Below are 72,089 nucleotides of genomic sequence, written 5' to 3' on the forward strand. Positions count from 1 at the left end.
AAAAAATATTAAACTGCATTCAAGTGTTGCCTTTAAACAGCTGTCAGTTTCAAACCATACTTCAGAGCAAACTTTTAAACAATGAGTTACAATGAGTAACCATTGTGATGGCCCACCCTTCTGGTCTCTGTTCTCCTTTTGGGAGTGGGCTGCAGCCATCACTCCTCATGGCTTACTCACCGTTTTAGTTTGGGTTTGACCTCTTACTTCACCACTCATACACGCACACACACACATACCTTTATTCACCCACACATGCACTACATTACTGATTACAGATTCATCCCAGATTCATCTAGAAAAAGTTTGGTAGTCTGATAGCTCAGTTGGCTGTTCCCAGATCACATTTGGAAAATTCAGAAATCATGATACAGTTACTCAAGATAATCCAAAGACCTCACTATGAGCAGTTTCACATAAAACCTTAATTTAACTGCTCACAACAAGGTCTGTAGATTATTTTGAGCAACCAGGTCATGATACCTGGAAAGAAATGTTGCTGTTGAGTTTTTCAAATGTTTTCTTTTGGTGATTTGAGCAAGGCAGGACTAGTACCATCTAGTTTCCTTCACTGGAGAGAAGCCAAACATCTCTATGACCAGTATCTCCAAAATTCAGGCCAGAGGAAAAATAAGTATTTTTGATTTGAAGGTGAACTATCCCTTTAAACTTGAATAATAGGCATTTTTTACAGCCATTATTAATTGTCATAGTGGGAAAAGCACAGGCGTTATCAACATTAACAGCTCTGTTCTACTCAAATGTCATGACAGTGTGACAGTGAGCCAGTATGCACAACACCACACCAGATTGAGATACTTCCTGAAACTCTGGGGTAATATTCATGGAGACCCTTATATCATTAAGAGTCATGTCATGACTGATATTGTTTTTGTAGCCTACCATTGTCCTTTAACTCTTTATGTGCAGTACCATAAACAAAACTTTTAAATTTACCTTACTGAATACACTTTTATGGTTATGTTGATCTATTAACCATTTTGTTTGTGTCCATTTTATCTACTTGTTTGTTTTCTGATTACAATGCAGCACTTTAACAACCTCCCTTGACATTACTGGTAGTGCAGTGCAGTTACTGGTGACGACATCACAGTTGACCAGAATTGGTCAAGTAATCACATTACCAAACTTGTTGATACACCCAAAAAGTGTAGCTTAGTTATGAAACAGCACCTCTCCTCTGCTGCAAAGTTGCTTTAATCTCAGTGAGTCTGAGACTAAATACGTCTTGTTTCCAGTAGTGAGCATGGGTTTCATAATGGTTTCATAACACAGGAAGAGTGTTTTTGCTTTGTAGAAAAGACTGTTAACTGTTTAACTGTTTCTAAAAATAAACTTCTTTCTTTGACATCTGTAAAAATAAAAAATTATGAAATACTTAAGAGTTTAAATAGTTACAAAACGCTTCATGGTAAAACCACTATCTATTGCTGAGTAGGCCTTGGTGTTGTGGTGCAGAAAGGTCAAAATATACAAAGTAGGATAAAATACAAGCACTACTAAAAGTACTCTAAATAGAAATTTACAATAAAAAAATGTATAATAAATATTCTACAGTAGATAGACAGTCATAAAACAAAGAGAATGAACTGTATAAAATTTTGAATAAGGCATGTGAAAATGTTCATAGTAAAAACTGGAAGATGTCATTCAGTTGAGTCCAGATCCCCACCAGGCAACAGAGGATGAAGCACCCACTGCAGTGCCACCACAACTGCCAGATGTGACCAGTATAGATTTGCAAAGTTAGTTTGTATTTTTACTAACTAGTTGTATGCAGTTTTTTATTAAGTGTTTTTTGTATTGTCTGATTTCTTTCTGTTGCATAAAATAGTTGAATTTATCTTTTTTATGCCATCAGAACAGGGAAAAGAGGTAGTAGCACTGCTATCTCAGGGGTCAATCAGGGGTTTAAACACAACACAAAATGAACCACTGCCACAAATCTTAGCACACATTACAATACCACCATACAGTGTCACGGAGTATAATGCTATCGTCAATATTTTCAATATTTTCTTCCACTCCTGAACTATACATGACTAAGTGGGTATATCAGACATAGCATTACATTGGTTGTCATCACATCTCACAGACTGAATTTTCACTGTCTCTATTGATGATTCTGTGTCCCATTTCTCTCCTCTCCTCTGTGTTGTGGTGTCCCACAGGGCTCATTACTGGGGCCTCTGCTGTTTTTTGTATAGCTCAATGCTGATAAGACAGTGGTTTGGCTGTTGCTCTAGGACAAGTAGCACCATTTATCTTACAAATGATTGGGCCTCTGTCCTCTGCAGCCATCTCATGGTACGTAATTTAGGGGTAATGGTTGATCAATCTGCATTTCTCATTTGACACCCATGTCAAGCAGCTGACCAGATCTTGCTTCTTCCACAAGTGGAGATCTCTAACTGAGATCTGTAGTTTCACCTGCTGAACTAGAAATGCTCATACATTCTTCCGGTATTGACTACTCTAATGCACTTTTCTCTGCGGTTAGCATGTCTGGTCTTGATTGTCTGTAAGCAATCCAGAGTGCTGCTGTAAGACTTCTCACTAAGTCAAATAGGCGGTCTCAAGTTACACCCATAATTAAATCTCCTCACAGACTCCTCTTTCCATACAGAATCCAATTTAAAATTCTCAGTCTTACTTACAGAGTACTGAATAATCAGGCCCCTACATATGTTGCTGAACTACTTCATCCATACTCATCAGCTCGCCCTGTAAGTTCTAATTAATTAAATTACTGTCTGTCCCACACATGCGCCTTAAGACCTGTGGTCACTGAGCTTTTGAAGCTGTAGTGTCTAAACTGTGGAATGCTCAGCCTGCACTCTTGTGTTCTGCCGGTTTTGTGGACTCATTTAAAAAGCAGCTAAAGACTTATTTGTTTAAACAGGCATTTGGGTAAACCATGCACCAGACCTGCACTTTATGCATTTATTGTGTTTTCTGATTCTGTATCGTGTCTGTTCCATTTTTATAGTTTTAGTCCTTGTGAATTTTAAACACATGACTGAAGTGGTCACTCCATCTTCTGTTTCTATTGTTTAACTATTGTAAAGCACTTTGTGACTTATGTCTGTGTAAAGCACAGTATAAATAAATCTCTTCCACTTGTAAAAAATATAAACAATAAAAGATGATAATCCAAACTTCTCAATTCAAACACTGTTATTCATTTAGAGCCTGTTGTGATTTATTTAGAGCATTAAAGGCAACCAGGTGACAACATAATATAGACACACTTACAAAAGCTGAAATTCAAAATAATTTACACTTGATGCTTATTCATTGATCAAAACCTTCATGCCTTAGTGGAAGCTGTTGCTATTCAGCAGGTTAATGTTTTAGCATAGCGCTGGTTCAGATATTTTGTGGATTGTAACATATTAAGTAGTAATCTGCAGATGCTCTGGTCTAAGAGGAAACAAAACTTTCCTATCGGTGTTTCTGAGCCATAATAAAAGCCACAATGTGGCCTGCAAGAGATGAGGAAAGCCTTGTTCTTAGCAGTTGCTGATGATTTGTGGTCCCTACCGTTGGCTAAAAGGACTGAGGAATCAGCAGTTGGCATAAAACAGAGCAGTCAATAAAAAGATGATTCCCCATCTTGTAAATGCTCATGCCTTTCAAACTTCATGTCCCCCCATGAGCAACATTCAAAGACCTAACAGTTACTCTAGAGCCACACAGGTTATAACTGTTTCTACAGGCTGACTAGTAAACTGATCTTTATTTGTATAATTGCCAGAGTCCCTATTTAAAGTGCCTTTACTGACATGAAATAACTAATCCAACATTATTTTCTCATGTTCCACCAACATTTAAAGTGAAATACTCTCCTTAAGAGAGACTGGAATATGTAGTGTTTATCACAGGTTTGGGCTGATACACAGTGTATCTAAAATCATGCTTAGTGCCACGTCAGCTAATCTTTTCAATCTCAGTTGTGTTTGGTAGAATATTAACAAAACTGTGTACGTATGCCAGAGTTGGATTCTGCACGTAGAAATGTCTGTACTCTTGTCTTGCACAACTTGTATCATTGTAACATTCTGGTTTAATTCAATGTTTGAATTCTTTTGAAATAGATTGTTTAAGCTGCTGTAAACACCACAGCCTGCAGTAAAACACAGGTATGATTGCATTTACAGTAAATACTACATTTTCCTAAAAAGTGCAAAGCTGAAGCTCGAGTTGGGATAACCCCTGCTGAACTTCAGTGCAGATCAGCAACGGTATAGTGCTATAAATGATTTGTAGTTGGTATTATACAGACATACTATTCCTCTCATAAACATTTATGAGTTTAAACTGCAAACTAGCACAGTAACCTACATACGTGCTGTGCAACCTCAGCTAAGTTAAGCATGGTCTTTATATGTAGAGCAGAAACAGGTCAGTGCCACTGCCCTCTGATTTGGGACTGGAATTATGCCAGCCAGCGTACTGAACGTGGGGCACATGAGCTGGCAGCAGAGTGGACAGAGCCCGCAGGACACTGAAAACTTTTGACCTCAAGAAATCAAACTGGGATGAATGAACTTTGTCAGGCATGTTTTTGCGTGTGGGACTGGATAAGTGAGCAACATCCTTCAACAGATTAAAACCATTCTCAGTGTACTGTAAGTTGTCTGGTTTTCTACATGGAATCTCCCACCCACACAGACCTGCAGTGGGATGACATGAGTCATTTACACTTTCAGAAGCTATGAGTCAATAAGGTGAAATTGGGCCCTGTTCATAGACCACAAAATCTTGGCACGCATACATTTATACGTTCATTATTTATGAGATTTACACAGAAACTTACAAACGTATACACAAAAAATCATTTATTGTTCTGTGTAACTTATTTAAAAGGAAGCTTATGAAACTTGATTGTCAGATTTCCATCCCCTCTTACTCTTTTTTCAAACTAACTACTAAAAACATATAAAATAAAAGACTTTTTTCCCGTGTTATTGTACTGATTGTTCTATCTTAGCTTCTGCTGCCTTGACTGAGTAACTTAGACAGATGAAGAGAGTAGCTTCACCCCTGTACCTTATGTGACAAAGTTATATATTTACTGCAAATTCATATAACAATATAAATTGAGGCAACATTGTTCATAGAATGACCTGCTTAGTTTTATAGCAGTCCAGAGAAGATTGCACAGTCACAGCAAAATGGACAGACAGCATAATGCTGGACTTGGCTGTTTCTGTGTAGAGCCTGGTCTGGTCTAAAGTGCAAAACTAAAGGTTGCTCAGTTTACTGAGAGTCAGCGTGATTTTGGCAGGCCACCAGAGTCTGTTAATCTGACACTGTGACAAAAGTACAAAATCCTTTTTTTTTAAATCTGTGTGTTAAATACCAGTAACAGTCAGGATTATGAGCTCAGAGGTGAAGATGGTTATTCTAAGTATTTTTTGGCTTGAAGGCTGCAAGTGGTCTCAGAGACAGATGTGGTTCTCAGATTTCTAGTAAAATATTAAAGATTAAAAGTGTAGAGAGTCTACAACTGAACCTTGTCTACACGTTTATGCATTACGTGTTTGATGAGAGAGACAGTCACTGCTTTCTTTTCCAAATTCTTGGAAGGTTTCGTTTTGAGCAAATCAACTGTAATAATCAAGGATGTCAACAATAGAAGATGTGGCACAATGCACAAGGATTGCTAGGATATGACACGCCCACTTTGGTTCCCAAGAAATACCTGACATAGTTTCAGCTTAGTTTCAGCTTTTGGTTCCGAATCAATATATTTTTGATTGAAATGCTCAGAATGGCTGTTGGTGTAAAAAGCCTGTAAATGAACTACATGATCAAACACATAAACCCCATTAAAAAAACATACCAAACAATGTAAGGGACTATTTTACAAGACTGAAAAGCATTTTCTCCATAAAAGAGGCATCTGCAAAAGTGTTAGCAGGACACCTCAAATTGCAAACAGGCTCAATTATGACTGTCTCTACAGCCAAGAAAAGCTATTTAAAAATCTGTGAAATCACAAAATGTAAAGTCCATAGCTGAGTCCTGCATCAGGTTAAGTACCTGCCGGGTAACCTACCAAAAAATTGTTCAACAGGTTGAAAATATATGTATATAAATTCACGAGTAGCCTACTTTGAGTGTGTAACAAGCGTTTGTGCAGTAATTTAGTAACTTTGACATTTAAATCCACTAATTGAATAATACCAAACCTAATCAGCTGCAAGGATTTTGTTGTGAAACCCTGCGATACAACCATTGACCCCGCATTCTGCCAAATAACAGGACATCATAATCTGATCTGACAGCAATGCTAGCTGCTAGCTGAAATGAAAATACATAAACATAAAGGCAAAGCCAGAGGTGAATACCAAATTTTCAGCAATACATTGTTGAAGGCCAAGTTGTTTGGGAGAAACTTGGTGAGTAAGGAGACTCAGCTGTCATTGGCTTAACTGCTTGTAAAAGGTCCAAAATTATTTGTCAAATTAAAAATTTAAACTGAGGTTGGAGCTGGATCAAAAGTTAAGGGATCACCTGAGTGTCTGGGCGCAGTGTCATCTGAATGTTGGTACAAAATTTCATAGCAATCCATCCAGAAGTCATTGAGATGTTGTGATGGACCAACTGAAAAACATTCACGGAGCCAAGTGGGACGTAAATGACCAAGAAGCCCTTTGATAAGTCTTATTTTTAATCTGTTGTTAAGCTGAAATACAACACTCAATGATTCAGACAGAAATACATGAAATCATTGGTAATTATCAGCTGATCACTGTCATCTGCTGTTGTTTTCCTTTTCAAGATCTGGAAACATACTAACAGTTTTCAGTCGAGTAAGGTAGAATGTTTTTTCCAGCGGTTTCAATATGAAATTACACGTTGGTGTTTGGGCTTTTTTATATCTTTGATCTTGAACCCACTTGAGTTTCCTATGAAGCAAGGCCCCAGGTGTAGAGGAAGCATCATTTTGGCTTCTTCTTAAAAACGTCAGTAAGTACTCACTTGTGGTTTATCTTAACCCCTGTATCCCACAATGCATCTTGTTCTGTAAGTGGGTCACTGAGAACCTGAATCTGTCAGAAGCATCACTGATTAACCCTGACTGACACAGCAGACAGAGTTATTACACTGTCATCAGGCTTAAACCTGTCCTTTACTATCCGCTGCTACACATCGTTGCATCAGAGCGTCACTAAATGCCATTTAAAGTTAAATGTCTTTAAAGTGCCTGGTAAGCAGTTCACGTCAGATGAGGTTGCAACTGGTTGAGAAAGAAGGTATAAAGAAAGAGAGAAGAACATTGATGCCATATACTGTATAGTCATGTAGGTTTACAATCCAGATGCTTTGTATTGATACTGTATTTTCCTGTCCTAAAACATTGCCCATGACAGAAAAACATGTACACTTACATGCACACACACAAACACACACACACACAGTGCAAAAGCAGTCTCTTATCCAGCCCAAACCAGTTTTAGTGAGCTCTGAGATTTGGCTTCTCAGCATGCAGGAAAAAAGAACAAAAGCATGATTGCATTAACCTGGTTTTGAGCACTAATACTAAATGAGCAGCTAAACACACTAAATGAGCAGCCATGTGGGAAAAAAAGTCACAAATGAACAGCGGAAGAGGTACTGAACCAAAGGGAGTAAAAAATAAATAAATAAAAATAACAGAAGCACTTATTAACACATAGTATCAAGATCCAAAGAAGTAAGAACCATTCGTAGACTCATATATTTTATAAATATTATATATTTTTCTATATAAAAATCATGGAAAATATGATCATGGTTTCTTCCTGTAAAACAAAATATGACAGATGCCTATATAAGCTAATATTAACCCCTTTCAACCAATAATATGACATCCACCTGTCAATTAATCTTCAACCTTTAGCCGTGTAAAGCTACAGCTATGATTCATTAGTTAGCTACCTGGCAACAGTATGGTTTATTGATGTGTCCTCCACGATGTTCTCTAAAGCAAACATTATTCTGTTTGCCTAAAATACTGTGGTTACAAGCCTGCGGGCTAGAATTAATTTACTTTGGGGAAAGTGGTATCTGTGAGAGCAGATTGTGCTCAAGGCATTTTACAGTGGTCTGCTTCAGCAACTAATATCAGCTACATGAAGCATATGAAGAGCTGGGGGCCTGACCTCACTGATTAACATATTGTACAAAAGCACAATTTCATTATTATTATTATTACAAATGCGCAACTTAATTATTATAAAATATAGGAACATAATATGATTTAACTGCTGTTCAAAAAATTTAGAAAAAAAATGTCCTTTTTCTTTACACTTTGCACAATGATGTGTGTGACAGCAAGGGCCAGAGAAAACTTTAGCATATTTTTAGCATCATGTTTATTCACACTGAAAAGTAATAAAGAATATCTTGAGGGAGGAATAATTGTATGTCATTGGATGCCCGTGACAAAATCACACAGATTCATTTGACTGAGCAGGACACTCACTGCTGCGGCCATGCTCACTGAATTGATCGACAAATGTTCAGTCCTGTTTTATTATAATTGAGACACGTAGCCTACACTGACAGATGAGGATAAAAACACAGTCATAAACAGATCATGCCCCTGCAACACAGACATGCATGCACATCCAGGATCAGCATCAGTGGTGGACAAAGTACTCAGCCCCAGTACTTGAGTAAAAGTATAGATACTCCTGGTCAAATATTACTCAACTACAAGTGAAAGCTGATCAGTCAAAATTTTACTCAAGTTAAAGTACCAGAGTACTTGTTTTTCAAAATACTTAAGTATTCAAAAGTACTTGCTTTCAAAAATACTTAAGTATTCAAAAGTACAAATTACAAAGTACATTTTCTAATATCAATACATTGTTGTATTTTTCTCACAGTGCATTTACAGAACCTTGTAACTCTCTGAAACCACCTGATGATGCATTGACTTGCTTGTGGAATAAATCTGCTACACTAAGCCTGTAAAAACCTATAAAAACTTCAGCATAGCAATGCAATCAAAAACAAAAAGGACAGTTATTGTCTACATTAATTATGTGGTATTTTGATAAAAACAATCCAACATTAAAAGCCTACTTGGAATTATTTCTCTTTTTTTAATTATAATAACATCTTGAGATTTAGTTTTGTTTGAGTGACAGAGGCAGAGCTGCTTGTTCTTGTTACAGAGCACGCCTGGATGGCGAATTTCTGCTTTTACAACAATCCCTGTTTAGAGCGGGTACTTTGATTGGTTTCTTTCTGTGAGGAACACACCGTGTGGCCAATTGTATTTTAGAAAAGAAAAACGGCAACAGCTGGCTTCGAAGCTGTGTTTAGACTAAAAGTAACAACAACCTTCCTAGAAATGTAGTGGAGTCAAAAGTACAATATTTGTCTTTGAAATGTAGTGGAGTAAAAGTCATAAGTTTCCAAGAAAACAAATACTCAAGTAAAGTACAGATACTCAAAAAATGTACTTAAGTACAGTACTCAAGTAAATGTACTTTGTTACTGTCCACCACTGATCAGCATACATGCACATACTACGTGAGTTTCAGCAATAACCCCTGATGGACTTTTGGATAGTGAGAAATCAATGCCCCAGCAGGGTTCAACTTGTGGTCATGTCACTTTAAATGACCTCTCCATTGCTTCATTTTTAGCTCCATGCTGACTCCAGAAACACACAAAGCTAAAGATTAAAGTAAAAAAAAATCATGTGATAAAAGATTATTTAACTGCAGTTCAAAAAATTTAATTTTCTTTAACAATTTTCCAATGATGGTTCAAACAATAACAAAAATTAGATTTACTGCTTTGCAAGATTTTTAAGGAATTTAATAAAATGTATTAAGTATATTTTTGCAAAATGTATATTATCTGTGTATTGATATGTATGATTCCAGTGATAATGAGAAACATGCTGTCATCACTTGTTTGTACACCAAAATTAGTGTGTATATTCCGTTTTTTTTTTGTTTTTTTTTAACACTGGTAAACCCACTATAAAATGGCGACTGACTTCTTTCCCACTGCCAGCACACAGCTGCCCTTCTGTTTTTTAATTTTTTTTCCAATGTATTGCTGGAAAGCCAAGACAAACTTGTGTTTTCAGGAGAACAGAGACAAAGGTATTAAAAAAAGTGTCTGTGTGTTCTGCTGTCAGTACTTTTGTGACTTCTAACTGATTTCTGTGGTTTGAAGGCTGGTTTCTGTCCTGTGGCTGTTTCATCATTTTGTCCTATTAAATATTGTGTATATTTTTCTCAGAATTACCATATGAATTCTAGATGTTTTGCCAACAAAACATGTTTTATGATGTCACAGTGACCGCTGACCACCAAAATCTAGTTAGTTCATCCTTGAGTTCAAGTGAACTAATTTGAAGAAATTCCCTCCAGGCGTTCCATGTTCACAAGAATTGGATGAATGTGAGGTCATAGTGACCTTGAACATTGATCTTTAACCACCAAAGCCAATTTAATCCAAAGTGTGTGGTGGCCCTGAGAGCTCAATGCCCGCCAATGTAAGAAAACACATGCAAGTAGAAAAAATAAGTGAATCAAGAAATTATCTGTATCAATTTGACACATGCACACATTCAATCAAATAAAGAATACATAACCAAATATGGAAACACTGCAAACATCGACCTGTGATTGGTCAAAGTCTCCAGTCATGGGCTAGATTTTCTAAAACCTGAAAACAGAGTCAAGAGGAGGAGCAGAAATCTAGTTTTTAATCACATTATACTTAAAGGTTATTATGGAACTTTTGCTAGTGATGCCAAAGATAAATTACCTCCCACAGCTTTAAGATGCAGCCACTTTAATTTGAAGCTTGATATTGGTTATATGGTATAACAGATAAAGTCAGTGACTTGTTTGTCTTGTATGTTGAAGAGAGTAGTATGATCTCATATAGCACAAGATGTATTCAACAAGTTAAATATAATTATTAATCACTTATACAGAAGGTGTGCTCTCTCTGAAATGACTTATATTTGCTTTCTAGATGGTTCTACAGTTGCACCACTGATCCAGTGTGGTAGGTTTAAAGAAAGAGGTCATGACAGCTACATGCTGGTAAAATACATTTTAGAATAAAACACTGAGGTAAACATGTCCTGCCTTTTGGCATTACATAAGCTTGCCATTGTGTCATTTTCGACAATTACTGGAATCAAAGAAGTAACATCTTGATCAGATTACACTGCACTGCAGGGCCAATTTCACTTGCATAGCTTGCCAATGTGAGATGAAAAATGTCCACAGTCATAAAATCGCAATGATTATTTTGTAAATACCCTTGATATTGCTCAGAAGAAACTGAATTGATTTTATATTGATTGTTTGTGTTCAGAGGTTGATCTTGCAAAAGCATATTGATATCTTAAATCATTATCAAACAAATTAATGGCCTCAGTCTCTGGATTTATCTACCAGTGATAGTCACCCGAGCTATAGATTTGTGAAAATACTCTTTCAGCTTACTCGTGTACTTTTAGTGTTGCAGAGGCATGCTTACTTGTGACACTAGGCTGCAGAGTGACCACACGTGCATCTAACAGACAATCCAGGCCGCAAAAACCAAATGCTTGTAGGAGTGCACAAAACCTAATATGTCAGCCTGCAGAGGCATTGTTGTTTGTGTGCGTAGATGCCTGCATTCCTGATTACTGTGATTGTGTGTGTTTGTGTGTGTGTATGTGAACCCAGAGAAAAGAGCATGCAGGCTCATAAACATTTTTCCCATGTCTGATCAGAAGTGTGCATGCACAGGATTTACAGGAACTGGAGCAGAGATGAGGCAATAACGGCTTTTCAACATCTGATGCCAAAACTCACTGCCAAGGAAATGAGGAAGGCTTGTTATATGTGAGTGTGTGTGTGTGTGTGTGTGTGTGTGTGTGTATGTGTGTGTGTATGTGTGTGTGTGTGTGTGTGTGTGTGTGTGTGTGTGTATGTGTGTGTGTGTGTGTGTGTGTGTGTGTGTCATTTGAGACATCACCCAAACTAGATTTTATGGTCTCTGCACTTTCATAAAGTAAATATTTTTAATTTTCTTGTACACAGCTATTTGAAGTTACATTTACTATTATGAATATCTCTGAGTCACTTTGTCTCACTTTCCTGCCTTAAATAGAGAAAATAATAAAAGTCATCGGTACTGTACTAACACAAATAGTTCAGTCTAGTTTTCATCAAAATGAGGTGTAGGTGAAGTACTTCATTTTTTTTTTTAACAAATCCTAAATGAAATGAGGAAAAGATACCTTGCACAGCTATGTGAACTTGTGGCAAAGATTCTAACATCATTGTACAATCACATATATCAGTATGAACATACAGTATATTAGTACATTGTACTTTCAAAAAAGGCAAAAGGGGTGCATTGAATATTTTACTTATTAAAGAGAAGTACAAAATGATTTTGTATAGATTATGACCTATCTTTTGTTCAAATATATCCTCAATGTTTTGCATTATATGATGATGAGCTGTAGTTTAATGATGTCTGAAGAGTTGCTGTCTTCATTTTAAACAACCACCATTGTAGATGAAAATCTATCTGATACTCATTCATGTTTGCGGATTTCCTGCCTCAGTCTCAGACGTATTTGTGTCATATTTGTGTTTTCTGGAAATTATAGCAACTAAGCAGATAATAGGAAAACCTGAAATAAAGTATGTATTTTTCTGGGTTTGACCATTACTAGAAACATGGCATGGGATGATGTAAGTACACAATTCAACAAAATGTATAACAAATGTCATTTTTAGACATTTTAATTAAATGTTACATAATACACAGTAGTACAGTGAGTACACCCCTAGGTGAAAATTTCCAAATTGGGCCCAAAGTGTCAATATTTTGTGTGGCCACCATTATTTTTCCAGCACTGCCTTAACCCTCTCGGGCATGGAGTTCACCAGAGCTTCACAGGTTGTTACTGGAATCCTCTTCCACTCCTCCATGATGACATCACGAAACCTTGCACTCCTCCACCTTCCGTTTGAAGATGCCCCACAGAGGCTCAATAGGGTTTAGGTCTAGAGACATGCTTGGCCAGTCCATCACCTTTACCCTCAGCTTCTTTAGCAAGGCAGTGGTTGTGTTTGGGGTTGTTAACATGTTGGAATACTGGCTTGCGGCCCAGTTTCTGAAGGGAGGGGATCATGCTCTGCTTCATTATGTCACAGTACATGTTGGTATTCATGGTTCCCTCAATTAACTGTAGCTCCCCAGTGCCAGCAGCACTCATGCAGCCCCAGACCATGACACTCCCACCACCATGCTCTGTAGGCAAGACACACTTGTCTTTATACTCCTCACCTGGTTGCCGCCAGACACGCTTGACACCATCTGAACCAAATAAGTTTATCTTGGTCTCATCAGACCACAGGACATGGTTCCAGTAATCCATGTCCTTAGTCTGCTTGTCTTTAGCAAACTGTCTGCGGGCTTTCATGTGCATCATCTTTAGAAGAGGCTTCCTTCTGGGACGACAGCCATGCAGACCAATATGATGCAGTGTGTGACGTATGGTCTGAGCACTGACAGACTGACCCCCCACCCCTTCAACCTCTGCAGCAGTGCTGGCAGCACTCATATGTCTATTTTCCAAAGGCAACCTCTGGATATGACACTGAGCACGTGCACTCATCTTCTTTGGTCGACCATGGCGAGGCCTGTTCTGAGTGGAATCTGTCCTGTTAAACCACTGTATGACCTTGGACACCGTGCTGCAGCTCAGTTTCAGGTTGCTGGCAATCCTCTTATAGCCTAGGCCATCTTTATGTAGAGCAACAATTCTTTTTTTCAGATCCTCAGAGAGGATGAGATGGTATGAGAGAGTGTGAGAGCGATAACACCAAATTTAACACACCTGCTCCCCATTCACACCTGAGACCTTGTAACACTAATGAGTCACAGGACACTGGGGAGGAAAAATGGCTAACTGGGCCCAATTTGGACATTTTCAACGCAGGGTGTACTCACTTTTGTTGCCAGCGGTTTAGACATTAATGGCTGTGTGTTGAGCTATTTTGAGGGGACAGTAAATTTACACTGTTATACAAGCTGTACACTGACTACTTTACATTGTATCAAAGTGTCATTTCTTCAGTGTTGTCCCATGAAAAGATATAATTAAATTTTTGCAGAAATTTGAGGGGTGTACTCACTTTTGTGAGATACTGTATGTTTCAAATTCTGTATGTTCAGTTTCAGCAGCAAAATATTTTTTGCTTTCTTTGATGACAGGAAATATTGCAAATCATATGTGGTGCAATTTCGCTGCAGGGGCATTTTTAGTGGGGACCAAAACCTTATAGTGCGAGCAATTCATTAACCCATGCATTCAAATGTCGTTCACTGCTGTTCACATTTAATTTTAAACAGGCAAGGCCCAAAATTGTCCTGCAAATACAGTATATTGGACAGCAGCAAGGTTAAGAGTTCTTCTGTATATGTGTATGCATGTGTAGGACTGACATGTATGAATAGTTGCATATAGTATGACCCATGCATGTCTGCTGGTCTTTGCATGTATGCACGTGTCATTTGAAGTGTATACAGTATCTTTATCTTTACTTATAGATTTTGTCTGTGTCAGACCGGACAAATGGATTTTCTTCATCCTATTTCTCTTATGAATAAGACATCATGACTGTTGACCCCAGAGTATCCCTAGTGTAATCTCCAGACCTGATATTGGAACTTGAACAAACCTGTGTTTGAGCACTGGAACCACCATCATTTTGTAATTTAGTGAAATACAGCCCTGTCATTGTAATCAATGTAACGTTCAAAAAATATGTTGTACAACATATTTGTATTTGTCTTAGTTATGTATATATCTTGAATCAGTACAATAAAGTCATCAAGTGTGCACAAATTAACCGCAGCAGTACAGATAATATATATAAAAACATAATACTGTAGAAAGATCTAGTCATATAAGTGAAGAAATATGGAAATAAAACAATCAAAGCAGCACTCACAAATAGGATTACTGACTGTTTATTTGTGTTGACTGTATAATCCTAATGACCACAGATAGAAGAGACAGACAGTGTGGAGAGATAAATGCCAACACTGGAAACTGATCAAATTTGATTGGCTAGTATTGAAGATTGATCTGCTTTGATTAAATCTTGACATGAAGGCTTGAGCCTGAGACTAATCCTGATAGGGTTGAGACTGCTCAAACAGAGTCTACAAATGACAGATATGATAGAGATAGAGTTGAGAAGAGTTTATGCAACCATCCATGTCACTGTGTACACTGAAACCAGCTATCTGGAAAAAAACAACATCAAAATAGGCTCAGAAACACACATATGTATATAAACATGAGGAATGAACATGAACAGTAGCCATCTGCCATTTAAGTATCCCAAGGCGTCTCCTTCAAACATGATGCACCATCGCAAGTATGCATCATCAAAAATTCCTGACATTGCATAATCCCCTAAACTTCCAAAGCTACTGCCAGTTTGCCTTTAATTACATGTTTAATACAGCCCACTACCATTCTTTTACGCATTACTCACTCTTCTGTGTAAGTGGCATTTAAGGCTGGCCAAAAAAACAATTGATTGTTTCTGCTTTTGAATAATAAGAGACTTGGGAGACAGGCAGAATGAGAGAGAGGAAGAGAGACTGTGCCAGAGAAAGAAAAAAAAAAGCGAGTGTGAGAGTGGAAAATATGATACAGTGCAATAGAAGATGTATCCAGATCTTTGAATTAAAAATACCAATACGACAATTTAAAATACTCAATTATAAGTAAATGTCATGCACCTAAAATCATACTCAGAAGAGCAGTTGGACATTTGGGGAAATATGGTTACTTGCTGCCTTGTCGAGAGTTTAGATTAGATTATCAAAACCTCGGCAGCCAGTTAGCTGAGCAAAGCTCTAAGCCAAGAAAAAAATCAAGCCAGTTACTGTTCAAAACTAACCACCTCAAAAAGGCAAGGGTTATTCAGGGTTATATGCGTGTTTGTTCTTGCACAGTGATTTCCTGAAAACTCTGCTTAAACATTACTCACTCCCTGATAACTATAAAATGTTGTTTTAATACTTCAGCATCACTATGGATTTATTAATGGTGCTGGTTGGTTACATTTGGACAGAGCCAGGCTAGCTGTTAATTATTTCCAAAAAAATAATAGATCCTCACATATAGGCTGATGGGGGAGATTTAAAACTTGCCAGCTTGAATTGTAAAGCTCTCAACAATCTTGTAAAGGGCAGTATGGTACTACACTATATTTGTCATTCTGTAGCTTGTGTTATCTACCTGCAGGAGACTCGTATTAAAGTTGCGGACTGTTCTAAGTAAAAAAAAAAATGGCTGAATAGGACAAGTCTACCTCACAACGTCCATATCATATCACTTTCATATCTGTTCTGTCAGCCTGGTGTCCATTCAACTTGTCAAATACTGCCCCCTCACTGCCCCTCAGCTACTCATACACGCACCATACCTGTTAGTGGCTGAAACTGACACACCAAGCTTTCAAGTTACTTTAGTATAAACCAGCATAAATCAGTCTGAGACACTGACAGACAAAACGTTGGTATGTTACGAGTTGAGAAGAGAGCCGGTTGGTTCCCTTTGTTGAGCTCAACAATATTTCTGATCCAGATTGGTGGTTTGTAATAATCACTGGGCAAATTTAAAAATCAGCAGTAAGTCTTGCCAACATCTATGCCCCTAACTAGTCTTTTTTAAACGACTGTTCAATTCTTTCTTTAAACCTATAATATGTAACATTTCTGCATTAAAATGCCTGAAAAACGCTAGACCTATGTTACGTATTTTTGTTGAGTGGTGTACTTACATTATCCCAAATGATTCCAACAGTGGCCAAACCCAGAGAAATCCATAATTTATTCAGTATAATGGGGTGTTTCCTACTAGCTGCTAGTCGCTATAACTTCTGGGGAAAAACAGGATACGTTAACCCAAAACTGCTCCATTGCTTCACTCAAGATCAACCAAATGAATTGACAAACTCATGACCTCCTTAGCAATTTAACAAAAGTTTGATGTCTGATGAGGATGTCACTGGTTACATCACCTGCCAGACTTACTTTTGCTTGCAAAATAATAAAACCCTGTGTCTCTTCCATTCTATGGGAGACCCTTGAGACATAATTATAATAGAGGTGAAATAATATGAGAAAATGTCTTGAGAAAAAACTAAATATAAAATTAAAGTAGCTTCCTTGGCTCTTCACATTTCCCATCTCAACACTTCATATGCCACCTATAGATATAGATTGGGGTTGTTCTGGGAGCTGACCACTCTATGAAGCTACCAGGATCAGTCACATCCAGGCTCCCTCTGAAATTCTATTAAACTAGTCTTCCTTCTATGAAAACATAATAAGGCTGCTGGCACACCAAGCCTCATCTCTTCAAATTCCTCAGACTCAGATGTTTTGGTAAGTTTCTTTGACAATTTGCTCATTTCCCCCACCTTAAATGTTCAGCTTATGAGGAACTGGACAAACAAACAACTACTGCTGAGCTTGATGCTGCAGTGATGTCACTGCAAAGTGAGAAATGCCCCAGTTCAGATGGGTCCCATCAGAGTTTTCCAAACAATTTTCAGCTCGACCCATTACATTCTGGCTGTCCTCCTTCAACCCTTACAAAAATTCTTCTTACACTAAAGAGGGGCAAATGCCTACCAGTACATCTTTTAAATGTAATTTTAGATTTAACTTAATGTAAGTGCTATTTTGGTTTACAGTTTCTCAGTATTTATGCCCCTCTGACTTCAAACCACTTTCCCAACCCTCTCTTGTAGATGATGCTTTTTAAAACTTTGGTTCAGGTTTGGTATTTGCAAATATTGAGTTCAAGATACTGATAATGTGTCTCCTTTCAGCAGCTCTCAGATAAATACTCACTACCTAAGCATCAATTCTACAGATATCTGCAAGTCCTTTCTTTTGTGCACTCTAGAGATCCTGGATTTCCAGCTCTATCAGTGGACATACCTCTTGATGACTTCTTTACACCAACCAGCTTGTTTAAAGGACTTATTTCACTGGTTGATAGAATTCACCCATTATGTCCACAGAGTTTGGCTGCAGCTAATCTTACATCCCACTGGGCCAATCAGCCTATTTTTTTGTGTACATTCATGACTATATGTTGAAGGACCTTTGTGGTTCACCATTTTTGACAAACCTTTAAAAAACATTTTTTTGGCTTTCACGCTGGTGACAGCTGTGGCCTCATTCTTGAGAAGGTGATATTTCAATAATCCCTAGAGGAGTTTCTTCAGATTTGGTGCAAACATCCACTTGCACTGATGAACTGTCTGTCTGCAGTAAGTTGCATGGTACATCCAAAAGACCGCACACCACGTACAAAAAAAAGTAACCTGTTGTATGCTGTCCAATGCAACGAGGACTGCAATAACCTTTACATCAGAGAAACCACTGAACAGACACATGGCTCAACACAGGAGGACTAACTCCTCACACCCAACAACTCCAAACAACTGTCGTTAAAAACTGAATGGAGCACTAATGAAGTCAACTCCATCCATTGTCACCCTACACGCCCATGAGCCATTAACACCTATGGCCTGGTGAACACATCCACAGGGGTTAAAATACCTGGGTTTCCTGCATGAACTGATGAAGCTTCTTGGATGAGAGCCGAAACAAAAGTCCAGTTGCCTTCAATTGAATCTTTTCTTGGGATTACAATGACCTGGAACAATGAGAACATTCACAGACTTAAATGGAAATGTAATTTGTTTACTTTTCACCACTGATGGGATGTGAAGAAGAGATCAGATCAGATCAGAAGACTGAAAGAGACACAGACAAGAGGACACAATGAAATGATAGATGGGCAGGCAGACAGACTGACCTTTATCTGTCTATCAAGCCATCTAATTCAGTCACATAGCCACTACCTTGACACAGTAAATGTCTGAACTAAAGCCAAACGTTAAGGACAGGGACCCAGAGGAGGTCGAGTTAATGTGTCACCACATTTGGCTTTCAGGTACCATTGTGAAATCCTTGTGTGAATATGTGCAGCGTGCCGTGTAAAGCTGTCAAGGGAGAAAGAAAGGGAGGGTTTATGGTCAAAGGGGCTTATCTCAGCGATTGATCCTCTGGTATAAAATGCTGCCGATGGCAGAGACGCAGAGTGGACATGCTGCTCCTGTACTGAGCCTCCAAGCAGGCCACCTACACCTTTTGTTCTTCTCACACCATCAACACCTTCCTATTCAGTCAACCATGGGAGTTGCATACAGCGTTGGAGAGTAAGTGAACCAAATAATCACAGTACCTGTGAGCATTGTTATGCTGCTGAGTCCTGCATGCTGATATTATCTGCAGTTGAAGCAAGTAGTTTGATTTGCCTGTTTCTACTAATTTATGTGAGAAAATGTGAGCTTCAAATTGCAAAGGCATTTAATTAAATCCAATAACAGAATTTTATATGTGCAAAGGAAAACAGAGGGAGTTATTTTTGCCAAGCATAGTAGAGAGGTTGTTGCAGTGTAGACTCACATATGGAAGCCATAAAGTTGGAGAATGTGTGTGTGTGTGTGTGTGTGTGTGTGTGTGTGTGTGAGAGAGAGTGAGTGAGTGAGAGAGACGGGAAGAGAGGAACAAAGGGAGTTTGAGAGAAAGAGAGAGGGTTGGTTAAACTTCCCTGAGGACAAAATGGTTTTAAAACGACTGGTTGCCCAGAAGTTGGTGACGTTAACAGACTTCAGCATAACTCCATAAAGAGGTGTTGTAATTTAGATTCATGGCCTCAGACATTCTCAGTCTGCCTTGAGTTTCATTAGTGCTCAGACCATACAAAGCTTCACTTTTCTGCTGTTCATGTTAAGACATGCCTCTGTAGACAGTAGAATATGGCAGGGTGGCAGTTGCTTTACTTTTTGTTTTTTGTTTTGTTTTCTCATGGGAAATAGAGGTTAGGCCAACTGTCATTAATTCTTTAAAATTGCTGCAAAATTACATGCTTTGTATATGTCAAAGGCTTATTGACTGGATTCTAGTTAAAAGGCCAGTGCATAAGATTTACAGGGATTGCTTAGCAGAATATGGCAGAAATGGAATATAATATTTATCAGTAAATTTTCATTAATGTATAATGAAAGTAAAAATAAGAATATTTTTTGTTACATTAGCATGTTCCATTTTTACCTACGAGTCCTCTTCTGTGGAGGTCACCATGTTGCCCTGCTGTATTTCTGCAGAGGCTCAGAACAGACAAACCAAACACTGGCTCTGGATATGACCTTTTTTCTGGCTTCACACATGATCATTGTGCTATATGGGGAAAAGAAACATTCTGGATTGGTTTGTATTTCTCTAAACCAATCACCATTTTCTTGGGTGGCACTAAGCTCAGGATAATCCTGCAAAGTCACTGGGGGAACCTGATATAGTGCAACATCTGCATGTTGGGTGGCGAGTCCTCAACATTGAATTTCTATATATGAGAGAAAAAGTAACAACTGCTAGCTTGTTTGCATTCATATCACTAATCACCCAGGTGCTAATTTGTTAATTACAGCATGTAGGTTTCTAGCTTCTTGTTGTTTCCTGGAGAAAACACAGATATCGCACAATAGCGCATGAATCTAGCCACCAATGGTAGGCTTATATCCAGTGTACATCCGAGCCAGTCAGACAAGGAAGTGAAGGAAGAGACAAGGTGTTTGCAGTCTATAAGCTCAACACTATATGCTGCTAAATCCTACACTCTGGCCCTTTAAGATGATGTAACATACAATAACTTTGCTTTAGTTTTATTTATTGCAAGCCACATTAATAAACATTAATAATCTATTTAGGTACAAGATGATGATTCTCTGTAAGTAAAAAATGTATTATGTCCTTTTGCTTCTGCAGGGTCGACCACCTCTACACCTTCTTTGTTCAGTGGTCACCAGAAATCTACATTAAAGGCAACAAGAAGCAACGCAAGTCCCGCTACCTCATCAGAGAGAAACACCAGAAGTGCTACATGGTGGTGGAGAAGAACAAGGTGGCGGTGATCAACAAGCTCCTCACTAATCCTGTCGACCCCACAGCAAAAAACTGGGAGGTAAGGTTTGCACAAAGTCACACACACACACACACACACACACACACACACACACACACACACGCACAGATAATTTGTCTCTATCAGTATTTAGATATGAAGAGGTGGATTTGATTTACACAGGAAATCATGTTAAATGCGCCAAATGTTTTATTTTCTAACCTTATATTCAGTGGCAGTGCAATTGTTGTGCCTTCAAAGCATCGTAATGCTTTAATATTTGCCTACAATTAAATATTTCCACATCTTCATAATGTCAAACTTCCCTTAACTGATCGATCAGAAACAGAAAAAAATGTAAGAAATATGAACTCTCCAGTAAAGACATACACATATATAAAAAACATCCTTCTTGGTGCATTATATCAGTGATTGATTAATGTAGATGCCGAGGTTATCACAGAACACTGATGGACACAAAAGCCCTCTGTGGCTGTTTAACTGCAGGGTAACGTTAGGTCAAAACAAAAAGCACATGCAGTTTAAACATCTGTAGATTGTCAACTATCCTTGATTTACAGTAACTGAGGCACAAACTGCTTGGCAGTAATCCCAGAGGTTGTGGGAAATCCCACTCTATCTATAAATGGACATCCTCTCTCTGTGTTCCCTCCCAGTAACCCGCGCTTCACTTTCCTGTTTAGAGAGAAAAGAAACTTTTGAGAATCAGAGCTACCCAATGAGATGCTCCTTCATTTACGTCACCAACCAATGGCATTTCAAACACGTAAAAGTGAAAGTAACTCAGAGGGTATATATTGAAGGATGCTGGCCGGTTTGGTAAACAGACATGTGGTACAGCAGAGTGCAGTGCTTGTCAGAGAAATCAGGAGCAATGAAGCTGCTGCCAGACAATATCAAAGTGCTTTATTTTGCCAGTGACTGTGTGGAGCCGTATGTTGAGGTAAGACTTCTATCATGTTAGAAGATGTACTGTACTACATGAATTTTGTTGAGATAATTTGCTTTTCTTCTAGATAAACTTGACTCTGAGTTTCAGAAATCCCCAAAAGTTTGTATTTCTGAAACTGAAACCTGAAACCTGATTTGGGTGCTTGAAAATTAGTTGGTTGTTAGTTTTTGAAATACAAATTTGAAGTACTTTCATACTACTGTACTTTCATACTAGTACTGTTCATTATTATTATTTTATGTTCTGTTGGTGCTCTGTACCATGTGATTGACTCAGGTAAATGAATGAATGAATGATGAATGAAAACAACCCTAATCCTTGTGGCATGTTGTACCCTCCTCCAGATCATCACAGTGAAGGACTCCAAGCGCCGCCTGAGTCTGTGTAGCTCGGAGGACTCTGAGGCAGAGTACCAGGATGAAGGTGAACTTCCTGTCCTGAGTGACGACAGCCAGCTGCTGGAGGACCACCACCTAAAGAGAGTAAGTGGACAACTTGGCAACGATTATATCCATCAACAAAAGTTTTGCCTCGAGGAGTTCTGATCATTATTTTTTTATAACTTGCAGTATGACATCTTTTGATCAATGACTTCTTTTCCAACAGCTTGCTGATCAAATGCCAGCAAGGACCCAGGGATATGCATGGCAACTGGTCTACAGCACAGCCATTCATGGGAGCAGCCTGCAGACTCTGTACAGGAACATGGCCGGCCTGGACAGCCCCGTGCTGCTCATCATCAAAGACATGCACAAAAAGGTGGGTATCTTTATCACAACTCCAAGAATTTTCAGCACGCAAATGCATCTAAAGTGATACCCTGATTAACAGTATAGGTGTGGCCACTCCTTTCATGATCTGCTATTTTTGTCTTTTCAGGTGTTTGGTGCTTTTTCTTCCGATCCATTCAAAGTTAGTAAATACTGCTACGGCACAGGAGAAACCTTCCTGTTCAGCTTCAACCCTGACTTCCAGGTAAAAGAGGAATTTTTTTGTTACCTATTGTTTGGTCATCCATTATATGGGGAACTGATTCATTACTACAAAAAAGACTCCCATTTACAGTAAAGTTTAAAAGGATAGTTTGGATTATTTGTATTGGGGCTGTAACGGGTACTGACAATACATAGACTACCTGACTACTACAGGTACTGATACCTCACACAACCCCACTTCAAATAACTATCTCTTTAAGGGAAATTCTCTCGTTTAGAAAACTAAAAATCTCAGGAATGTGATTGCGTCACTAAATTATGATTTCTTTTGTTATGTATGAATTTCACATATTTCATACATGTACATGTGTACGCTAGAATGAGCACCAGGTTCTTATGTGTCACATTTGGCATTTTCACAGGCATACAGGTGGAGTGGTGAGAACTCCTACTTTGTGAGTGGCCACATGCAATCTCTGCAGATTGGTGGAGGAGGGTAAGTTGATTTACAATATAAAAATTCTCACCAAAGGAAAGGGCAAAAGTTACAACTGTCAGTGTTATTAAGTAATAAATAACAAGACTGTAAAATAATCACTGTAACAGACTGCTCTGAGATATCCAGGACTACAGTACCTGTTATCTGACAACATAAAATATTTCTGCAGGGGTGGATTTGGCCTGTGGCTGGATGCTGATCTTTACCATGGTTCCAGCTTTTCCTGTCCCACCTTCCACAATGCATCACTCTCATCACAAGAAGACTTCATTGTACAAGACCTTGAGGTCTGGACTGTGCAGAACTGAGCGAGAACATCTGATGAGATGAGATATAAACAAAGTAGAACCCACTGTTCTGTCAGGAGTTTCTAGACTGCTAGACTACAAGGAGTATGTGCGGTTTAGCCACTGCTGTGTAAAACCTGAAAGAGCTGCTGCTATCATCTGTACACCTGGCTCAGATTAGCCCACATACAGCATGATGCCTGTTCTAGTGGTTCTTGAGCTGGACTTTGTGTTCATGCTGATTTGATCTGTAACTGTTGAAGACAAGTGGCTGAATGAAACCCAGCGATTCAGAGTCCTACTGCTTTAAACTACCAGCTATTCATCAGTAGCCCTCTGTTAAGTCCAGTAAGTAACTGGCATCTGAAGCTTTAAGCCCTCCATGCCCTCCTTTGGTCGTGGAAAGCATTATAATACAAAGTTCACAGTCACACTGTTGGATGAAAGATTGTAACAACTGTAAGCACATTCAAGAATTAATGAAAACGTTTTTTTGTTTGTGTGTTCATGAAATTTTCAAAGGCGTGTTTACAGTATGTATCTGTGTGTGTGTGTTTGTTTTCATGGCCCCAATGTTTATGAAACATACTTGGCACATAAAGGGCCATATAAATGTCTAAGACAGAAAAGGCTAAATAATTTATGGTAAAAACACTGTTGCATGATGGGACCCACAGTGGCCTATCTGGACTCTAATTGTACTTTTTCTTACATGAGGTCTGATTTTAATGTTCTCTACTTGAAAACTGCTACAAATGAAGACCTATCCATTCAGGTTAAGAAAATAAAAGTATGCGGTTGCACTATAAACAACTTATTATCTGTGATGTGTGCTGTACTTGTGGAGGAAGGGACCTCAACTGTTAACTGTCACTTCTGTTTTCTGGATGTGGCACACCTGCCTGCCTATTATTTGCATAAATGGACAATATTTTTTTAGGAAGACTCAAGATAACATTTCAGATCTTTTTACTATCCACTGTATATATTAAAATGTATTTTTAAGAAATTTTAAATGGGAAACCAAATCCAAACTTCATGTTGTTCCTGTCTGTCTGTTGGTTTTGCATTTCTTCATGTTTGTATGTAAATCAGAGTTTGCCAGGCAGTGCTGGCACTGCCAATGTTATTTTATGGAACCACATTAAAACTTTGTCTTTCCTGGTGAAAAAGGTTTTCACTGGATTCATATTTTATTATGAATGAACCATTAAAACATAAACTTTTCAACTGAGAAAACGGTTTTATCTGTATCACTGTACTTGTGCTATAATATTACATAGGTACAGATGGAACAAACACACAAGCATATATTAAGATAAATAGAGCAGACACAAAATACATTTCCCTAAACATACAAAAGGAGAATGATAAAGGGAAGTGGAGAAGAACTATGACAATACATCCTTTCATTCTCCCAAACAATAGGTAGCTACAACTTTAGGGACTTCCTGTAGCTGAAAAGGGAAATACCCTGCAAATGACTACCAGAGCAGAAATGCCAAAAAAAATATACATTATCAGATACATAAAAATACATTTATTTAGCCTATTTTTATTTTGGTTACAGACCTCAGAATCTTTATGGACACTGTCACTGTCTTATGACTATTTTAAGGTAATCTACCTGCCAACTGAGCCCTCAATCTCCACTTTTAATTGGACCACATGTCCAGCCTTCAAATGTAGATAATTTTGGTTGTAAGGCAGGGATACTCCACTTGCTTTACTTGGGGGCCATTTTGCAAAATGACAGGAGACATGGGCCAAATAATAAAACAATAATAACATTATTAAGAGTTAATAAACATTAAAAGGGCCATAACTCATAGTTATTTTCAAATTAAGTGACTTATTAACAAATTAATTGAATTACCTTGGTGCAAGGATTGACTGATAACTCAAATGTATTACCACTTTTTATGACTGCAACTGCATTTTAGTTAAAATACTTTGGTATCATTTAAAAGAGTTTCTGCAACATTAAACAGCTGTAACCTCTTTATTCGTGCACTCACGGAAATGCTGGAATGATTCATGAACACAAACGGCTGCTATACTAGGGACAAAATGAATAGCACATAAGAATTACTTTCATTTCTTCCTGAGTTTTGCTCCTCTTCAGATAATAATTGCGTTCTCCTAGATACTTATGATCCTACTGCACTTTTCGCAGCCTCAAAGGTGACCATGCAAAGATCAACCCTCTGTTACTAGCCTCTTTTATCCCATCATATAAAACTGGCATATCTGCCTCCAAGAGTACCCGTCTGCAGGGAAAATGGTGGACAAGGGTGCCGCCATAGCTCTACTCCATACCAGAAGTTGGTCTTCTTTCATGTATATTATTTGCCATTCGCCGCTCCATACTGCATAATTTAATAGTTAACTCAGTCTTTTCACGACTTTATACAGTATGTAAAACTGAGATGTTAGCACATATCACACATATTCACGCTAGAACTAAAAAATAACAATCACCTTCACATTAGCATGCTTAATTGTAATTTATGTTGAGTGTAAAAAAGGAGGCCAGCACTGGTGGTAATACAGTTTCAGGACTGTATTGCCCAGATATTATGCAGGATCTTTTTTTTTTTAACCTTTATAAGCAAATTTACAAAACAAAGTGGTACATAATTAATTAATTATAAATTAAAGTCATAGTAATAACAAATTAAAGCTGTATAAAATAAATAACAAAATAGATCCATAAATAAATAAAAGAAATTCAGTGGGGAATAAGAGCATAGGGGTTCTCTGAAAGGTTAAGATCCTCTGCTAACTTGCAAAGTTTTATCGCATTCTTCTTCTCCACATATTTCAGTGAAGAAAAGTAATGACACATTTCCTCGTAAAAAGCAGAAATATTATGAAGGATCTTCATAAGGTTTGCAGGAAGCTGGCATGCTCTCCCTGCCTTTCCTGTATATGACCCAGCCTGTCCACCAGAAGATTCCTTCATTAAACACAGTACAGACTCCCCACACATTGTTTGCTAAAAAGCATATAGTAGAAAAAGCTTTGCGATCTACCGTCTGGACGTACCTTTTTTTTTTTTTTTTTAATTTATTGTGCAATCTTACATACAGACACAAACCAATACAAACTTACAAGCACACGGGGTACTGTGCATAACAAACAGCAAACTAACAACCAAAGGATTTCACGGATCACTTCCACAGAATCTCTCCATGATGGCGTGTGTTTTGGCAGCTTTCTTATTTCTAATGTCCTTGATTGTGGCAGCACAACAGAGCAATTCTTTTCTAAAGAGTACAATGTTTGGTTTAGAATTAGCCCATTTGTTTTTATGGATGTGAAATCTCCCTCAAACTCAAGATCAACTGACAGAAAAAACACAAGTCTTTGTCTACAGTCCAGTCATCAAAATAAAATTTCCCTGGAAACTGATCGTTCTTCCTGTTTTTTTTTTTTTTTTTTTTTTTTTTTTTTACAAAACGCTGGACATCTTTACAAAAAGTTCTACTGTAAGTGCATTGATAGAATAAGTAAGCGATGGTTTTATCCTGAAGTCCACAGAAATCGCACAAATATGATACCGCACCGTAAAGATGGAGCGCCGAATAAGTGACAAGATACACGAAGAAGACCAACTTCCGGTTTGGACTTCCGGTATGGAGTAGAGCTATGGCGGCGCCCTTGTCCGCAATCTTCCTTGCAGACAGGTCCCTCTCAAGAAGCGAGATTATGAGCTGAGTCCAGGTAAGAGCTATTTTAAGAAAAGAGGGTCATAGAAAAATTAAACAAGAATTTCGCAGGATTTTGTTTAGCTGATACAGTTGATATCAAAGTAAAATGAGTAACGAAATATAAAATGTTGAACCACACCGCTCTCTAGTGGCAGTTTTCTTCCCTCACGCCCAATCTATATCGGTAATCTTTCGGTTTCCCCTTGTCAGCTCGATGACCTCTGGGATCGACTGTGCAGGCTGAACAGTAAATCGAACAACAATGGCAGCAGTGGATGGTACGCAACCTGCCCAGGTTGATATTTCCAAAACTAGCAGCGTGCCAGCTGAAGGATATGACAGGAAGTGTATTTTCTGCAAGATTGTAAACAAAGAAATGGGCACGGAGCTTCTCCACAGTGTGAGAATATTTTAAATAATATTGTGTGCCAAGATAGCTAGCGTTAGCCTGCTGCTTTTGTAAACAGTTGTGTTTAGAAGCAGCTTTATTCGTGTTTTGATGATGTAGCTAATGTTTTAATCTCGTTAAGATGATTAAATGTAGTTAACGATACAGTCTGTTAACTGTCATATTTTTTTTTTTACCTAGTTCTATGTTTAACAGTTTTGTAGATTTGCTTGGCAGTTGTGTTGCATTGCTGGGTGTGCCTCATATTTTCAGCGGGTAATAAACCTTTTTTACGGCAGCCATATTTTGATATAGAAGACTAAACACAGGTGTTACCAATGATAATAATTAAAGTCCTGTGCTATTTAGTGTAGCAGAGCCTTTCCAGTGAGACAACATACACAATAGCAGCACCCTGATTCTGTTTGACGTGAATGTCACGGAACTTCAGCCAGTGTCATCAGTAACACATGTGTTATCCTACTGTTTCATGTCAAAATGGCTGCTGTGAAAAAGGTCTATTGTGCTTACCTATTATCTGAACCCCATGCAGGCATGTGTTTGCTTGGTCCTGTTTTACTGTGCAGGGACCCTAGATAAATTCAGCTACATTTATTTGACCTGAAACACACTCATTGGAGCTTCTGGAGCCGTTCAGTTATGTGACTAATTTGGAATCTAATTAACTAACAACAAAAAGTTAACATACAATTATTGAAAAAAAACAAGCAGCATGAAAGTAAACACTATAGGATGTACCCTTTTATTCTTGCAGTCCTGAAGCTCATTTATTAATTTGGATTTGCTGATATATTCATTTATCTCTCGCTGCAGGATGAGGAGATCTCATGTTTCAGAGACATCAAACCTGGAGCTCCTCATCATTACCTGGTCATTCCATCCAAACACGTTGGGAACTGTAAATCACTCAGTAAAGAACATGTACCTTTGGGTGAGGTTTGCTTTATTATTGATGCTTGTGGGAATGGTTGCACTTTGAGAAAAATCATAGATGCTGCTGTTGCAGTCCTTAATTCATGCCAACTCACAATTTCAGTGACACCGCAAAGCTAACTGATCCAGTGGACTTAAATATTCAGCAACTGGTAAAATGTAGTCTTAGAATAACAAGCAATACTGCTTTTTTCAGAAAAAAGTCATATATGTAATGCCAAATTGTATTATATTTGAAAAGGAAAATACTGTATGTTTTGTTTGTACCCAGTGAAGAAGATGGTCGAGACGGGGAAGGAGATCCTCCAGAAAAACAACGTAACAGACCTCAGTGATGTCAGGTGGGTTACAGTCAGTGTCACATCTTGTCGTTCACAGCTCTTCACACTGATAGTGTGAAGACTTACTACAAAGGGAACATGCCTAAACATTTTCAGCAAGGCAGGTTTTGTCTCTTGATGAGATTAAATCCAGGTCAACGGTCAGTTCAGTTTTCCTGTTTACAGATAGTGACTGACACATCATTTCAAGTTGTCCCTTTAATTACAGTCAATACTTCTAATCAACATTATGCCTGTCTAGACTGTAGAACAAGCAAACAAATCCACAGTGATGCCAAGTACTAATAAGCATTATACTTATCAGTACACGTTATCACAATATTTACTTTAATGCAGTGTACACTGTGAAATGTATTTACCAAGTGGAACAGAAGCACTTAATCTAAGGGATACTATAATAGATAATTGTTAAGATAACTGTTGTGTAATTCTTATTGACTAACTGATTTTTTTTAACTTTGGTAACATATCTTTTGCTTTGTTGATGTAACAGCAGGGCAGTATCCTTCCTGCTGACCAATGCGACTCTGTGCAGTAAAGCCCTTTTCTTTGTCTGCAGGTTTGGTTTTCACTGGCCCCCATTCTGTTCTGTCACACACCTGCACCTTCATGTTCTGGCACCTGCTAGTCAGATGGGCTTCATGTCCCGCCTCTTCTACAGACTCAACTCATACTGGTTCATCACGGTAATCCCCCTCTACATTATTTATAGTAGAAATTCATTTGTACATTATTGAATAATATTTTAAAAGGAGTAAATAGAATAGAGTAGTAAGGCAGACAGTCACTGAACTCCATCTGTGTCTAATTTCAGAGCAGTGGGCTTTTGTTTTCTGGAAAACACACTTAGATTTACATCAACAGACTATTGGCAGAGTTATAAAAGGTTAATTAACTTACAGTGTAGGACATTGCTTGTCATTGTCAAAATATAATGTTGTGCTAGTCTTGCATTCATGTAGATTCAGAGTTCCTGCAGCCTGTAGACAAGGTCCCTGAGCTCAGAGTCTGCAGAGGAGGGGACAAGGGGAGACAACTCACTTCAACCATATATTGCATATTTAAGGTCTTCAACCTATTTAATATACGATCTATGGCTGCAACTTGCTAGTTGGGCTGCAGTATTCATTTTTGAATGCTAGGGTGTTATGTGTCACTCATTTAAGGATTACAAAAGGCAAATGAATTGCTTTGATTACTTAGAAAGCTGGCACCAGGGTGACAAGAGAGCAAAATCATACAGAAGTCCACTGCCAACTTACCATGTGAAACTGGAAATGCAGAAAATATATTTTCTCTTATCATTAAGTATTAATTTTTTCCATGCACCGTGGTTTAAAAGGGTAGAGACAGTTCACCTAATGATTAAAGAGCCCTATTGTCTTTACAGTTTTTGCACATTTCTCTCTGTCAGGCTAAGGGATTTACAGTACAAAGTCTGGCATTACAGAAGTAACTGACCAGAGGACAGTGCACTGTAGATCTGCATAGTCAAAACATGAATCTCATTTACACCGATCAGGCATAACATTATGACCACTGACAGGTGAACTGAATAACAGATTATCTCTTCATCATGGTACCTGTTAGTGTGTGGGACATATTAGGCAGCAAGTGAACATTTTGTCCTCAAAGTTGATGTGTGGGAAGCAGGAAAAATAGGCAAGCGTAAGGATTTAAGTGAGTTTGACAAGGGCCAAACTCTGCTGGCTAGACGACTGTGTCAGAGCATCTCCAAAACTGCAGCTCTTGTGGGGTGTTCCTGGTCTGCAGTGGTCAGTATCTATCAAAAGTGGTCCAAGGAAGGAGCAGTGGTGAACCAGCGACAGGATCATGGGCGACCAAGGCTCATTAATGCACATGGGGAGTGAAGGCTGGTCCATGTGTTCCGATCCAACAGATGAGCTACTGTTGCTCAAATTGCTGAAGAAGTTAATGCTGGTCCTGGTAGAAAGGTGTCAGAATTCACAGTGCATCGTAGTTTGTTGCGTATGGAGCTGCATAGCCACAGACCAGTCAGGGTGCCCATGCTGATCCCTGTGCACTGCCGAAAGCGCTAACAACGGGCATGTGAGCATCAAAACTTGACCAAGGAGTAATGAAAGAAGGTGGCCTGGTCTGATGTTCTGCTGGGAAACCTTGGGTCCTGCCATCCATGTGGATGCTACTTTGACACATACCACCTACCTAAGCATTGTTGCAGACCATGTACACCTTTTCATGGAGACGGTATTCCCTGATGGCTGTGGCCTCTTTCAGCAGGATAATGCACCGTGCCACAAAGCAAAAATGGTAAAGGAATGGTTTGAGGAGCACAACAACGAGTTTGAGGTGTTGACTTGGCCTCAAATTCCCCAGATCTCAAACCAATTGAGCATCTGTGTGATGTGCTGGACGAACAACTCTGATCCACGGAGGCCCCATCTCACAACTTACAGGACTTAAATGATCTGCTGCTTGGTGCCAGATACCACAGCACACCTTCAGGGGTCAGGGCTGTTGTGGCAGTAAAAGGTGGACCAAAACAATATTAGGCAGGTGGTCATAATGTTATGCCTGATTGATGTATTTCAGTAATTGTCTGAAAGACACTAACCCTGTGGTGGTTTCTGTTCTGTCCACATCTGCTGATGTTTTGCAGGCAGACCAGCTGATCGAACTACTCAACTCTAAAGGAGAGACCGACTGATCACTTGTTTTGGAATCAGTTCTTACTTGACCTGCGATGAAGTGTCTGAAATGATCACCTACTTGCAGCTGCATATGTCATGTTGGATGCTACGCACTCTCATTAAGTTGCTGCCTGTTTTTCCCAGAACTGAGTATTTTAAACTGGTGACATAGTATTTGTAACAAGAGAACACTAAGATTTTTTACTTTTAGTATCAAGCCAAATCATGTCTTGCCTCTTGAGATATGCCACACATGCTTTAGGATACAAGTAGACACTTTTTTAATGTTTTTACAGAAGAACTTGATTGAATCTCCATTAATCTGCTACTATAAAATGTATTTACCTTATGGACCAAGTAGCATACAGTATGATTCACATCTATTGATCATCAAAGAAAAGTAGAATAATATATTTTTTTCATTATCATAATTTCACAGCCAGAAACCCATATATAATTCACAAACTGTTTTATTTGTTGACATGCAGGACTGCCTTAATGCTTTGAGGATCTGATTTTAGGTGTGTGTAACAGAAATTCATTTAGAGAACAATTAATTTGATAATTCATATGCTGGACAGCTGTGTATGCTTGATCTCCTCAGGTATGTTGAGTTGTCTCTTTACTGATGGGCATTTTGTGGTCCAGCTGACATGGGTCAAAGAATCTTCATTAACTATTTACAAGGTTACTCTAGAGGAAGCAACTGAAGTGATCCTGTGGCATGTAAAGAATGCTTAACGACCTAAAAAAGCAGTGAAATATGGTGGGGTATTTATTAATACATGCTTATTTGTATTTGATTTGATATTATGTGTCAAGATTGTGTTAGGGTCTATAATGTGAACTGACTGGTTGATGCTTGAAGTGAATAGTTATGCTATATGCTGTTGTATATTAATGGATGTAAAGAAAGCAAATCATACTGTATGTACTCTACAAAAGTGTATGCACTTTAAGATTTAATTTACTGTAATCTAGAATAAATAATATATTGCTGCTCTTCATGTGTTTCTAATATAGTGAGTCCTAGATATCATCTTACACTCTCTCCCAGTCATTAGTTTAACTACACCAGCCAGTGTTACCAGTTCACAGAGCACCCGCAGTAACACAAATACAGAAACAGCACTGTTTGCTTTCTTACTTTATTAAAATACCATAAGCAGTACTTGCAAATTGATCAACAGACTATTGCCTTATGATAAATGTATAAGTTTGCATGGCCATTTAATAGCAGCAGATGTTATGGCATGTATTATGTCAGTGCAGAGTTTACTATGTAGTTCTCACTCCTTTACAGCAGCTTTTTAAACTACTGCATATCTCAGCGTGTGGTACAGGTACACAGTTTCAAACTGTAATTTCAAAGCAGGCAAGCTAAGTCGGATCAAGTTCATCCTATAGCACCGTATTGTCTGTCACAGGCAGCCTCATGTTCTCTTTGGCTTTGGTTCAGTCTCATTAACTACTCTGACTTCATTTCAGCAGCACACTTCTCCACATTCCTCTCACTTTCCCCAGATTAGAAAGCTAGTGAAGGAAACAATAACAAAAGAGATTTTCTCAGCTTCAACTGATATTGATATTAGAGTGTGAACTGTTAAATCTTCCCCACTGTTATTTAGACCAGAGTGTTTAAGCACCATGAATGAAATCTAATATATTAAATAATGTAAATGCATGAAAATGTACTATTTTTTTAGTAAATTTACTAAATTAACCTTGCAACAGTTACACAGGTGGGCAATGTTAGGGTTTAGCATATCGTTTGCATATTTAGTCTCATATCATGATATTGAGCCTTACAGATGACTTATTTTTTTGCTGACAAATGCTGTTAATTAGCATTTCATGTGGTATGACCCAGACATTTGTAATTATTGTAATTGTGATTAACTTCCTGCCCAGTCCATTTCTGTTAGGTTTCACTTTCTACATTAGATTTAGTGGGTGAGTGTTTTGACTTATCAGCCATGGAGACTTTTACTAGTGTAAGCCAGAAAAAGGGCTATTTTTGTCAATAAAAATTCCATTATCTGACTGTATTACAATTAGTGCAATCCCCCTGATAGTGGGTTACTACAGTGATTGCTGCCATGAAGTAGCTCTATACTTGCCACTGAGTGAACTGCATGTAACATGAATCAAGGCATATACACTAAATTCAAGTTTGTGATCACTGCAGCAGAGTGATAACCACATGGTCATCCTGCCCCTGCCACAGCATCTCCCCTTCAAAGTCCACCAGCCTCTGCTTCCTCGCTCGGAGAAGAATCCCAACCAGTTTATTAGAGATAGTCACATAATGCTCAAACAGTTTCCCAAACTCAACAGTGATCACTTTCCCATCCCCGTCTTTGACTCTGGGCTCTCCAATGTCCTTTATCACCTCACACAGCTCCTGAACCTCTCTGCTGATGTGTGTGTGAGCGTCCTTCCCCCGCTGCTCTGTCATGGAGCCCTGCAGGGGCCTCCCATAGTCATCCTGCCCCCGCTGAGGGACCGCCACGCTGGGCCTGGTGTCATGACTGAAAGGGTTGTTCTTCTGGTACTCCTGGTGCTCCTTGGACCACTTTTGCCAGTTCTCCTTCAAGCCTTTAACAGAAGCGATGCACACTGCTGTGTCGTCACTGAACCGAGCAGGGGCCGGGACGTCATCTTCAGTTCCCATGACGGTGGGGCTTTGGCTATTCGTCCCCATCACTGGCTCTGCTGAGGAGAACACTGCATAGCTTTAATCGATCTTTTCTGTATACAGGAATGGAATTTTGTACTCGCTGAATTTCAGCCCTTTATTAACCTCTACTTTTTATTGCCTGATTATTTAAAAGAAAACAACAACTTTAAATCATCTAAATAATGCAAAAAATAATTGTTGTACTTCAGTCTTTTTTGTGATTCAGCTGTATAGATCTGTATATGCATGAATGAATGTAAGGCCTGACCCATACTGAATTTCTGGGACTGATGGCAATACTGATATAAGATTACTAAAAACATTATAATACTGATATATCAGCCAATATTCTTAATATAATATACAGAATATATAGATAAACACATGCAGGATATTTTAGGGTTTAATAATAAATTGTAAAATAATTTATTTTCCAAATTCTTGTTTTTTTTTTTTTTCCTTCTCCGATAATGAGTGTTCAATAGTACTGTAATACTTCATGGTGCAAGTGTTTGTTCACTAGTTTGAAGGAAAAAAAACAAGTTAGTGCTCCACCAAGTAAAGACCTACTGTAATAATAACATATTAAGGCTGGCAAACAAAATGGTTAAATTTGGAGCTTACATCAAATGTACATTAAAAAGCCCTAAATGTTATCTTCTGTGTTTGTAATGTATTTTTGCCTCTTGTCTTAATTTTGTGATTATAATGTTGATGAAATGTATGTATTTTGTCTTAAATTTTTCTAGCATCACAGCACACATCATGTAAGACAAAAACCTAATCTGGCAATAAAAGTATAATCATCATCATCATATATAATATTACAGTACAATAATAATAATAATAATAATAATAATAATAATAATAATAATAATAATAATAATAATTTTATAAAAAAACAAAACAAATAGAGCAACATATATGTATTTATTAAACCTGAATTAAAAAAAGATGAACAAATTAAACAATAATTTAAAAATGTTTTCATTGGCACATACTGGACAACAAATATGCAGATGCCGTTATAAAGTAATATGGCTGTAATCAGTACTGGGTATCGATAATATCAGTCAACCAGTATATTGGTCGGGCTCTAAAACTGTAGTAACTAATGATTAACAGTTCAGTGGTGTTTAGCAGTTTTACTCCACGATCTACTAACTAAAGAAAAGTGAAAATTGTATTTTACAGAATCAATATAAGTTCATAATGAAAATAAGAAGTGAAAATCCTGCTTTGTGAACTAAATCTATACAGCGTGTCAGAGATTTGCAGCAAACATGATCCAACTTACATATCACACACTGATTCGATCCTCACTTCATGTGCAGTGATGTTTCATTGTAGCCAAAGTTCAAACAGATCCTGTCGTTACACAGTAACTATGTAGTTCAATTTATCAACACTACGGCACTGCTGACAGCAGCAAGAGTGCTGCGGATGCTTTTCTGTCCCGAGGCGAAACCGCTGTGATCGACATCTGTCTCAGCCAATGGCCTATTGAAGAAGATCTAAGCAGCCAATCAGTGAGCAGTAAGGGAGACAAGGTGCCTCTGAAGAAAAGCAGATTACAGCCGGGAGAAGAGTTTATCCCGGCACGCAAGAGCAGTTATTAATAAGAAAAAGTTGCGTGAGTGACATTTTGTTGTTTTAGTAAATCAAACCAGCCAGCAAACAAACAATGTAGCTACTTAAATTGAACAAAGTCAGCAGATGAAATCAAAAATCAGAAATTAACAGCAGCTAATGGAAACACTGATTATCTGCCTGTATATATGTATAAAAATGCGCAAAAAAGTCTGTGATCAATTAAATTCAGGCAATCGGTTGAAGGGAAGGACTCAATCTTTTCCATTTATGGTAATTTATTCACCCGGCGGTACTTTCTGTCAGAGCTCGGGGTTTCCAGTCGGACGTGTTTTGAATCCGCAACAAAAAATGGCGACCAACAGCAGTCGATCATGCCTGCAATATCTACTACATCTTGCTCAAGATAATCTGGACTTCAGGTTACCGGTAACCTTCTTAAACCGCTGACAGTTTCCGTCAGGTTCTTGTTGTGAATGTATCAAGTATTTTTTTTAAAGAAAAAACAAAATTTGTTCCGCCTCCATTTGTGTGCCACGTTAGCTACTTGCTAATTCAAATTTAAAAAATCTCTTCTATTACTGTAGTGGTGTAGTTACATTTAAGCTCTGACTTCTCGTGAGAATTCTCGATGTTTTATGGCATAATTATAACATATAAGGTATTTTACCTAATAAAGGGTCTAAAGGAAAGATGGTGTCTTACAGTGTACTTACGCTTTGTGATATAAATAAAATTCACCTTGACTTGTCACGAGGAGTACTACTCAGCAAGTGATACAGCTATATGGTTTCTAAAACCAGGAAAAATCTTTGAAACCATAAAATTAAGGGTAGTTCAGCCTCTGCTGCAACATATTGGATATTTTTTTCTTTAATATGTCCCCAAGTCCCCCAACTTCTTGAAAGAGCAATATTAAATTGGCACCGTATCCCTTTAATCTGTGTGTGTAATGTTTTCCAATAAGTTTTAATTCATACATCAGTTTTTCTGTTTTATGTGCTCGTTCTTGCAGGAGATTAAGGCTTTGTTGGCTCTCAGAGGAAAACCATTCCAGCCTTGTGAAAACTTCAAAGAAAAGGTTTGCAAGTGTACCTGTTTTAATTCTTGTTTTTTGTTTTTGATGATATGAAAACTGTAGCCTCAGTTATCCCTCAGTCACTCCTCTTCTTGCCTCTTCTCTCAAGTCTCCTTTCTGGTGTCTGGATGGCTTGTCTGAGGAGGATGTCCACGGCATCATGGCCAGATCTGTTTGTGCAAAGTAAGTGTTTTAACTTGGTGGAAATATAAGTGGTAGAGCAACCTTAACATGCTGCATATATTCTCATCCACCTTAATCTGTGCCTTGTTACCATGGCAGTATCTTCTGTACTATCCTCGGTACTGTACTGTCTGCTGAGATGAAGCTGTAGCTCATGTTGTGTATTGCTTGCAGGTCTGCTTTTGAATTGTGGGGCCACGGACAAACACACAGTGAACTCAAAACGTCCCTGTTGAGCTACCCATCAGAGAACATGGTTCGTGATGCTTTGGCTTACAGTCCTGCTGGGCTGGACTTTATTATTAAACATACAGAGTCTAAGCTGATATGTTTAATTTCTGTTTGTGCTCCTCCACATTATCCTACAGTCACAGTTTATGCAGAAAGACTCAACATACAGAATCAATGTCTACACTTTCAACAAGACTCTGGAGTTTGCAGACAGAATAAAAAGGATTGATGTGAGTATTAAGATAAATAGGATATATATCTTTGAATACGTGTGTGTGTGTGTGTACAGATTGCCATGTTTTGTATTCTCTCACCAGGCTATGGAGTATCTTCCATTTGAAGGCACAGTGAGTCTGAAGAGCCCTCAGCATATCTTCTGTTTGTTGGAAGATTATGGCACAGACCCCAACAACATCCCTGAGCACCCGATATACATCTACTTTGGCCGATGGGTGAGATTTATTTGACTTTTTGTATATATTTTTTTAAAGATTTTTTTTATTTGAAGCATTTGTGCAAAGGTTTGACATTTATACAGAATAGTGAACTGCTTCAAATTTTACAATATCTCACAAACATGACATAACAAAGGAGGGAGAGAAAAGTAAGAGAAATGTAAAAGGAAACAGAAAAAAAATGGGGAAATACCCATTTCGCTACCTGTCAACCTGCTTGCTCAGTACTACTTGTAATTCTTGATTTTTTTATTCAGTTTGTTTACTGTTTGAGAAAAGAAATAGTGACCATATTTTAAAAAGTGCTTCAGTTTATCACTTAAGACAAACTTGCTTCTCTCTTGGCATAATGCAGTTTTGGTTTTGGTCTTTAAGCTGATATTACTTATATGAAAAGTAGTTAATTTTCTAAAAGCCTCTGATGTCACTAATATTATCAGCTCAGATCTGGCTCTAGTGGGGTTTTTAGTATATTAGAGAAGATACTGAATATATTGGTTCAAAGACTTTATATGTTGGGTACAGAATTATGGGTTAGAGGAGTTTCTTGGAACTGACATTTGTCACAGAAAGTTTATTGAGCTTAGACTTTGAAGTAGTAGTAGTATAACCTGTTACATTTTGTTTATATTTGATTAATAAAAGCTGATTGCAACTCACCACTTTAAATCTTTACTCACTCCTGCACCAGATAGCAGATGGACAGCGTGAGCTGATTCGCTCCCATAGTGTGAAGAACAGACACTTCATAGGAAACACCAGCATGGACGCTGGGCTCTCATTCATTATGGCTAACCAAGCTAAGGTCAAAGAGAATGACCTCGTCTTTGACCCGTTTGTTGGCACAGGTGGGATGAACAACGTGCAAAGTTATAGACTGTCACACACTTTGGGGAAAGCTTGTGTCAATAAATGGTTTCAGTTTTCAGTTTTTGCTCTCTTGATGCATTTCAGGGAGCCTCTTGGTTGCATGTTCTCAGTTTGGAGCCTATGTCTGTGGAACAGATATTGATTACAACACCATTCATGGCAAAGGTAAGATTCGTCCATTTAGAGTTTACATGGTATTACAGTCTCTTTATAGTTTAGAATCGTGGCTTTATCTTTATATTTTATGTATTGTCTTCAAGCATGCAAATATCGCTTCAGATTGTTTCTTTTTTTACAGCCAGCAGTGGTGGGACCCTGTACTGACTGCTCTCTGCCTCTGTTTTTCAGGCAGGTCGAGCCGCAAAAACCAGAAGTGGCGAGGACCCGATGAGAATATCAGAGCCAACCTGCGGCAGTATGGAACAGAGAAGATGTATTTAGATGTGATGGTGTCTGATGCATCCAAGCCTGTGTGGAGAGCAGGTTCTCTGTTTGACGCAATCATTACTGATCGTAGGTCCTTAGTTTACTCTAAACAGACCACTATAAGTGTGCTGATAAATGTGTCAGTAGTTTTTGTACAATGATTTTTGTGTTTTGTTTTTCTTGTTTGTGATTCGTCTGTGGTCCTTTTGATGTCAGCTCCGTACGGTATCCGTGAGTCCACCAGGAGAACAGGCTCCCACAAAGATGTTACTAAACCCCCTGACGCCATGTAAGTTCACCTGATACTCTATGACTTACCAATGAAATTGATCTTAATTTGCTCCGAGACATGAAATATCAGTAATATTTTAACTCTAGGGCAGGGGTAGCCTGGATAACCTACAATCTGCACACTTTCACCATTGGCTCTTAATGTTACTTTTAGAATTTTCCTAGGCATCATTTTAAGTCACACAGTTTTAGTTTTCAATAACTTTATAGCTGAACTAAGAAAATCCTGATTAGAAATATTTTGTTTGCTCCATCTTTTGCTCTGGTCTAAATCTGTTTGTGTTTATTCTTCTGTCCAGCTACGTAGAGTCTCATGTCCCCGTCTCACAGGCATACCACCTGAGTGACATCTTCACAGATCTGCTTAAGTTCTCCGCCCACCACCTGGTCCTGGGTGGGAGGCTCATCTATTGGCTCCCTGTCTACAGACCAGAGTGAGTACACAGACCACCAAATAATTTTCCAGATATGATGGACTTCTCTTGCTTATTACTATTACTATTACTGAATTGACCATTTGCTAAGCCTCGCCCTCCTTAGTTACTCCCCGTCAAGCTTTCCATTCTCGGACTGCACATACGCCACTTGAAGTGATAATGGTGGCAGTGTCAATGTTGAAACTCGGAGTAGTTGTTGAAACACGAGGTCTTTGATTCCACAGAGAAGTAAACAAAAGCAGCTTCTCATTTCTACCTGACAAGTGTGGATGTTGTCTGCTAAAATGATGACTCTTGCTGGCAGTTTTCATAAGTGTAACTGGCTAATGTAATGCTAATACTAATGTTTGAACTTCTAGAGTCAGCCCAGAAATCTGTCTCCAGCTGACTTTTTAATGTTTCCATCAGAGCATTTCAAAACAAGAATCCTGTAAAGGTGTATTAAATATGAAAAGTTACTTAATAGCTGTGTACATGATAGAACGTTAAAACTAAAAGACTGAGACTAAAGCTAAGACTGAGACTAAAGCTAGCTCTCAGCAAACATGAGGAAATATGACACACATATGTTTATAATATGAGACAGAAATACACTCATTAATGTGGGAAACGGAAGCACAGGGACTTTATTAGTCGAGTGGACCTTGATAGGGTCATCCAGTCAGACCACCTGGGCCTCGATCACTTTAAGAAGATGCCCAGGACAAGAGTTAAGATAACCCAGCTTAGGCCTGAGAGAGTGAGTCAGAGATATACATCATTGTCGGCCCACTTTGATTCTGCACCAGTCCACATCATCCTTCTGAAAACCCCCACATAGAAAATGCAGATGCAGTGGTGTCATACAAGTTTGGCTGGAGGCAATGTAACCGCAGCTAGTAAGCTGTTGTTAGTTAACCGGACACACTAACATTTGCAGCTTACGTTAGAGCAGATAAAGACAAAGTTTAATGCATTCTAAACACATGAACTCTGATGATTTATATTTTTGAAAGACTGCAAGAAAAGACACCACTGTCCGGACTCAAGAGACACCAAATATTGCTCTTCTTAGAGCCCCATGCACACCACTTCCACAGGAAGAGAAATGCAAAAGCTTGACAGGCCTATTGCTCCCTTGTTACGGTTGCTACTCGATGATTTCACAGTTGCTGTTCGTAGGAGTGGCTTAGCGAAGGGTCAGTTACATACTTGCAAGTTTAAGCACAAGATGTTTTTTTAAATTTTAGTGCTCAGGATCTTATCTAACGTGTGATGGATCAACTTTTTTTGTATTGATACTTAATTCAAGACTTTGTATTGGTAGTAACAATACTTCAGGGATTGATCTGCCCACCTGACTGTACAGTATCATCCAGCTCTTTAAAGCTCATTGATTTCTGTAATTTGATACTACTGTGTATTTTGCCCTCATAGGCTTAGATTGAACACTCTTTGCTTAAATTGTGTTTTTCTTCAATAATCATTTGTATCAATAGGGGGCAGACTTATACCATAAACCAGACTGCACAATTCGGGTTTGTAGTGAGCACAACCTGCAACAATTAAATCTATTGTTGATTTTTAATTAATTTCCAAAATAACCAAACAACTAAGGCAAAGGATTATTATGATGTAAACTTGATGACAGTTTATAAAATCAAATTACTGCATATAATTAAATTTGGCTTTGAAAAATTTATTGACAGAAGTGTAAGTGTAAAACACAGCAGCAAATGTGTGTTAATCAGTTTTGACTAATGAGTTAATGAGCTGCTAAATACTTTTAAAACCCTGCTGTGGTGTGTTTGCAGCTCTTTCAGTGTGAGTCCAGTACTGGCACACAAACTCTGTTTCCACCTCACTTTTCCACTTGGGTTTTCTACCTTCCTCCATTTCCCCATAGCACTATCCCATTCCCGTTCCTATAAAGCACCGTCCTCTGTGTGTGTGTGTGTATGTGCGTGCGTGCGCACGCCTGTGTAACCACCTGCATGAATGACAGTGTTTATACAGAGTGGTGTACAGGTGTGTGAAGGTCTTCCTGCCCAAACAGCTGGGTTACAGTAAACCACAACTGACATGTCGGCTCTATATGACTATGTGGCTCTTCAGAAACACAGTTGTGCATTGTTAAATGTTCGGTGCATTAGCAGAAAGTGAAGTGCTGACTCCAAATGCAGGTGTTTGACTGTAAAGGTAGGAACCACAACAGAGAGAGGCAGCAACGGACGTTTGGGGAAGAAAACCCCCTGCAGTGCTGGAGGAGCTCCTTCTGGTCATTGATTATAAGACTGGAAACAAGATGACATAATCATGTGTCCTCTGGTTTTTAGGATGTGTGAATGTGAATGAGAGATGTAAGAAAATATCCATACACTTGAGTATCAAGATATTATGTTTTGTGATACTGTATCAGTTCTTAGAGCACTATATCGTGATATTATGATACATGCAAAGATCCATTGCAGTGGTTTATTTTGTGTTGTGTTTAAGCCCCTGACTACTAGATCTCTCGATATTGGCCTATCACAGCTATATCAATATTGGCATATAGTACCAGTCAAAAGTTTGGACACATCTTCTCCTTCAATGTTCTTCATTATTTTTATTAATTAACTACATTGTAGATTAATACTGGAAACATCAAAACTATGAAATATGGAATTATATGGAATTATGTAGTAGACAAAAAATGTGAAAACAAGGCAAAATGTGTTTTGAAGGAATGTAAAATATTTAAGACTCTTGCACAATGTCCTCTGCAGCTGCAATCAAAGATTCAATAACGACAATCTTATTGTGTGTGTGACAGTCTATGCACGTGTTGACCAATAAGTGTGCAAAGGTTTTTGCTCTTTGAGATTTTAGATACTACAAAGCAGTCAATTTTTGCTTTGATGACAGATTTGCACACTGTTGGTGTTTCTTAACAAAAATAAAGAAAAAACACTGAGTGAGAAGTGTGTCCAAACTGTGTGTGTGTGACGCAGATTGTTTTTATTTGTTAGGTTTACAGGCAGCATCTTATGTATATATGATTCCCTTTTCTTAATTCAGGTTTAAATAATATATTTTGCTTTATTTGTGTGTTTTTTTATTTATAGTCATTTTTGATTATTGAAATTATTGTTTCAGTGCCTTTTATTTAGGACAATGAGGTTTATTGTTAAAATGCAAAATATCTTGCATTACTTTGTCACAAATGTTAACTTCTCCCAAAAGTCCAATATTGGTACGGCCCTAGTTCTGATTGTATAAAAAAGTAAACTTCAACTCAGATATTACACACATGGTGGCGGTTCTTGCCAACACACAGTCCTAATGTGAATGTGTGTGAGAGATGAGCACATGTACAAACCCACCCTGCAGACCTGTGGGCCTTTGCTCATGTCCCTGTTGGTCTATGTGTGTAACTGTGTATATGCGTCCTCCTTACATATGCATGAATGTGTGTGGTCTTGTGTGTGAGCTCATGCATACATGTGTGTCATCATGTTCACACATTTGTCTTTGCTACTCATCTACTGGTGCTCAACTGTGCCTGTCAGAGCGCCGTGCCAAAATAAACGTCTGAGGCCAGGAGACTCAGATATGTGAACTATCTGTCTCTGCAGGCTGACCTGTGTGTGTGTTTTCTGTGTACACTCACATGTGTGTTTTTGGATATGTATGTCTGTGTGTGTAAGGCCAGACGTAGCCTGTCTCCTGGGCCAAATCTGGGGCTCTACAAGGGAGATATTGGGTTTCTGTCACCCCCACATATGTGTGTATCTGCACCCATGGCTGTGATAGAAACAGTAGGGATTGTATGTGTCTGCCCACTGCACAAGAATGGGGAGCCTGTGAGTGTGTGTGTCTGTGTGTTTGTGTGTGTGATGACAGGTGACACAAAGTCCTGTCAGCAAAAGACGGTGTCTAGACCAGGTCAGACCCCTTTACCTCTCTTCCCTTTCTCCCCTCAAGAAATAAATGAAGGTAGAAAAAGTATCAAGACAGATGATGGAATATCAGTCATCATGACCATAAAGTGACCTAATTACAACATAAACAAGTGAAGTGAAGAAATAAAGTGGCTGCATTGTCAGAGGTAAAGTGAGACGTGAGATAAATGAGATAAATGAGCCGTATTTGCATTTTCAGCCATCATTTTTTACTTCAGTGTAAGTTCCCGGACATGAATTATATGTTTAATGTAAATACAAATTTTATCATATAAATCTGTGTCCTGTGTCATAGTTACCTCCAACCCGCCTCACTGTTATTTTTTACAGGGTTTAGTGTGATAAAAGACGACATATTTCTAAATTTATATATATTTCTAAATTTGTGATTTCTTAAATTCTTCGCCAAACAAAAAGCATGAATCAGAATCAGAATGCGGGCCTGACTGATTATGGAGTTTTGCAGCTGGTGTTGATACTGCTATCTTATAATTGCATTGTTCTTTATTTATATATAAAATCCAAAATGACATTGGTGGACTAAAACAGTTAATTCACAAGTATTTTTAATAAATTGAAATAACTATAAATAGAATAACCTGACATAAAGGAGAAATCTGTCATATTTTTACTGTACTAAATTATAAAATGACCACGATGTGTCATTAGAGATTAAGGAAATGGTACATTGAAATACTATTGGATTTAGTTCTCTAGTCCACAAAACGCTGCTGGAGTTTCACAGGAACGTCGCAGAATCTCCCAAACAATTGAAGTGAATGGTGACCAGTTCTCAAACGTAAAACACAACTGGAAAAAACGTGTGTGCTGTAATCCAAGTCTCTGAAAGCCCTGCCATGCCGTTGACTTTCACATGCTCACTGTCACACCACAAACAACCAGTTCAGATGATGTGTGTGTGCACGTGAACATGGCCCCAAGCTGAGGAGCTACAGAGAAGATTCAGGCTCAAAACATGGTGTAAATGATGTCTTTCAAGTCAGCTTTGCATGTCAGGGCTTTAGGAGACTAGGATTACACCAGATGAGCAGTATGGAGGCATTTTGGATTTTTTTCTTTCCATTCACTTACATTGTATGGGAGATTCTGCAATGCTTCCTGTAAAACTCCAGCAGTGTTTTATAAACTCAGAAACAAAACCTGACCTTCAATTGGCATGAGAGTGAGTAGATCATGAATAAATTTTATTATTGATTTAGTGAATTATCCCTTTAAAGACAAACCCTGCACCATCTCCACAGGTAGGGCTCTCCACTAATGACTGCTGATTGGCAGGTGAGAATTATCGCCCGGCTGCATCAACGTTAGTCACCGTGACGACCAAACATCCTGTTGCTGCAAAGGCCCACATGCGGCCATGGCAACAGGGCAGACAAACAGTGATGCACAAATCTGTCTTTGAGTCGGGACTGTTGCTGCTGTGATGGTGGTTAGGAGAAAGTGCTACTGACACAAATATGCAAACACATACATCATCCGCTGTTAATAGGCCCTAACCTGGCCTGGCTGCTGATGACAGAGCCAGCAGTCGACCTGTCAGGTCACAGTCACTTTTTCCACCTTCATCTCGGCACAAAATGAGCTACCTTAGCTTTGGTTACACTGCATTGGCCCAGTGTTTAGTGGTTTGATCAGCGAAAGAGAAACAGAGTTAGGCATGGTGGGAAAAAGGAAAGACATTGGAGTGGGTGGCAAAGAGAGTTGGCAAACATTGGATAGAAATTTTGACAGGTTTAGTCTGTCTGTATCCCTGCAGCCTTTTTAAGGCCTCCAGACAAAATAGGAAGTTGATAGTTCCTCTTATGTAGTTCATGAAGTGTGTACAGTTCACATCTACTCTGTCAAGGTGAAGAAAGTTGGTCTTTGTCTGTTTTTCTGTCTCTCTCTGCTCTTTTTTGGACATTGACGTGTAACTGTAAGTATGAATGTGTCCCCTCTTCAGGTACTGTGAGGAGATGATACCTCTTCATCCTTGTCTCCGGCTCATCAGTAACTGTGAGCAGACGCTCTCCAGCCACACTTCACGACGCCTGATCACCATGGAGAAGATCAAGGAGCCGGAGGTGTGTGTGCATACATGTTTAAATGTATTTGCGGAAGATCTGAATCAATTAGTTAGTTGACAGATAAGTTGATCAACAGAAAATGATTATTCCTTTCAATTTTCAACCAAGAGCCATCTGAGCCCAGGTCCAAAAGATGGTCTCACGTATGGTTCATGTGCACTCAGGTACAATTCAAATCAAGTGTGAAAACTAACTATACCAATACAAGGAAGTGGATTACTGCTGGGATCTTGCGATTGTCAGGCTTTTCTACACCATATTAGCAATATAATCAAATGTTGTGTAGGCAATGACAGGTGACGTGCACACAGGTACAGAACAACATTAGTAATGTGAAAAATCAGCAGGAGAGTGGAGAGCAGGGGCAAGTAGACTCAGGCACGGTGCAAAGCAACTGTACCCAACGTGAAAACAGCCCAAATATCTAGAACAGACTTGGTTTTGGTGTGATGGTAAGATAAAAGGAGTGATTTGAGTCACCCTGGGCTCCAGGAAATTAAACAAGTACTATTTTTTGACGTAGTGATTGAGAAAATAATTAGATGAGGGCTTTGGTTTTAGCCTGCAAGAGTTTGAGGTTTACCTTGCGAGGCGGCTGGATTCATGAGTTCACACGAGAATCCATCTTGCCAGGCTTCGAGTCATCTGTTTGTGTACATACATGTGTGGTTTTAGCTACGACGTGAGCGAGAAGTGTCCATGGAGGCGACTTGTCTTGAACAAAGTGTCGACTCCTGACGAGTGTGTCAGGTTAGTTTGAGGTAAGGATAGACTGATAATCGGCCTGACAGATTATTGGATCAGATTTTCAACATTTTTATTATCAGAATCAGTGTTATTTTTAATACAGTTGCAGATGATATATGTGAAATTAAATATTTTGTCGATTTATTTTTTGAAAATAAAATATTTATTTATGAACGTTTTTGTGAGGAAATGCTGCTGGCAGCTCCCTGAACTTTTTGTTTTGAGATAATGTTGTAAAGTTTTTTTTACTTAAACATAGGCTTAAAGCCATTTCAGCAAAATTTAAGTTTAAGTAGTTTATTTATTCTTTCCTTATTTACTTTGTAAGACTTCAGTGAACTATTATTTATTTATAAAATATTCCAGCATACAAACATATGCTTAAAGGCATTTGAGTTTTTTGTTGGAATTTGTCCTACTATAAATTTTAACACAGAAATTTTAATTTTTACAGCACATTTATATTCCTTCCTTATTAATAATTGAATAATCTTACTAATAAATCATATCGGTCCACCCCTAGTTTGAGAAATGATGCAATTGTTTATTTTATTGGGCGCCTCAATGACAAAAACTGTGCAATTTTTCATTACATTTTTGTTTTCATAACTATTTTTCCAATGAGTGTTGTCATTGTTCTGTATACACAGTAGTGCAAATATCTACTTGGACTGTTGTCTGGCAATGTGCAGGAAAGAAACATTTATTTTACAGGATTTTATAGGACTTAAAACTTAATTTGTTTTCTGATGTTTGCGTGGCTGTTGACATTGACCAAAATCTAATTTTATTCATCCGCAACATCTTAACTATATTGTTTTAAGTTACATACTGTGGTTGTATAGTGATCCGTGAGGACAGTAACAACCTGTGTGTGCTGACGAATTTGTTTACTGTTTTTCTAAATGTGAGCATGAACAGCAACACAGATATGACTTAGTAAAATGAAAGCATGTGTGTGGCTGTTCTTTCATGTTTTTTGCGTACCTCATAGAATTGTTTGCGTATATATAACCACATAACTATGTGTCATGTAAATGCATGTTGTTTGTGCATGTGCGTGTGTGTTTTTTACATGTCATCCCTATGGAAGTGATGGTGTCTCTCTGTCTGTCTGGGGTAAATCCTCACCATCTGGCTGTGATTGGCTCATTTCTTTTATACTGGAACCCTAAATGGCTAATCACACATAGTATGGAAAACAATCCATCTTTGGATCTGACATCCATTCCATTTCAAAACCCCAAATTGCTCCCATAAAGGCCCTCATATGACACGCACACACAAACACACGGTTGTTTGATCTTATCTGACTGGTATCTGTCTCAGGTCACAGAGTTTCTCTGTTCCAAAATGCGCCGTAGTCTTCACCTATGTGCGCTCAGTCACCAGGGTTCACAGCCTGGTGTGTGTGTGTGTGTGTGTGTGAACACTTTAATGAGTTTTTATGCTTATGATCTGTGTGCATGTGTCCACACTGTTTTCTGTGTTTTGACAATAAAGGGGCCAGGCTAATTGCTGTAAATGTTCCTTGTTAAACTAGTGTAGAAATCTCTTTGAAACCCCACATTTTATTATTTATGGGGTGTGACATAATGTGTTTGGTGGCCATAAATTTTTTGCCAATTTAACACTGAATTTATGTAACCCTCCACCTGTATGGCTTTGGCAAAGACTGAGTGGTTATTTCCACTGTTTTCACTTGTTTGTAGTTATGGCCCTCTGTCCTTAATAATTTGGGGTCATGGTTATGTTGTCAGTCTTGTTACCCAGACTTCTTCTCTCAGAGCAGTCATGGAAACCGTTTCCAGGTTGCTTGGCAGAATGAGCCAGCAAAAGAGAGGTGTTGCTGACAAATTACAGGCCCGGCACTGGAGTCATCACTTCCAACTCAACTCACCTCATTATTCCTCTTCCCAGCATCTCTCTTCCTCCCTCCATCCCTCCACTGACCAGCGGCTACCTTACAGCCAAGACAAACTGTTTAACTGAGGGGATTCATAACAGATTCATAACAGTTCATATACATTGTTAATATACACGGGGACAATCTGTTCTTACATGCAAATATGGAAAAAGTATGCAAACCTTGTGATGCCAATTATGCTGTCGGTTGCTTTGTGGGAAAATGGAAGAGCTGTTTCAACTTTTACGTCCAAATCACCTTTTTATTAATATAATGTTATCAAATTTGAAGTGTCAGCATATGCTGAACACATGCTGTTTTCGGAGAGGAAAGCATAACTCACAGCTGCCTCTTTTTATTGCTTTTATTTTTCTTATAACACTCTTTAACAAGCTGTAAATTTGAATAACAATGCAGAAGCTGGATAAAGTCTTGTTTTTTACCACTAAAATTAGCAGAGGGAGAAAAATACAGTATATTATTGTATTCTGGTCAGTATTCCATTATGTATTTGTAACTTTTTGGGGAAAACAGGCTGGTGGTCAATATGATAATGTCTGCATATGTCTCTTGACAGGAACTGGACAGCCTGGCTCATCTGGCAGATCCTCGCTTTAGCCCTTACCAGGGACACAATGCCTTCAGAGAGAAGTATTTCAGTGGACTGAACAAGAGGGGTGGCAAGGAGGACAGCAGATCTGCTGTCAATGGAGAGTGAATGCATCAATTGCCCAAGATGAAGATCAGAGGAAATCTCTTTACAGAATAGAGAAAATACCCAGACATGGTTGTCAGTGGACTGAAAGACAAAACACAAACTGATAACTTATTTGTTATAATTTTTTAAAATCTTTCTCACTCTTTTAATTATTATTTTTATGTTTGTGCCTTTGCTTTGCAAATAAATGGACAAAATAAATTCCCTGTCTTGAGTGCTGACTTTTATAACTACAGGACAATCGCTACAGTGGTCTGAATAATTAATGTGGTTTGTTAACATTTTACAAAAAAAACTTTTATATGGATACATGTTGTAAAACCCATCAGAGGTGTTACAGAAGAATATTAGTGCCAGGCATTTTTTTTAAATTTTGCATTTCAAAAATAAAATCCAACTTTCAGTATTAGGGCCATGCTTAAGAAAAAATAAATCAGAGGAGGATGATTTTTTTTTTTTTTTTTTTTTTTGGCAACTATTTGGCTTCATAGTAAAAGAGTTTGGGTACTAGACAGATCTGCAGTCCAGACCTGTCTCCCACTGAAAGTCTGTGGTGCATTATGAAACACAAAATGCAACAAATGGCAAAGACAAATGGGAAAGAATTTCACTTTCAAAACAAACAATTTGTGTCCTCAGTTGACTGTTATTAAAAGAAAAGTTGATATATTACAGTGGTAAACATGCCCCTATCCCAATTTTTTTTTGGAAAAATTCAAAATCAGTGTATATTTACAAAAACAAAGTTTATTGCATTGAACATTTAATATATTGTCTTTGTACTGCATTCAACTGAATATTAGTCAAAAATGATTTGTAAATGATTTCAGAATTCCCCAAATGATAGGTGGGAAGAGATCTGTTTGTCTCTTAGCTCAAGAGGCAAAAACTAATTTTTCTAAAGCCAGACACTAATATTTCAAGTTTTACTTTGTTCCCCACAGTTTGATTTTAGTCTCAAATGCAAAATAAAAATCCTAAAAAAATCTTCTTCCTTTCATTTTAATCTCCTTATGGTTGACCCAAATACTCTTGTGAGGTGGAGATGACTTTGAGTCATGAAAATAGCACTGGAGTCTAAATTTCCCACAATGCAACTTGATGATAGCCTCTCCATTTATCCCCTTTGCTTGAAAACACCTGAATCTTTCAAAATCCATGCCCACTGTTTGTAAAATAGGTTTTCTGTTGGAACTGCTGAATTTTCTTCACGTAATAATCAAAAAGGATTCATTCAGTAATTACAGACAAAAGGCTAAATAATACTCTTCCATAGGGTAATACATCTATAGTTCCCCCTGTTTACTAAATTATAACCTCCATCCATTACCAGTGCCTTTAATGTGCCTCTTATACAATAACCACAGGCTTTATTGTGTTATACTTAATTTCATATTGGCAAAGAGTGTTTATAACTCCTTAAAATACTCTCAGTTAATCCTTAAATAACCATGAAAACACCTGTAATCTAAATTCAGATAACAGGGGCGGACAAAACAGTTTTGGGGTCCAAAGCTTAAAGTAAAGGTCCCTCAGCCACCATCCATCACCTACATGCTTTATGGTACATGATACAAAGTACTGAAACTTTTGAATATTGACTATTGACCAAACCAAACATGAACAATGGAGAGAATATATGACAATTAATGTTCATAGAAGAAAAAAAAAACATTTCTGATTGACATTTAAAAACAATACATAGACATCAAATGTAATAAAAAAAAAAAAAATCATCTCAGTCCTTTAATATTTTCACTTTAAAACTACATCAGTTTACCCATTGATAGAAAACTTAGGTTTATGGGGGGTTTTTTATGTATTTTAAAGGATTATCTGCAGAGTCGAAGGGTTTTTTAATGGGTGTTTTTATTTTAAATCTAATCTATGTAAAAACAGAATTTCTAACTCCATGTAGAGCCATTTGAAGTCCTGATTTATTCAGACAAAGGGAGCGTGTTTAGGCGAGAGAGAAAGAGGCCTCCCTGTGCAGGCAAGAGCCCAAATCACAGGGCGTCCCCACCTCGCCACACACCACTACAGTTAGTCAGCAGCTTTTGTTGTTTTCCAACCACAGTTTACATGCAGCCTGGCTCATTATTCATCTCCTGAGAGCGATGCAGCAGGCCTTTATGTACATTACCCCTTCACTCTGTTTATCAGTTGGGCCTCTGCCTTTCCACCACACTTCCCCGTTCGAGTTCCAGGCACCATCACATGATACCCGGCTCGCCATCGTTTGCGGTGCGTGTTGTTTACAGTTCCCACAGTGCCCTTTTGTTGTCTATCATCATCAAGCAAAATCAAATGACTCCATAAGACAGTTAAGAGACCTTGCCTTCCTTTACTTATCACTTCTGCGCTCTCTTTCTTGGTGTTTCTTTGCTTGTTACATGTAAATGAGTGATGTGTTTGCCACAACACAAGAGCCCTCTGTGCTGAAGATGGTAGTTTTACTGCACTTCCTCTATGACTGTGTTTGAGGAGTGTTTGCTCTGCCACAATACAGTGATAAACTGTGCCTATAAGAGCCCTCAGTCTCCAATGATGCAGACTATAATTAGGAAGGGGTGGGGTGGGGGGGTTCCTCTCTACACCACGTAATGCTGTCCAGACACTCTGGAAATTCTGTTTGTGTGTGTGTAGCATGTGTGTACTTGTGAGATCTGGTTTTGTTTTATGTTGGATGCTAACTGCAGCAGAACAGTTTCCTGGTGTAATTCAGTGGCAATAAAATGATCTGAGACCTAACCTGTGTATAAAAGTTGGTCTATCTGTACTTAATTCTTTCTTTCTTATTGCTTTTTTTTGCCCATTATTCCTCTTGTTAATTGAGTAAATTATTTTTAACTTGCAACAGAGGCTCTATTCCTCCACTATTATTCTTTTGCCCCAAATTCTTTATCACTCTCCACCATACCTCTACCGATTCTCCCAGCCTCCCCCTCATCTCACCTGCCTCACCTCTGCCCTCTCCTCCTCTCTCCTCTGTCATCTACAGATGTATTCTTTTCTCAAAGGGGAACTCCCTGTAGGAGGAGAGGGCCGCTGTTTTGGAACGATGGCTCCCGATTAAACTCCCCTATGTCTGAAAGTGACCTTCAGACTGCTGAATCAGGTGGTGCGCTATGAGAACCTTGGAACACACAAAAATATATAACCAAGACACAACATATACCTAAATCTAATTTTAACCCTCTGTTAACATAGTATGAAGTTAGCTACTTAGCTCACCTAGCTAACTAGTACCTAGTTAGCTTAGCATAAAGACTGGAAACTGAGAAAGAATTTTTGTACTTTGCCCACGATGTGTTATTTTTACACTTTGGGTTTTGGTTCTGGTTAATCAAAAAAGATGTAGCAAACTAATTAGTGAAGAATAAGGGCTAGTAGTTAGATTTTGTACAGATCAAGTTTTTTTCCAGTCTTTATGCTAAGCTAAGCTAAACATCTACAGGCATTCACTTCATATTTGTATACAGCATACGCATGAAAGTACTGATATTCTCTGCAAGAAAACAAATAGTGTATTTCCAAAAATGCTGAACTATTCCATTAACCAGCAGACCAAGAAGGCAACACGTGCGCAACACACACTGCCCTCAAACCTTCAGAGAGGATCCCTGCAGTTTATCATGACGACCTGATCAGATCTGATGAGTAGATACTCAACACATCTGTTCACCATCTGATTGATGGCAAGTGATTAGACACCTTTTGACCTGTAACGCTGGCTAACACATTGATCCATTTTCACCGAGGTGTGTGTGGCACCTGGTCCAATGTTGCTCATATGTAAGAGTGTGTGTTGCAGGGGAGGCTGTATGTGAAGGCTGAGTGGGTGTGTGTGATTTAGGTGGCAGGGTGGTAAGTGTGTGAAGGCGAGAGAGAGAAACTTCATAGCACACAGCTGGTATTCAGAAGTGTCCAAGTTTCTCACACAGACACACGCACACACACGCACACACACATACAAGTGAATGAACATATGTAGCACAGGTGCAGTGCACCTGTCCGTAGCCAGGGGAGTTTGGACACCTGCAAGTCCTCCACCCCTTCTCGCCTTGCCTCCCCCGCCCTCAGGTCACCCCACTGCCCTCATACACCCTGGGAAGCCGTCCGCAGCCCCTCAGTTGTTGATCGAGGTAAGGTGAGAGCTGTTATCTCACTGTCTGGGAGGAGACGCGCAGCAGAGGAGAGTCATTATAGTGCTACAAATCACAGTGGGAGTCCCATCTCACACAGCTGTGTGAAACTCAAACCATGCTCAGAATAAAGGAGAAGAGGAAGGTGAGGACTGAAAAGGGAGCAGTTGGAGAGAAGAGGAAAATATCTTGAGTTTTCCTGTTATTTTACAGTCAGCTTCAGTGCATCTTTTTCCAGCACCGTTGAAGTCAGTGCCACTAGATGACAGCCTTGAGCAGAGAAAGCCCTCAAAGTATCCCCCAAAGTGACAGCCAGAGTTCCTGTGTGAGCTGTGTGTACTTTACTCCAGCCTACAGACTGTTTGCCATACAATCAATGCTGTGCAGCCTGTAAACAAACAGTTCAGGGGCTAAGCTTTTGAAGTGATAGAGCTGTGTTTGAGAAAGTGCAGAGCAGCTCTGAACACACAACATCCTCTTTAAAGATACTCGCCTGGAAGTGGTGAGGGTTGTTGGCCCAGGAAGTAAAGGGGGTGACTGAACGGCTTGTCACACAACTTCCTCATCCTTCTTTCACCTATCCACGGCCCATTCACAATGACCATATTTGACTGTTATATCATCATGTGCAGACATAAAGGAAAAGGCTAACTTTATTGATTTACTTTATAAAGAGTTTTTGAGTATTTTGTAATTTGTATTATGGTAGGCAGAAAAAAGATAAGATGTAATTTTTAACAAAATACCTGAACAGCTTACATTTGCATATTAGAAATACTTAATACATTAACATATCATTTAATTCTCAAATAAGATGCATTTTCATCCCCATGTTTAAACTATAAAAAACAGTACAGCAGTTAGCCCAACAGTCAAAGTCTAAATTTAAGTGAATCACATGACATGTCCTGTCAGGTCCACCAACACGCTCATTGAAAGAAAAAGTGTATCATTTGTGTTCCTCGTGACTGGTAGCTTAAGGAAGTGGCTTGATGCAAATTTCCACTCAGATAAAGGTATATAAGTAAAATGTGATCAGATAATGCATTAACGCAAGCTTATTGAATGACACTAAAATACAACAGAACAAAAGAGAAATTAGCAGACATATGTGCACTAAATCTGGTAAGATCTAGCTAGGAATCATCAACACATCATCAACTAAACGACAGAATAGGTCAATTTCCAGCAAAGCCCCAAACAACATGTATGACTGATAGAGAGTATCAGCGTCAGGAGTACCATACCTTTAGCAGGTGATTTCAGTCACGTCACGTTTAATACGTAGTTAATGTTGTGAAACACTTGCAGTTTGGTTAGAGTTTGGCATCATGATTTGGGTAAAAATAAGTATTTTTTTCAGTGATGTTACTTACGAAACATAATGATCAAGTCTTTTCCTTTTCAGAAATGAGTCCATTTTACTGTGTTAGCACTAAATTTCAGAAGCAGCTTATGACTTAATGAATGATGTTTTGAGTGGGAGGCAATCAGAAAGATGGGCACAACAAATACAATTTGGATTAGTTACATTTTACTTATATTTTAGAATAGTTCACATCATTATAATTCCATTTTTTTTATTATTACTATTTTATTAGCATTTTGCTGAGGCTCCCCTGGCGGTCCCCAAAGGGAACCATGGTTCTCCTTTTTAGAATCGCTGGCTTACAGAAAAGGCACTGATTAACAGAGACAGACAAGTCTATTTGTGGGAGCAGATCAGCCGGATACTGACTGTTGCTCACACTGTAAACTTGTTAGTCATGTATTCAACCCTCTGCTTATGAAGTTAGCTACGTAGCTCATGTCAATCATATCACTTCTCATATGTTTCATCTTAGTGCTCCCCAGTGCCCTGCCAACACTTTTCTGCCAGAAAAAAATACAAACACAAAAATCACTCTGCAACTGCTGTCAATAAAGGAATTGCAACACTTTGTGAAATGAGATTATTCACTTTCGTGCAGAGAATTTGATAAGATAAGACTTAATATGAAGCTACTGCCAGCAGCCAATTAGCTTTAGTAACTTATATGTTAACGTTCCACATGGGACACAAATCCTGGTCTCTGTGGTGAAAGCCTTTTGTTTGTCCCATCCCTCCCTATTCGGGCTCTTTATACTGCACTGTTATAATTACTATCACCACTAGAGGTTGCCACCTTACAATAAACATAAATAAGCTCCTTGCTCAGACAATCTATACTCCTTTTTCATACACATGTGCTGGTTTGGCTTGGTTTGACTTGGTTAGATTAGCATTTCCAGTACAACAAGGTTGTATATTATATGTATATGTATTTTTTTCTTATCTTCACAGTTCTTCACAATAAAAGTCCCTTCTTATATTGCTATTTAAAATCTTTTATTATGAAGCAGCAAAATCAGGAACTTACCACAGTTCCTATATGGCTGAAAGTGAACTTGAAACTATAAATAAAGCTGATACCTCAAAGTACAAATGATGACACGGGAAAGAAAGTAAACTTCAAACCACAGAGATTCAGTTAGAAGCTACAAAAGTACTGAGACCTGAACACACAGAGACTACTGAAAACGTCTTTCACTCTGCTCACCTGCACACTTGAGTAAAGTCTCACAACACACACGTTTGAGTGGAAGACATGGGGGCTGTCACAGGTTGGCTGCAGTAAGGGAGAGGGTCATGCAGCCTGTTTTGAGATGCGTCAGGCACACTTAAGCCCAACCCCATCTCGGGCATGACTCGGCACAGCGCTGTGCTTAAAAAGTGGTAATGGAAATGCATACTAGAGCAGCACAGTTTACTCTGCGGAGCCAAAAGAGCCAATGGAAAAACCCTACTATACAGCCACTTAAATGATCCCTAAATTGGGAGCCTCCCACCTTGAAGATATTCTGATTGGAAATCTGTGGACAATCTTGTCTGTGTAGGGGGTTAAAGTCAGACCCATATTGATGCTCCCTAAAGTGCAGTATGTATAGGATGCATTATGGTATTTCAAATGACAAATCACTTATATTTTAATTCAAAACATTTTCCATACCAGTATTTTGTATTGTACATATATTTCATAGCTTTGAAGAGCAAGTTTTTGTAACTTGTAACAGGATGCTTTTTGATGGATTTGTGCTGATCTCTATCATGCAAGGTTTTATGACAGTAAAGCTGAGGAAACTAAGCTACAACCACTCAAGCTTTACTTTAAATAAACCTCAAGATATCCCACTTTGTGGTTTGTGCAGCTCCTTGCTTTCCTGTTATTTTTCAAGCATGTGACCCGTTAATTCCTCCAGAGCACTTCACACATGCATTGTTTTTGTAAAATTACATGTTTTTCTGTGTCTGGATGTATTTATGGGGTCATCACACTTAATACAACTGTAAAGAGGAAGAAAATATGCTTGTGGCAGAGAGCGGTGGGGAGCAAAGTGCCAAAGACAAACAGTCAGTGGGTCTATTTGGCTGTGTGCATATGTGCCTTATTTTGTGTTTACAGTGTTTGTGTGTATGTGTGGGTTCTTGTGGTTGTCAGTGCTGTTCTTCATTAATGACAAGAAACCGCTGGATGGCTCCCTCACGCCCTTTTTTAATGACTCTTAACTGCCAAGTGGGTACACACACACACATATACACACACACACATACACAAACACACACATACACAGCCAAGATGGCAAACACTGTGGTTGTGACACATTTCCTTTTCTACTCTTGCAAGGATCATAAAGTGCTAATGTCTCTAACTGGGCCTAATATAAGACACCATTGAGGATGTAGCCATTATGAGACCATTTTTCATCCATTCATACATTTTCCATATCTTCCCATTCAGGGATACTGGGAGCCTATACCAGCATGCATTGGACTAAAGTTATGGAAACAGTCTGGACAGGTTACTATTCTGTCACAGAGCAAATACAGACACACCCCCTCACTCTGAAATTCACACTAATGAGCAAATTTGAGTCTCCAGTCTCAGCAGACTTGCATGTATTTGCAAAGTGGGAGGAAACTGGAGTTGCCAAAGGAAATATCTGAACACGGGAAAAACACCACAGAAAGGAAACATTAATATCCTCTGTGCTTTACATGATATATCAGCTGTATTAAAAATGACTCTACACTAAATGGCAAGTTCCTCTCTCTAGAACCTCCCCTCTGCATTGCAAAGTATATCATCAACACTTAAAAGGAATAGTTCAGATTGTTTTAAGTGGGGTTGTATGAGATATAAAAATAAGTGTTCCAAAAGGGTTCTTCCTGAAGGGCTGAGGTTCTACGCAGAACCATTTGCTTCTGAAGAAACAGTTTTTGAAATAGTTGTTTGTCAATGGCTCTCAGTAAGACTGAAGGTTCCATTAAGAACCCTTTTCTCTCAAGGATCTTTCTTTTGGAAAAAAAAAATTTAATTGCTAAAGAATTTTTGAAATCTTCAAAATCTTTTGTCAAGGGTTCTTTGTACCATAATATAAAAGCGTTCGTGGTAGAACCCTGTGGGTGGGTTCTAAATGAAACCCTTAGAATAAGAATATAATAAGGGTTATGAGTTGAATCCCTTGCGTGGGCTCTTGTTAGCACCCTTGGTGGAAGGTGTAAAGGTTCTAGATGTAACCCCCAGAGAGGGTTCTAGGTGGAACCATTACACCATAAGTGTTCTTTTTAGAGCCTCTCATAGTTTGTCCTAGGTGAAACCTTTAATAGATTATTCTAAGTATAACCTTTTATGTTGGATTCTAGTTATAGCTGCCTGAAGGGGTTCCAAGACAAATCTTTATATAAGATTCTTCCAGGTACCAAGAGGGTTTCCCAGTGGGGACAAGCTGAAGAACCGTTAATGGCTTTACTTTGCCTTTTCCGACGAGAAACTGCCAAACTACAAGCCAAACATCACTCTCTTCAAACCAACCAAACTCCTTTGGCAAGAACAGTAATTTTGGCTTGCAGAACACAGGAGTTCTTGGGCTACTGCTGGCTCAATTAGTTAGTTTGTTTGTGCTATTGTGAGACTTTGGTAAATCAGAACTAACACTTTTTCATGCACATGTCGCACAATATCACAAACAAACTGGTCAAGGCAGCGGTCAATCAGCATCTTCCATGTTCTGTGAGGTAAAATATTCTAGCTGGGGGTGTATTGACTGCCATCAGGTAATACACTGACTATGGATAAGTACATCATGCAATCCCACTTCGAAAAAGACAAACTATCCTTTTAATATGCAAAAGTAGAAGCAGATGCCCATTCTTCAATTTCTTTTTATTCCTGAGGTCTCTTCTTAATCTCTTTCATGGTCCGTGCACCTCTAACATGTTCCCTCTCCCAGAGAAATTACATCTTTCAGGACGAACTGCTCTGCCTCTCAGCAGTGAAGAGTGCTGGTGTGTGCTGGGTTTGAATTTCAGCGATGCACCTCAGTGCCTCTTGAGAGGGTCTGATTGAGGTGTAGGGGTACCGTGTATGTGTACTACAGGCAGTTGTGTGTCCATAAGCATCCCTGGCTGCGTAGATATGTACTTTGCTGATCACTCTGACTGCTCTCACGGCTGTTTAGCAGAGTGGAATGTGTTATCCATGGGGGTGTACGTTAGTCAGGGCCGGGATACACGCATGCCGCTCAAATGTTTTCTCCTGGGAACCGCGGAGACTATCACACCCCTATCACTGCTGCGTGAATCTGTGAGATGCGTCTTGGCTGCCAACACCTGTCCTTTCTGACGTGAGCCTGCTGAGGACCGGCTGAGCCCAGATCACCTGCGTTTTGTCTGCCTGCCTGTGTTGCTCTGTGTGTAAATGTATCTCTACCTGTAATTTGTATATTCTAACAGAACGATGGCCAGAAGTGTCTACCAGAGCCAATGAAACATAAACTTGTTTGTGAACTTGAGCGCTGCTGGTACAGGCAGATTTGTTTGGACAGACCCAGGCTAGTTGTCTTTATGCTAAGCTAAGCTAAGCAGCTGTGGACTAACTTCATATTTGATGAACAGAAATAAGAAATACACATATTTGGAATGAAAGAAATCAAATGTCACACAATGTTGAATTACTTAACAAGATTCTGAATGCAGTTATATCAGGTAATGCATGGAGAAGTTCATTTTATGAATGCTGTCTGAATACAACCCTCTCCCCTCAAAACACAATAAAAACTTGTCTTCAGTATTTTGACTGAAATCAGATTTTTTCCATTCACTTTTTCTGATCTGATCATCAGTTCATATAAAAGTGCTTGGATGAAGGACTTTTCTTAACTTAATTTTCCTCTCTGCTGTGCTGTGTGGCCAAAAAAGTCCTCGCCAGTATCTGACAGTGTGGAACTCAAACCAAATAAACCCTGTAGATTTGACTTACTGCTTGTTCTTGTTGTTACAGCTTTTTGGCTTGGCGCAGGCCAGGACCAACACTGACTTTCATCCATGTAGCATTCAGAGCTGCCCAAAGCTGTAACAACTTTGTTTTATATTGCATGGCAGCAAGGAAAATCACAGTCTAATGCTTGTAAAATTACTCTACGTTGTGTATAAATTGTCTTTCCAAACAGACAATACAATGAAGAACATCTCAAGCTTCAATTGCCTAGAAAGTTTTAAGTGAAAAGATACTTTAATCCAACTTTCAATGTGTTTAGATTCTTTAGTTTCCTCTCTGACGAACAGCAGAGGCGGTGCTGAAGGAAGAGGATTGTTGAGGCATTTTAAATGGTTGATATAAAATTAAGTGTTATGGGCAGATTAACACAAAAACACAACATTCTCAAACAAACCACAAGAAATGATGTTTATTTTTGTTCTTTTCTTTCCTTAATGTTTTTAATCCGTGTTGCTAGGCTACCTCTTCTTGCCATGACACCATAAACAGTTTACAGACCGCAAAAGACCCCGCTGGTGGTTCAGGGCCTGCTAGTTCAGCTGACAGGCTGCTGGGATATCCAATACATATAAAGTGCATATGTTTTTCCTTATTTTTTCTTGAGTTTCTGTTTCTACACATCATTGTGGTAATGATGACAGTAAACCTTGTGAATAAAGTTAAACTGTTTCACCTGGAAATAAAAGAGCTGATGTAAATGTAGGTAGCATGTTACAATCTATAGTGTAACATGAGGCTGCTGGGAAGTTGGTTTCATTTGTTTACTTTGGGTGTTTGGATATTGCATGATGAAAAGTTTGTTGCTGTTGTTTTTTATTTCATTCTTGCATAGCTTTTGTTGAACATTTTGAGGTTTTATGAATCTAAATAAATAAAATGTGTGTTTGTGTAAGCTCCTGCGTGTGCATGCAGGAGCATGTTAGTGTGTGTAGGTGTCTGTACACCCATGACTGTGTTTGCACGCCTGCATATGTGTGTGAGTGATTTTGACTATCTGTACAGTTTGTATCATGGGGGGTTTCCAGAACATCTCCCTCTTTGCCTGCAAATTTTCCTTCCAGCTGCCCCTGTTGAAATGTGCACTCTCCTTGTTTTCTCCCCCTCTGATCATTCTTACCTCCCACCTGTCAGACTCAGGCAGTGATTCAGCATCTGCCATAAAGGAGCTACCAGCCACGCTAGTCTGAAAACCACCACTCTGTTTTATTATGATTTGATTTGAATCAAGGTGTAACCTGGTCATTCTTTGTGGCCCAGGGTTTTTTCCACATGTAGACAGAGGTGGCAAAGTACACAAGTTCCTCAAAGTAGAAGTAGTAGTCAAAGCGTTGATTCAACTTCTTTACTCAAATAAAAGTAAAATGTCCAGGCTGTGAAGTGTACTCAAAGTATTAACAGAAAGTAGACCTCTGGTGGTTGTTTCTGTGCAAAGTAAACTGAACCTCACCTTTTCTCTACGGTCAAGTCTTCCTCTCTTGTTTCTTGCGTCTTTTATGTTATTTTCATCTTGTTACATCTGACGTGTGTGAGGGAGGAATCATTCTTTCTATGTTTTACTGTCCCATCCATTTAGGTTGAAAATATAAGGAGTAGAAAGTATGTATATTTGCATTAAAATATCAGGAGTTAAAGTAAAATGTCAGAAAATTGAATAATCAAGTACAGACACCTGAAAACTCCATTTAATTACAGCAGAAAATTATTTGTGGTAGGTTTCTTTCCCTGGTAAAAATGTAGAATACTTTAGAGTATTAGAAATATAATTTAAGAATACAAAAGTTAATGCAAGTATACTTGAACTGTTTTGCTTAATTTAAAATATATTTAAAGTGAACACAAAGTGCATTCAATATACATGTCAGTAAACTTCAATGTACTAAAAATAAATATATTAATTCTGCAATACTTAAAGTGGTATTTCAGTGTACTCTCAAGAAATGTGCTTTATTATAAGTGTATTGTAAGTTGTACATTAGTGTATTTTTAAAGTATAAAAAGTATACAAACTTTACTTTTACATACTTTGGTAAGTTAGTTATTGCAAAAGTAAGTTCTTTTGCAATACACTACTAGTATTAAATGTTCTTTAATCTGGCCTTATTAGAAGTGTATTTAAGTATGTTTACAAAAAGTGCACTTCAACGTAAGTTTATTTAAAGCTGTACCTCTGTGCAAAAGTAGCACAAACAAGGTAAACTTTAATTTAATTAATCAACACAGAGCTATATACTTTACGTACGAAGTATATTTGAACTGATTCCATTTAAGTACATAAAAGTATACGACATACACTTAAAATTGTACTTTTCTTTAATTCATTTCCAACTAAAATATACTGAAATTGCAAACTTCAAATTTTACCTAATGATGAACACACTTGAAGTATATTTAGTCTGACTGAAACTACACTTAAGTATGCTAAAATTTAAGGTACTTACCAAATTTATTTTTCACTGAGGTCTATAAAAATCTTTTACACAATGGCTCATGTATGAAATGTATCTGCTCTTTTATCACTGTTCCTTTTGAAATATGTCTCAAAGTTGCAGGCTGTTCCTTTTGTGCAAATTCTGTTTTGCAGAAATCAGTTTAGAGTTGTGTTTTCTTTGAAATGAGCACCCTGATTTACTTTGACATTTATTTCCAGCTCTCTTATAGTTCTGGAGGCTGGCTCTAGCCACCTCCACACTTCAAAGTTGGTGATGGTTCCTCTGAGAACTGAGCCAGATGGTTCTTGATTCCAGCAGCACAGCAGGATGTTGAGAGAGACATCACGAAGGTCCAGAGACGGGTGGCGGGTGCTCACATGAAAGCATGTCATTGTGATAGCTTCTTGGAACGATGATTTGATAAAATGTATATTCTTTTGCTGCAAACTTGAATATGTTTCTTTTTTGTGGTTATGTGTGTGTATGTGTGTGTGTCAGTGAGTAAAAAGCCTAAAGTAACTATTTTAACAAATGAAGTTCTTCCATTAAATCTTGAAATTGGACCTCTGTTGAGCTCATATACTGCACCACAAGCATCCAGTAGTGCAAACAACAATGGGAGGTGAATGACTTTTCTCAGTTATACTTTGGCAATGAAGTTGACCATAGTCATTAAGTGAGCAAATAACAAACTTGACTTTTTACTCTCTGACCTCCTGATGAGGCTGCAGCGAGGCACAGAACTAAAGAGTGAAATGTTTCAGATCAGCAGTAACTACCAAGGTGACGGTTTAGTTGCTGTAAAAAAGAAATTTAAGTTGGCAAGATCAGCATTAGGATTTTAATGGCCCTATATAAAATTTTGGCCCCAAAACACAAAATAACAAATAGCATCATAACTGAATGAACACACAAGCCCCTGATAGCTGACGATTCAAATCAGTCATAACATAGACACAATAATTTAAGCTCGACAAGCTAGCTAGAAAGTAATGAATGTATTATTAATTTTAGCTGAAATGTTTTTAATTAGAACAAGCAAGATTTGTTTTTATTTGCATGCTGATTAACCTGCATTAGTTAAAAAAAACATAACATGGTACAAAGTGTGAGGAGCAGGTCTGGAGTTTCATTATTTTAGCAGCAAGGCCACTTGGCCTTTGGTTTTGTTAAGTTTTTTAGGGTACAAAGGCCAAATGCCAGGGCAGCAAGGCCATCAAATAAAACAATTATTGTTAGTACATGGAAATAACAAATTTCACTCAAGAGTTATGGATGATTTTATTGTTACTTACTATATACAGTGTACTATTTTTAGATCTCAAAATCATGACTTGGTTTCTCAGAATATTAAGTTTGTCTCAAATCTCAAATAAAAGCTGCAATGATTAATCAATTAAGTTATTATTAATTGATTATTAAATTAACCGCCAACTATTTTGATTTTGACTTAACTTATTTGATTTGGATTTAATGGTTTGAGTGATTTTTTTGAGAAAAAACAATTCTGATTCCTGCTTAAATATGAATATTATTTGGTGTCTCTACTGCTCTTTGACAGTAAACTGAATATCTTTGGGTTGTGAACAACAGAAAACATTTGAAGATGTGGACCTCACATCAGCAGTTCTGTCCATATTTGCACGTTTGTTTCTTGCCGCACTTTTTCTCTCTGCTTTGAGTCTGCATCACACTTACAACCTGTAATGGTTGTGGCTCTGAACAACCGAATAGAGTGTTTATACCAGCTGTCTGCCCTGTAAGTAGGTCTAGTGACCATCTGGGCCGCCAGTTAGAATTGGACACATTCCTTGGCAAATGATAAAGACATTGTTAAAAGAGTATGGAAGGAGTCATGTCCCGATTTATAGAAGTTTTATCTCACCCTTTATTAGACACTTAGCACCTCATCAGAACTTTCCAGACAGAGTTTATGAAAAAAGGATGATTGGAGGCTTGCCAACCTGCAGCCACGGTAAGCATGACTGGCAGGTGTTGGAGGGTGTTTCCACTGGTGGCATTTCCCGGTATAGTTTACACCATACTGGGAACCGTCTGCATCTGCTTTAAAAGCAGCTATACCATGATCTGAGCGGTCAACACAAAAGGCTTTCTGAAAAGTTGGTTCTTTCATGAGGCGTAACGGATTTTGATGACAATGGCAGCCATGCTCTTTTTTGTCTTTAAAGTTATCAGATATTTGAAGTCGGTCTGAAAAATTCTTGGAAACAAAGATAATCAGCCCAGGTCTGCAACGCTGTGCTCCACACATTTAGACCAACACCACATGCAAAACACTCACACTTGCATTAATGGGAGGGAGTTGGGTGAGAAATTCCTCTCTGACTTCATAATCATTGAAGTCATTTTTCTTGAAATCTGCTCTCATTCAGTCAAATAAACTGACCAATTTACCTTCCGATGACTAATTGAAACAGTCTTAAGGGAGCCATTATTTTTAAGGGAGGAAAAATAGGACTTCATCCCTCTTCCACCTCACCAGCTTCTTACCCCTCATTCATCCCGCCATTCCTCATCAAAGGTACATGTGCCCGCCGTGTAACACTGTGTGTGCCTCCAACAGTCATTTATCATCATATACTTATTTTCAAAAAAGAACCATTTGTGTAATGAAAGCTTGGAGGGGAAAAAATGGGAAAATGAAGAAAAAAACTTTTAACCTGTAATAAAAAACAGACATGCCATGTAGGAGGCGAGGAGGTGATGTCTCATTTGTTGCCAGCGCTCCCCAAGGTGGTGTGGTGGTGTTTGAGGAGGGGGGGGGCACGTCACATGTTAAGGAATGAATTAAGTCTTGGATGCAAAGAGGGAGCTTTAGATGCTCGTCGCTTTTATGAGGCTGCAAGCAGAACCGAACGCACCGTTGTTGGGTTGGCCCTTAATAGCTGAATGCTCTTGCACAACGGCATCACCACCGACTGCCATGTTCCCAGAACTGAGGTACATTTTTCCACTGTTAAGATGTCACCAAACAAATGTTGAGAATGTATGCCCAGCAGAAGGCAGATGTCTCTGGAAAGAACGTTCAGAAGGGGCAGAAAGAGTTGGTGAACATTTGCGAGGAAACAATGTTTGTGTTGAGATTAAAGTGATGAGGGACATTTAAATTTTGAAGATTTAGACAAATATTTATTTTTATCCTCTTTTCTATTACAGCTTATTATCTTTTAAGCTTATTACAAGCACAAACAAATGACCGCTGTTTATTTATTGCAATAGTTAATCATATTCAAACTTTTTTTTTGTAAATGAAAAATTACAGAACACTAACATTTCACTTTCATAGTTAATAACTAGAAGAGTGCACTCAGAGTGCAGATCTCTGCCAAGTAACACTAAGAGAATATTTGGACGTGACCCCTTCATAATTACTAACATTTTGATCGGAAACTGTCATTTAATAACATTTGTTTTCTCAGTAACTGTAATGGATTACAGTTACATTTATTTTTTAAATTTCATTACATGTAAGAAGTTACTCTCCACTTCTAGTATCCTATTAGAAATTTGTATTAAATTCTGTTACAATTAGCATGTCATTTTTGTGAGGTCACAGTGACCTGGACCTTTGATCACCAAAATCTAAGTAGTTCATCTTTGCTCCCAAGTTGATATTTGTCTTAAGTTTGATGGAATTCCCTCCAAGTGTTACCAAGATGTTACAGTGACCTTTGACTGTTAACCACCAAAATCTAATGAGTCCCCTAACCCCTAACCCTAAGAAATGTGTGAAGGAATTCCCACAAGACGTTCTTGAGATATCATGTTCACAAGAATGGGATGACCCCAAAACATAATGCCTTCCACCAACTGACTGTATAGTAACTGAATATAATTTCAACTATTTTCAGACTTTTAAAACTTCTTTATCGTGTCCTGTGGTTGTATCTTGCTTAAATTATTGGCTACGCTGCTGTACTGCCCCTATTAGTACTGGGGTTACTGCTCTGTTTTGTCTGCATTTGTAAGCTCTCAAAAAAAATGCAGAAATTTGGATGAAATGAACACAGAGTATGGACAAAGTGCTTTTCATGTGCAAATCTAACATTTAGCATAGTTGAGCCTTTACATAATGTCAGCTGAGTGCTGAATGGTATGTTGGACATGGACCCCTGACCTCCTTAAACACATCAGCAACTTCTTCCCTGCTGCAGCTGCTGATCTGGCTCCTTTCTTTTGTTTCATTCTCACATACTTTATCATGACTTTTACATCTGACTTTAATTCTTAACATATAATGGATGCAATATTTTGCCAAGTACATTACTTGAGATGAAGAATACTATCAGAGAAAGTAAAAATATTATATAAAATATTCAAGTACACAAAAAAAAAAAAAAAACTTGATTACACTAATTGTAATTTGTCACTTCCACCCCTGTGTGTCACTAATAGCTGTCCAAAAAACAGACAACTTTATGCTGGCAGTGAAGGAAAAGTCAGTGGATCACCAAAGTCAGTAGACTATAAATGTTTGTACAACATGTCATAGCAATCCATCTTGTAGTTGTTGCTGACAGCCTGGCTAAAAATGCTTGCTTGCTTGCTTGCTTTACTACATCATCAGTTATCATCACCGGAGTCTAATGTACATTGTCCATTATTCACATTATTCAACATTATCCATCCACAATGCAGACATGCATAAAATCTTTGTTATTGCTTCCATCTTGCATGGTGGAGAAGTGTGAAATTAGAGGTAAAAACTGAGGAGTGCTGGTCTGGGATGTGCAGAAGACAGGAGTGAAAGGGAGGGTCATTAAAAGTGACTTATGCACGGCTAGGTCAATGCAAACAGATGTGCGGAAGTTGTCCCACATGGACTTTTAACTTGATTATCTTGGATAATCCTGAACAGGTGAGCAGTGGTTTCTCCTAAAGTGTTGCAAAGCTTGAGCAGCAGCCACAGGGCATCACTGTACTGTTTATGCAAAGACCCCATAATAGACTACAATATGTTTTTTAGTATTGCAGGAGTTACTTGTAAAATAAAAACAACTGATCAGCCCTGTTCAGTCAAGAGTTTAAAGATATAGTTCATCTTGTCTGAAGTGGGGTTGTATGAGGTAATTCTTGATAGTCATTGTGTTTGCTAAATGTCAGTTGGCACATCCCCAGTGTGGAGAAGCAGAGTGGGGCACCAGCATCAATTTAAGTGTACGGTATATTAAGAAAATTTCTGATGGGAAACTGCCATTATGGAAACCAAATATCACACTCTCCAAACCAACCAAACTACATGGGCAAAATCAAGACTATCACCTCGCAGAACATGGGAGTTTCTGGTCTACGGCTTCCTACATCTGTTAGCTTGTTTGTGTTACTGTGTGACTTTGGTGAATCTTAACTATCCTTTTAAAAAATCAAAGCCACACAATAAGACAAACAATCCTACTAATCGAGGCAGCAGTAGACCAGCAACTCTTGTGTGCTGCGAGGCAAAATGACTGACTTTGTCTATGGAGTTTAGAGAGTGGCATTTGGCATATATAACAGTGGTTTCCTGTCAGAAAATGCTGTCTGAGGGCAAAAATAAAGTGGTGAAAATATTCTAAATATAGCATATGCCATCTGAATTATTCTTTTAATCTCAAGCAACTTAAAAGTACCTTAAAAGTATTGTGAGTCTGTGTTTCACCTGCACGTAACCATCCACCCTGGCAACTCAAAGTAGTTTTATAAAATACCTTCGGTAATTGCCACAAAATACCCTCTTAAATCCCATTATTATACAGCAAAGCTTTGAAGTCAAGAGGTTATTGACTACTGTGCTGTATTTCTTCTTGACACCCTCTTTATCAGGGAGAGCCAGCACATGTGGGCACAATGAAAGCTCTGATTTAATGTCCAGTTAGTTGATGGTAATAGTTGGTAATTGATCATTCACATTATTTATCGAGCATAACGAATTTACAGTTTGCAAATTCAGCCGCACCTTGTTCTCTTATAGCTACCTCTGCAGAGGGCACTGATCCGTGAATGTGCATGAGGAGGGATAACGCTTAGTGGACTGACACACACGCACACACACTTGTGTAATGTACAAAACATAATCATTATGCAAGAACCTTAGCTTAGGCAAGGCTTTTCACTAATGACAGGAAAAGCAGACATATTAATTTGGAAAGAACTCCGTCTTTCGCCAGTGTACTGTAATTAATCTGTTATGTTCTTTTAAAAATTCAGCTTCTATGAGCTGATCTGAGAGGCCACAGACGATCTCAGGAGGAGTGGAAGAGCTTTTGTTACAGTGATGAGTGGTGTGGTGAGTCTATCATAAAACATAAACCTGTATATGGCAGACATATGCTCAAGCTTCACTTTGTTTACAATCCATCCATAACTTCTAAACATTCTTTGTTTAATTTTATGTTCCAGCTTGCAGATGATAGTAACTTTATTGTCTTACAACCGTTGTCTGGCCAGTTTTTGTGTCATTTTATCACCCCATATTTCCTGCTTCTTTCCTTGGTTTTTTCCCCTCTCCGTCATTCCTCTCACCACAAGACTGGCTACTGCTGTCACTAAGGATAACCAGGGAGTTACGAGAAAGTTATGAGACAGAGAAGAATGCTACTGTGAAACAGACTCTGGTCTGGTTATGGTTTCCTTCAAGCGGCAGGTCCTGGATCATTTCAGTGGTTGTCCCCAAAGGATGACTGTACAGTCCAGCATATAAGGGGTGAATTAAGCTGATCCTCAGTTGTGGCAGCGCTTTTGTTTGAGCCATTTTCAGAGTGATAACAGTGCCAAGACACCAATATTGGCATCAGCTACATTACATATTTGTGTTTGGAAAAACATACACAAACACACTATATCAAGTCACTGATGTGTTGTGAACCTCATTAGGAGAAAACGATCATAGATGACATCATTTTCTGGGCTCAGAAGAAGGACTTACAGTGAAGGTGTCTGTGAAAAGAAACAATAGCTGCGTTTCCACCACACAAACTTTCCCCAGGGACCAGGAACCATTAGATGAATTCAGTGACTTTCAACTTAAGGAACTAGGGTCTAAATTAAGTTTCAGAGACATTATTATTTTACCCAACCAACCACCCCCAAAAAAGTTCCTGCTCATGGGGTGGTATTTGGAGATGGAAATTTTGGGGGGTGGGGCTGTCAGTGCTGCAGGAGTTTATTACTCAAAAAAATCTGCAGCTGCCAAGCCTTTTTTTTTTTTTTAAAAAAAAAAAGAAGAACCAGTTTAGCCACATTCCCACCCAAAGTATCCAGAACTTTTAGTCCTAGGAACAACTTTTTAAGGAACTAAAAGGTTCCCTTAACCCACTGTTTTTATGCATTTTCACTGCGGTCTAAAGACTCATGACATTTAGCTCAATTAGTTTGCTGACATATGTCTTTACATTTGATGAAAAAGTGATGAAAGTATACAACAGATAGACCAGGCCAACCATCTCAGACACAGTGACAAAGACTTACTGCATTGTTGGACACAGAAACTGTTGATCAGTTGCTTGAAGGTAAATCAGATACAGCTCACATGATGCTTGTTAAATGCCATAACAATAACTGTAGTTATGCTAGCCAAAGCTAACATTAGACACCTAATGGTGTAGAATCACAGTGTTCATAAGGCAAGGGTGGGTTAAACTGATCGTACAAAATGATGTTAATGGTGTTGCAATGTGGCAACTTCTTTTTTATTCGTTTTCAAATTAAACTGTTTGACACACTGAACTGTTGGCTGCTAAGGCTACTTCTACATTGGATTATTTTCTTCTCTTTCTTTTTTACACTATTACTCTGTATTGTTGATGCAATTGCATTATAAGGCAAAAAAATATTAGTGTCGAGATAGGAGGACATGTATCGTTCATCATCATATCAAGTAAAGAGGTTAGAGTATTAGAGAAAATTGAGAATTTATCATTCAGCTGTGGAAATTTGTGCTGATTTCAGCTCCTTTACACTGATATTGATTCAGTTTGATTCTAATGAGACATCTGATACATCTTGAAAGGACAGAGGTCACATGTTTGCTTTGAGATTTATAAAAGTACAATAACTTTGAGTTGATTTATGAAACATTTGTGATGTGTGGCAGAATACAATTTCAATGGCTGTCAACCTTTCTCCTCAGATGGATCATTGCTTTTATCAAAGTATCATATTGTTTGCTTTTGATCACAGGACCTGTCCTGTCATATTAATATGATATACTTGGATACTGCTTGAGAGCGAACAAAAATAGTTCTCAAAAATAATAAATGACTCCTTGTTTATATTTAATATGTTTTTATGAATCTATGTTTGAAAATGGTTCATGCATATTTGAAAGCTGACGGTGCCACAGATAGTGTGTCAGAAACTAAAGCAAACGTTGGATCAGATGAAGATCGGACTTCAAAGTTACGTAATGTGCCAAACTGTCATGAGCAACTCTGCTCTACGATCAAGTGGAGGACTGGAAAACATTACCTCAGTTGCTTAAAGTGTTACAAAACAAAAAAAAAAACATAAAGAGCACATCAGTCTGTCAACAAGCTCCACAGGTGCTCGCATGTGGGAGAAACAGAAAAAAGGAAACCATGGGAAGACTGCACCCCTGGTTCTAAGAGGAAAGAGATTCATTTTGGGGCAAATCAATGTGATTTATACGTCAAATGTCATTTGTAAAGAGGGCAAATAAAATCACACCTCAATGTAACAGATCGGGAAGAAAATACACTTCACATAGATTATATAAATAGACTTTATATGATGTTTATTCATGCTTTGTATTTTCGCTGGATTCACAAAAAGGGGCTAAAAGGATATATTTAAAGAAAACAAACAGGGAATTTAAATGTGGCGATGCTTGCAAGCTAGTTCAAGCAGTCAGCTTGAGCTGCATCCCCATTTCTTCCTCTGCCTGCCAATGCATTGCTGCCCTGCACTAGTGTCACTGCCTGCTCTTTTAACCCCACCACCACCCCAGCATCCACCTGCAGGCTCTGACAGTGGGGTTCAAGAATTTGCTTACTGGAAGTTAATGGGCTTTCTTTTCACTCTCTGAAAACTTTCTGCTTTTCCAAAACACACATGCACAGATTCAGATTGGTATAATTTTAAAACCAGAAGGGCCCTCTGTTTAGATGAAAAATGTGATGACAATCATGACATATCTGTCCTACTATTTTGGCTTTCAATATTTGTTTTCACCTTCATGTAAACTACCCTTGACTAAACCTATTGGGTGCACTAACCTCTCTGCAAGAAACATGCCTTTAATCATGACTTCAGCTGTCATTGTAATGACAACTGAAATGCTCCTGAGGTTAGCCTTTTCTTTTCAGTTGGTGATTGAGTTTTGGTTATTTTGAAATAACTTCCCTGTGAAAGTAGAAAATTTAAATGTTTTAGTCTATTGTATGTTTACTTGAGGACAGGGGCTTATTGGCATTTCTGCAAATATGCAAAAAATCCAGAATGATAGAAAACAGGTTTTTTTTTTTTGCCTTAACAAGTCATGCTAGATTTTTATGTACTGCCATCATTTACATGGACACAATATTAGCTTTGATCTAGATTAGTTCATCCTCATATACTTGCTTCAAGCTTCTGTGTGAAATATGGACGTTTTATTCTAGTGTACTTTTCTGATCGTATTAACCTTGATTTGGTTTGGTTGTGGGTGGAGGCATTATGTTTTCAGGTTGTCCATCCCACCCCATTCTTGTGATC

At 38.4% G+C, this 72,089-nt stretch overlaps 4 protein-coding genes across 7 annotated transcripts; 3 read left to right on the forward strand and 1 right to left on the reverse strand.

The window, feature by feature from the left end:
• The first annotated feature begins 19,161 nt into the window (after positions 1–19,161).
• On the forward strand, positions 19,162–24,997 carry ncoa7a (nuclear receptor coactivator 7a). Of its 2 annotated transcripts, XM_084726216.1 has the most exons (7): positions 19,162–19,319; positions 20,929–21,124; positions 22,382–22,519; positions 22,644–22,796; positions 22,917–23,012; positions 23,395–23,468; positions 23,641–24,997. In XM_084726216.1, exons 1-7 carry the CDS (start codon positions 19,177–19,179, stop codon positions 23,777–23,779), a joined length of 939 nt encoding a protein of 312 aa, XP_084582342.1. In that variant the 5' UTR covers positions 19,162–19,176; the 3' UTR covers positions 23,780–24,997. The 2 variants fall into 2 exon arrangements, with proteins under 2 accessions (XP_084582342.1, XP_084582343.1); XM_084726217.1 differs by lacking the exons at positions 19,162–19,319; positions 20,929–21,124 and adding an exon at positions 21,365–22,028.
• A 2,703-nt stretch (positions 24,998–27,700) lies between these two features.
• Positions 27,701–32,207, forward strand: hint3 (histidine triad nucleotide binding protein 3). Its single transcript, XM_084726223.1, has 5 exons — positions 27,701–27,871; positions 28,694–28,811; positions 29,085–29,154; positions 29,714–29,840; positions 31,796–32,207. The coding sequence occupies exons 1-5, from the start codon at positions 27,734–27,736 to the stop codon at positions 31,841–31,843; spliced, it is 501 nt and encodes a 166-aa protein (XP_084582349.1). The 5' UTR covers positions 27,701–27,733; the 3' UTR covers positions 31,844–32,207.
• Positions 32,208–33,633: 1,426 nt separating this feature from the next.
• Positions 33,634–36,144, reverse strand: LOC146321171 (actin-binding Rho-activating protein). 3 transcript variants are annotated; one of them, XM_084726222.1, is made up of 2 exons: positions 35,804–36,144; positions 33,634–34,538 (listed from the first exon to the last, which is right to left on the reverse strand). In XM_084726222.1, exon 2 carries the CDS (start codon positions 34,528–34,530, stop codon positions 34,006–34,008), a length of 525 nt encoding a protein of 174 aa, XP_084582348.1. In that variant the 5' UTR covers positions 34,531–34,538; positions 35,804–36,144; the 3' UTR covers positions 33,634–34,005. The 3 variants fall into 3 exon arrangements, with proteins under 3 accessions (XP_084582348.1, XP_084582347.1, XP_084582346.1); XM_084726221.1 differs by having other exon boundaries at positions 33,634–34,541; XM_084726220.1 differs by having other exon boundaries at positions 33,634–34,553.
• Positions 36,145–36,269: 125 nt separating this feature from the next.
• trmt11 (tRNA methyltransferase 11) lies at positions 36,270–49,649 on the forward strand. Its single transcript, XM_084726219.1, has 13 exons — positions 36,270–36,525; positions 37,112–37,177; positions 37,284–37,357; positions 37,532–37,613; positions 37,726–37,818; positions 37,906–38,040; positions 38,735–38,891; positions 38,998–39,078; positions 39,262–39,426; positions 39,556–39,628; positions 39,930–40,064; positions 45,954–46,074; positions 49,308–49,649. The coding sequence occupies exons 1-13, from the start codon at positions 36,295–36,297 to the stop codon at positions 49,446–49,448; spliced, it is 1,554 nt and encodes a 517-aa protein (XP_084582345.1). The 5' UTR covers positions 36,270–36,294; the 3' UTR covers positions 49,449–49,649.
• The last annotated feature ends 22,440 nt before the right edge of the window (positions 49,650–72,089 follow it).

Source organism: Lutjanus erythropterus, chromosome 9 (genome assembly GCF_056507025.1).
Source record: "Lutjanus erythropterus isolate fLutEry1 chromosome 9, fLutEry1.hap2, whole genome shotgun sequence".
In the NCBI taxonomy this organism is placed as follows: domain Eukaryota; kingdom Metazoa; phylum Chordata; class Actinopteri; order Lutjaniformes; family Lutjanidae; genus Lutjanus; species Lutjanus erythropterus.

What these genes read in the sequence shown, in the direction of transcription:
- ncoa7a (XM_084726216.1), top strand. Translation starts at nt 19,177, where the DNA reads ATGCTGCCGATGGCAGAGACGCAGAGTGGACATGCTGCTCCTGTACTG. An exon ending in TCAAAGACATGCACAAAAAG is followed by an intron (nt 22,797 to 22,916) that starts GTGGGTATCTTT and finishes TTGTCTTTTCAG; the next exon opens with GTGTTTGGTGCTTTTTCTTC. An exon ending in CTGCAGATTGGTGGAGGAGG is followed by an intron (nt 23,469 to 23,640) that starts GTAAGTTGATTT and finishes ATATTTCTGCAG; the next exon opens with GGGTGGATTTGGCCTGTGGC.
- hint3 (XM_084726223.1), top strand. Translation starts at nt 27,734, where the DNA reads ATGGCAGCAGTGGATGGTACGCAACCTGCCCAGGTTGATATTTCCAAA. An exon ending in GCACGGAGCTTCTCCACAGT is followed by an intron (nt 27,872 to 28,693) that starts GTGAGAATATTT and finishes CTCTCGCTGCAG; the next exon opens with GATGAGGAGATCTCATGTTT. An exon ending in ACAGACCTCAGTGATGTCAG is followed by an intron (nt 29,155 to 29,713) that starts GTGGGTTACAGT and finishes CTTTGTCTGCAG; the next exon opens with GTTTGGTTTTCACTGGCCCC.
- LOC146321171 (XM_084726222.1), bottom strand. Translation starts at nt 34,530, where the DNA reads ATGGGGACGAATAGCCAAAGCCCCACCGTCATGGGAACTGAAGATGAC.
- trmt11 (XM_084726219.1), top strand. Translation starts at nt 36,295, where the DNA reads ATGCGCAAAAAAGTCTGTGATCAATTAAATTCAGGCAATCGGTTGAAG. An exon ending in GCTACCCATCAGAGAACATG is followed by an intron (nt 37,614 to 37,725) that starts GTTCGTGATGCT and finishes ATTATCCTACAG; the next exon opens with TCACAGTTTATGCAGAAAGA. An exon ending in CTCCCTGTCTACAGACCAGA is followed by an intron (nt 40,065 to 45,953) that starts GTGAGTACACAG and finishes TCCCCTCTTCAG; the next exon opens with GTACTGTGAGGAGATGATAC.